The sequence below is a fragment of the Hyaena hyaena genome, unplaced genomic scaffold, assembly GCF_003009895.1.
Source record: "Hyaena hyaena isolate Hyena2069 unplaced genomic scaffold, ASM300989v1 scaffold_672, whole genome shotgun sequence".
NCBI classification, from domain to species: Eukaryota; Metazoa; Chordata; class Mammalia; order Carnivora; family Hyaenidae; genus Hyaena; species Hyaena hyaena.
The window spans coordinates 132,569-204,657 of record NW_024081299.1 but is presented as its reverse complement, the minus strand read 5'-3'; positions in this window follow the sequence as shown (position 1 = coordinate 204,657).

Here is a 72,089-nt window from a genome sequence, read left to right as displayed (position 1 = left end):
GGTATACTTTACTGAACACAAATAGTTTTCCATTAATTTAGCCTAGCACTTTCCAACCTGACCATATTGATATCTGGGGCTGGATAATCCTTTTTTGTGGAAGACTATCCTGTGCATTGTGGGATGTTTAATAACATCTCTTGTCTGTACCCACTAGATACTACTGAAACCACCCTACTTATGACAAATGAAAATATATCCTGACATTTCAAAATGTCTATTGGAAGCACCAAATTACCCCCCAGTTGGGAACAACTGCTTTAACCAATCAGAGAACAAAATAATCTCAAGTTTGAACGATAGTTCATCTCTTAACACATCATTTCCTCATCACCTCCAATTGCTCTTCATCTAGTGCTTCCCTTGAATTGTATCTGTGATTAAGAACTTAGCTCAGCTGCAGCAACTTCTTACTCAACACGTCTCCAAAATCAAGGGAAATAACAGCAAAAATGAATCTCATCAAAATAAAAAGCTTACACTGCAAAGGAAACATTCAACAAAACTAAAAGACAACTGACAGAATAGGAGAAGATATTTGCAAATGACAATATCTCTAAAGAACTTACCAAACTCAATACCGGATAAACAAATAATCCAGTGAAGAAATGGGCAGTAGTCATGAATAGACACTTTGCCATAGAAGACATCCAGATGACCAACAGACACATGAAAAGGTGCTCAACATTGCTCATCATCAGGCAAATATAAGTCAAAACCACTCTGGTCATAATGGCTAAAATTAACAATTCAGGAAACAACACATGTTGGCGAGGATGCAGAGAAAGGGGAACCCTCTTGCACTGTTGGTGGGAATGCAAACTGGTGCAGCCACTCTAGAGAACAGTTTGGAAATTCCTCAAAAAAATAAAAATATAATTAACTTATTACCCATAAATAGCACTACTAGAAATTTATCCAAAGGATACAGGAGTGCTGATTCATAGGGGCACATATACCCCAATGTTTATAGCAGCATTAGCAACAATATCCAAATTATGGAAAGAGCCCAAATGTCCACCAACTGATGAATGGATAAAGAAGATGTGGTTTATATATACTACTTGGCAATGAGAAAGAATGAAATCTTGCCATTTGCAACAACATGGATGAAACTGGAGGGTATTATACTACGTGAAATGAGTCAGTCAGAGAAAGACAAATATCATGTTTTCACTCATATGTGGAATTTGAGAAATATAATAAGACCATGGGGGAAGGAAAGGAGAAAGAAATAAGAGACTCTTTAATACTGAGAACAAACTGAGGGTTGATGGGTAGGAGGAGAGTGGAAAATGGGTGATGAGCTTTTTGCTCAGATTTCACACTTTCTATGCTACAGTAGTCCTTTCTTACATCCACTTCTCTGAGGAGAATTTCCTCTTATATATTTCATTTTTAATCCTGCTAACTCTTCTCATTCCCAGGAGGGGGGCTGTTGAAATTCTTCTTTTTCCTTCCCGAGTACTCTTATGTCATTGTGATCAGCTCCTCTCAACAGTGTGCCAGTAGAAGACACTTATAAACAAATACACCAGATTCAGTGTGGCTAGTGAAAATACACATGGAAGTATGATTGAACTCTTTACTTCTTTGTTCCAAATTCTGGAATCACATGGCCCCTTTTAGAATCCTTATCAAACTGTCAGTCACAGCAAATCTGAAGATGACAAAAAGAAAAACAAACAAACAAACAAACAAACCCAGAAAACAAAAAACCAAGTCATTTGTATTTGCTCTGCTCTGATATTTGTTGCATGTACCCATGCTTTGGGAGCTCTTAAAAGAAAAGAGGTACATTAATTCCAGAGACAACTCATAAGTTAACAGTAACAAGCAATTGTCATTTATACTTCCCTATAGAGGAGATAGTCAAAACATTTAACATTAGGGAGGTCAGAGGCACTGATCAAACAAAACAGATTCTTGACCAATGACACTGTAAGCCTGCTGTAAATGACCAGAGGAGCCACCTGTACAAACCAACTAAATGGCATCAACTCTCACAGATAATTTTTAAAAGTAATTTCAGGACTTTATATCAAGTTTCACCAATTTTCACCTACCATTCTGTTCTGTCCAGACTGTTTTGGATTCTGACCATTACTCAATATAAATAATGTAAAATAAACTCTTTTAATGGTAATGGATAAAACTTTATTTGACTTTGTTCAGAATGAGGAACTCAATAGGATCACAAATAAAGTGCTGAGGTTTTCACTAGTTAATATTACACCATCAACTCCAATCACATGGAAATGTACTATCCCTGCTCTTTTAATTCCAAATAAGACTGTGTTTTTCTTAATGATTTTCCTAAAGCCCACTCTCAGACAGGTCTCATCAGAAACCTTGGTATTCTTTCTACTTTTACAATTCTTACTCTGATGGAAGGCAATCTTTGCCAGTCAGAGTTGTTCATGCTTATCACATTTATTCCTCAACTAATTTTTTTATCCTAAGTCAGTTTATAGTGTCATAAAATTTGAACAAATTGTATGCTAGGCTTTTTCACAAAATTGATCAACATATTTTTTATCGGCAAATTACCACACCGTCTGCTTGGACAGCACAAATAATGAATTAACAATTAAATATAGAAATTTATATGCTAAGTATTTTATTTTGTAATCTATAATCCTCTAAAACATTTTATTACAGTTCATATCCTTCTTTCAAAGAAAAAGGTTGGGAGTTTGTTATGGCTACCATAAGATATACTGAAAAAATTACTAATATATAAACATAAAACTATATTGTGAAGAAAAAAATTAAAAGATGAAACAAATATGATAATTGGGAGTCCCCTAGAGCCACAAAAAATAATTTATCTTTTTTTGTATTCTTAGTGCCCACATACTATCTTGTATCTAAAAGTGATTAATATTTACCATATAAACAACTGAACAAAATAGTTCTTTATATAACAGATTTTCATAGCATATCCAGTTTTTCTTGGAAATTTCATGACCGTAAATTTTTATATTTTAGGATAAAAATCTTTAGAAATGTATTTTGGAAATCTATTTTAGGAGAAATAATTTTTTATAGAAAATAATTCTTATTAATGAAAAAATTATTAATTGATGTTATTAATTTCTTTCAGTGATACATAATATCATCAATTATAATACCTTGATTAAAATAGTAGAATTCTATAATTAAGAGAGTTTTTTAGCTATAGAAAGTCTGGAGGACGATGCTCTGAACACTCTTTTTTTTTTTCCAAAAATTTTTTTTAATGTATTTATTTCTGAGAGAGAGAGACAGACAGCACAAGCAGGGGAGGGTCAGAGAAAGAGGGAGACACAGAATCTAAGGCAGACTCCAGGCTCTGAGCTGGCTGTCAGCACAGAGCCCTACACGGGCTCAAACCCACGAACTGTGAGATCATGACCTGAGCTTAAGTCAGACGCTCATCCGACTGAGCCACCCAGGAGCCCCGCTCTGAACACTCTTTAAACAACTCTAATAATCTTAACAGTGTATTTTGCCAGAGTTTAGGGAAATTAAAAAGAGCTCACTTCGTTACCTTACCACTAGAATGTTTTCTTTCTGTTTTTCCTCTAGAGTTTAACCTTAATCTATCAACATATAATAGACTGTCGAGTTTTGTTCTCTAGAGGAGCACAGAATAAGTTCTTATCTATGTTTGCTAAATCTAGTTTATGTTCAGAAATCCTGGAGCTGAGGGTGGTATACTTTTAAAAGATGTATACTTCCTAAAGATATGTATATGTGTGTGTGTGTGTGTGTGCATGTGTGTGTATAAATTACATTCCCTGGTAATTCTGCCACAGCAGACCTGGCTTTAGAGGTTTGGAATGTGTATTTGTAAAAGTCACCTTGATTATACTGCTCATAAGCCTCCATTAGCAATCACTGGTTCATACTATCAACTTCATATCTTAATTGTGAGAAAAATACATCAATTGGGAAATTCATTTGGTACTGAAATTAGAAAACAGAAAAACAAAACGAAACAAAAAATACCTGAGTTCATCCAAAGTGTATATATACCAGTTTAAAAACAGTAGCCAAAACAGAGACTTCAAATGTGGAGATACTTTCAGAAATATATATTCTTCTTCTTCTTTTTTTTTTTTTTTTGGTAAGCTTGGTGATGAGATCTTGCTTTCTGAGAAATGAGGAGAGACTAAAGTGTAATTTTCAATAAAACCAACTCAACTCAACACCTACTGTCAAGATAAAACACTCTTTTTCAACAGATGGATTTTGATGACCTTATTAGAAACTCTGCAGGAAAGACCTTTTGGTGACTAAATCCACAGCTAGTTTCTGATAAAAACTTATTCGATAAATAAACCATTATAAAGTTGAATTGTAAAACAGTAATGGCTTTGCTGGAATGTCCTTTTGTGGAGCCTTGCCTGGGCTAGTTCACACTAAATTTGCTACAAGCATATTAGCAAAGAATTCAGCTGCACATCACAGGAATATCAAAGAGTATTTCTTACAATGAGAATGGAAAATTAATAAATATGAGTTCTCCTTTTCCTGACACCAACTAACTTTACAAAAGCAGGCAAATAAACTTATTGCACTTATGTGCTTTGCTTTTTTGTCTGAAAAATAAAGGGATTAAAAGAAATACATTGATTTATTGAACATATTTCTAAGTTCTTTTATATTAGTCATTCTGATAGGTATGAAAGGATATACAAATAAGATAAAAATAAATCCCCTTGACCAAGGAGAGTAGCAGGTATCAAAAGTCATGTTCTCAATATTTATAATTCAGCATAAAATGGAATTTTTGAAATAGAGAAATGTTAAAAAAAATGCTATAGAAGTTCTAGGAAGAAATATGTTATATTTGCCTGGAGTTCCAGGGAAGGTTTTTTTCTGTGCTACTAGCTGAAGAATGAATAGAATTATGACATGTAAAGAATTTTACATGTATGACATGTAAAGTTGGGTGATACAGTTTACTTTATGGAGAGAGAGCTTTCTCATCAAAAGAGCTAGAACACAATAACATTAGCAAAGGGATAGGTTTTGCATAGGCTAAGGCCAGAGACAGGTTATAACTATCCTCAGAGACAGAACACATTCAGGGATTCCTTAATGTATGGCAATTTTATTATCTGGCACTGGGAAACACTTCAAATTTTGCAGCAGAAACAAATATGAGTTTAAAAGCATTGAAATGTTGCTTGTTAATGGGAGGGAAATTGGGTTGTTAATAAATGATTAAAAATGGCTTCAAGATGTTTCTAATATTGTCATTGTTTTTCAGGTTTGCTTATTTGTTCTTCTGTTTATTTTACTGACAAATACAGTCTTATCCAGAAAACCTACATATCAAATAAATGAATGTGCAGCTGCTCTGGTTGAAAGATAGGAGAGGGTGGGAGCCAGAGTCCCACACAATGAATGCACACTGGATTTCCCAGGCACCACCAAGAACCCTATGTTTACTCACAACACAGAATGAAACTGTGGGCAGAGTGACTAAGAATAGGATGATTCCATGGACAGAAATCAGATCAGCCAAAGGAGGGGACTAGGAATAGAAGTTAATGAATTAACTGGTCACAGGTGACAACTAAATATTCAGGTAAGTGTTTCTAAGAGGAAGCTAGTGACACTATAGCTAACGGTGGGGGGGAGAGTGGACACAACAGATATGACTATTTATTTATTTATTTATTTAACTTATTTATTTAAATTCATGTTAGTTAATATACATGTAGTAATGATTTCAGGAGTAGAATCCAGTGATTCATCACTTACATATAACACCCAGTGCCCATCCCAACAAGTGCCCTCCTTAATGCCCATCTTTCTTACACTGTACACAAAAATAAATTAAAAATGGATGAAATAGCTAAATGTGAGACAGGAAGCCATCATAATCTTAGAGGAAAAACCAAGCAGCAACTTCTTTGTCCTCTACTTTAGCAACTTCATGTCTCCAGAGGCATGAGAAACAAAGCCAACAATGAACTACTGGTACCTCATCAAGATAAAAACTTCTTCTGCAGTCATCAAACTAAAAGACATCTGATGGAATGGGAGAAGATATCTGCAAATGACATATCAGATAAATGGTCAGTATCCAAAATCTATAAAGAATTTATCAAACTCAACACCCAAAAAAACAAATAATCCAGTTAAAAAATTGTCAAAAGACATCATCAGACACTTTTCCAAGTAAGACATCCAAATGGCTAAAAGACCCTTGAAAAGATGCTCAACATCACTAATCATCAGAGAAATGCAAATAAAACCACAATGAGATACCACCTCACACCTGTCAGAATGGCAAGGGATATAATTTGCAATGATTGGTGACATCACTACAAGGAGAAAATATTGCCAGAGAAGGTGTAGAAAGAGAAGACAAATAGGCCAGGACCTAGTTTTTGGCAGTACAGCAATTCAAGGTGTGAGAGGCAGAAAAGAAGCCTACAGAGGAACAGAGGAAATAAAGAATGAAGCAGGTGAATGTGAGGTCACAGGTGCTCAAACAGTAGCCGATGATGGTTGTAGAAAATAAGGAATGAGCTTTTGTTTAACAGCTGGTTTGGTTATTTGTTTGTAATTTTTAAATTAAAGGCGTTTTGAAAACTTAAAACATATACAATATGAATACATTTCACATCTTTATTTCTTTTGCATTTCACATCTTCAAGTTATGACTATGAATAGGCACCAAATTTATTATATTAAAAAAAGAATTACAAGGGTGCCCGGGTGGCTTAGTCAGTTAAGCATAGGACTCTGGGTTTCGGATCAGATCATGATCTCACAGTTTCATGAGTTTGAGCCCCATACTGTCAGTGCAAAGCCCACTTGGGATTCTTTGTATCCCTCTCTCTCTTCCCCTCCCCCACTTGTGCTATCGCTTTCTCTCTCAAAATAAATAAATAAATAAGTAAATAAATGTATGTAATAAAAAGAAATACATCTGTTTAGAAAACAATCTTACTAGCTTAATTCAAGAGTGAATTAAATCTTGTAAATCTTGTTTAAATTTGATGCAAGGGAGTCAGACTATATACCAGTGGAGGCAAAGAGATCAAAGTGAAAGCAGAAAAAAATTACCATTATTATCTTGGTTTGTGTTAGATTAATTGGTATCAAAAACTTTTTTTCCCTGTGCTTCTATTGGATGGTGAAAAGTGATATGATATTAAAGGAAATAAGATAGATTTCTTAATGGCATTATTATCTGGAAAAATTATATTACGTATATGCCAAAACTATATTTAAAATAATTTCCATAAGAGATCATAATTGCTATAGAGAAGCAAAATAATGAAGACTAAGAGATGACACCAAATTGAAAGGTCTAACAGAGCTAATCACTGTGGCTGAATAATCCACAAAACCTTAAATAGTAATAGGATTGGATGATTCTTATTATTCCTGAAGATATATTTGTATATTTATCAGTGTGTATGTGCACCTACGACTATACACATGACATACACAAAGACAAATGCTTAATCTCTACTCTAACTGCCATGTACATTGATGATTATTCATTATAATATTTTCTGGTAAAGTTTTACGTATTATAAGTGCTTTTCTGATGACACTTTGAACTAGAATAGAGCCAGCACTGAAGACTGTGGTGAGTAGAGGGTAATTGATAGGAATTAATTAAGGGTTGTAAAGCTGCATTGCTATTAACTTTTTGTCTACCTGATAATAAATCAGTTTATCACCAAATTTATGGGAGGAGTTTCACATGGCCTTCCTAAAATTTAAGTTGGTAAGCTTGCAAATGTGCCTAAATATTTCTAATATTTCTAAATATTCTAATATTTCTAAATATTTCTAATGCCAATGGTGGAACTATTTCACTGCCTATCAGTCACTTGGTTAGGTTTTTGTATGACTCTTTCACAAAATGTAGTTTTTGAGTCTCCCCTAATAGATATTGTATTATAGATTAAGTTTCATTTAGTGTTCTGTATTGTCCCATGATGTCCTCAGTGAATTCTTAAACTGCCTTTTCTTACCACAGTCTACTTAATTTAAAAGTATTAGAACTGTATGTTTTGCATTTAATTCTCTTTTCAAATTGATACGGAGAAGAGGTTATTGAGCACCTTTAGAAAAGAGAATAAAATTATCAAAATAAATAGCATATCAAAAGAAACAGGAATAGAAAATTTCTATAGAAATATAGAAAATAGAGATAAATATTCCACATCATAAAAGTCCTGTAAATAACTTACTCAAACTTAAAAGTATAAGAATAAAACATTTTAATGTTATTGACCTAAATTCATCCTGTTATACAGATCACTTAGAATACTTAAAAGATATTTCAGGGGTGTCTGGTTGGCTCAGTAGGTTAAGTGTCCAACTCTTGATTTGGGCTCAGGTTGTGATCTCACAGTTTGCAAAATGTAGCCCCACATTGGGCTCCATGATGAGCATGGATCCTGCTTAAGATTCTCTCCTCTCTCTCTCTCTCTCTCTCTCTCTCTCTCTCTCACTCTCCCTCACTCTCTCTCTTTCTCCCTCTGCCTTTCTCTCCCTCTGCCTCTCTTCCCCATTCACTCTCTCTCCTCTCCAGAAAAAAAAAAAAGGTATTTCCGAATAAAAGTACTTTTAATTGAAACCAATTTCACTTTTCTCCATGGTAATAATAAGCTCCCTTTGAGGCACATGGTCTCCTCCATTTGCCTCATCTCCAACAACCACACAGAGTATGTGCACGCACTTGGCATCCTGCCATTTCATCTAGGGAGTTTGCCTGCTTCACTACTATAGATCGTTATGTTTGTAATCTTGAACTTAATAGATTGAGAGCCCATTTGGAATTCTAGTTAATTGTCAAAATACGAGCAAATACAAAGGATGAATATAATTTACTATATACTGTATGATAAAAATGCATCAGCTACACCCACAAGTAAAGACCTAACACAAGGTATGTACCATTAAAAAAAATAATGTATTAAGTTCTGATGAACTCCTCTAATTATAGGCTAGAAAATTAAATATGTCAGAAATGATACTACATTAAAAGCTACACTATTTTTATATTCTTCATGACACCAAGGAGGTGAAACACAAAAAATAACCAGGAAATGATGGGAAATAGTTTTTTATGATGTTAACCCCATCCCAATATTACATGGCCTTCCACAGACACTGACGTATTTCATGTCCCATGCTTCTGCACATACTCCCTCCTCCCCCACGCCAAGCCTGTAATGTTCTTCATTCTGTGGCCTGCCTCTCCTACTCAAAGCACAGTTCAATGATCACATTATCTGAAAAACTAATCTGGACCTTGCCCTACTCATTTCCACTGAAATAGCATTGACCTATAACCTAGCTCTACTTCTTGAACATAACCTCTTACCACATCTATCACGTTGAACATAATTACCCATCTGTCTCCCATTCTAAACACCGAGTTTCCTAAGAGTAGGACAGGTTGTCTTTATGTGAAAACAGACAGCCAACTTCTTGGACTACAGTAGGGGCTCAACAAATGTTCAGTAAGTGATTATCACCAATTATTCACTAAGGTCTCAGTTTCTCATTTGGACATGATGTGGCAGGACTAGTGATATCTCAGTGCTTCTTAGCTCAAAAATACAGTCCAATTATACAAAACTCTGACCTTAATACCTCCTTTAACACTGTTGTCCACCTGCCTTGAAAATTTTATCATTTTGCTCTGAGCATACTCTTCTTTTTTCTGTCTCTAAAAAGGGATACTTCTCTTGCCCTTTCATACTGAATTCCAGTATTCCAAACTAAAAAGCTTAGTTTGCCTTTGCTTCCTCATCTTTCCTATCTATAATTCCCTCCTTGACATTTACACGTTTATCTGATTTCAAGTACCGATTATTTCAGCGTTTACATCTCTAGTCCTCAATACACATTGTGAGTATGCAGGTAGGTTTTGGTAGAGCAGTTTTTTAAATTCTTGCCTGCTTTTGAATTCTAACTCTGTAAACAGGAATAGTATTTCATGTATACATCATAGTGGTGAGAATTAGAACATATACAAAGTGCTTTAAGGTGGGGCCAGGTGCAAAGTGAGAATGCAAGAAAATAATGTGAATGTCTGCAGAGTATGTATTCAATAAATGCTTCTCTCTTATATGCACCTTGGAACCCATAGTGGTTTTAGATAGAACCCATAGGTATGAATGAACGGTAGTGTTATTTGTAGCTGTGGGAATTGAGTTTGGAAATAATCTTAGAAAATCCCTTAACCTTTCTTAATGTTTCTTAAAAGGGCCACCAGATCAATTAAATCATCCAAATAATCTAGTTAAAGAAAAAAGTCTATCAGCTGCCATGGCTTATTTAGGCTTACCTAAAGCCCATTTTAGAAAGGAAATACTATTTGTGTGACATGTTCTCAAGGGACATAAGTATTTGTAAGCATGCTTTTTTACACTAACAATTCAGGTAGCTTGAATTGCAACTTAATATTCTGGATTCAGTGGAAATAGGCATTATTTTTCTTTTAAAGTCTTGAAAATTAGCAGTTGATAGGAATTCTATAAAATCTAAATTCTAGGGCAGAGTTTCTTTATTTAATTGATTTAACTTAATTCTTTTTTGTTTTGTTTTGTTTATTTTGAGAGAGAAAGAGAGAGAGAGAGAGAGAGAGTGTGTGTGTGTGTGTGTGTGTGTGTGTGTGTGTGTGAGAATGTGGAAGGAAAAGGGGAAAAGGGAGAGGGAGAAAGAGAGAGAGAGAATCTGAAACAGGCTCCACACTCAGTACAGAGTCTGATGCGGGGCTTGATTCTACAACCATGAGATTATGACCTGAACTGAAATCAAGAGTCAAATGTTTAAGAGACTGAGCCAGCCAGACACTCCTGAAGATTCATTTTTTGAGTAGTTAATATCTTTAATGAAAGTTTATTGACGCATCATCCTTGCAAACAAGAAAAGTAGAAAAAAATATGACCCCGAAAAAGGCTTTCAAATATCTTAAAGCTACGTCTTTTTTTATTGTTAAAAATTTGAAACTCTTTCACGAGGAAATTATAGTAAGTATATTTCAACATGCCATTTCATAAGTATTTTTCAATGTACCATTAAGAGAACTTATAACTTAATCCATTAAGCCAGAATAGGCTAAACTTCCCCAAAATTCGAACATAAAAAACTGTTTTGTCAAACACAAAATACAGTACAAACATCTCACAGGGTTGAGCACTAGGGAAAATGTCTACTCAGTTCAGGTTTTCACTTTCATTTCCAAAAACATTCTATATCCCTCCCTACAAGTATAGTACTTTTTTCTCCATGCTGTCAAACACAGAAGTAGACATAGTGTAAGCCTTAATGTTTCAGTATTTTTATATAAAATATTTTATATTAGACATTTTCCCCACAACATCATTAAATTTGCTGCAGAATTGCTATGGGCTTAATATAAATTTAGAAAGCAAAAGGAAAACATATTACTCCATGCACTGTTCCATCAACTGTCAACCATGGGCAAGAAAGCTAATGGCAAATGCCTTTTTCTTTTTGAACTAAACTTGGTTCACTCAGAAAACAAATTCTGACCTTCCCAATACTTTTCTTTTCATATATTTGTTAGAATGCATATTTAAATCGTATTTTGAATTATGAAAATATCAATAGGATGAGAAAAGACTAATATCTGGCATCAAGTGTTCCAAAGAACAATAGTTAAGAGAGATGTTAATAGATACTATTTAAAAAACAAACAAAAGAAAGCTTTCATGTTCAAAAAGCCTCAAAACTCTGTATCAAACAAATAAAAACAGTTTTATTTACTACAAATTATGCAGAACCTTTAATATACTAATCTGGAGTAGGAATCTCCAAGGTATAGAAAGTAGCATTTCTAAAAAAAGATTATGGAACTTTTAAAAATTTATTTCTACCTAATTTCCATTTACTTGTTAGTTAATAAAATAATTACTTATTGAATGTTTAATATACTTCCAGTTTTCTCCAGCTTATATTCTTGTATGGCAGAGAGACAGAAACAGGTGCATAAATTGTGTTAAATGCTGAGTAAAGGGCAGATGATTTAATGGGGAAGGGAGAAGGGAACTTTATACTACAAAGGATCTCTAAAGAGATGTGACATTTGAGTTGAGACTTGAACAACATTGTGAATCTAGCCATGAAAATGTTGAGAAAGAAAACCCTAGCCAGAGGAAGCAGAAGTGAGACAGTTAAGTGTGTCTGTTTGTGTTGTGGGAATAGAAAGGAGGCTGCTATGCTATGGCAGAACCACAGAGGGAGTAGGAGGGATGAGGTTGGAGGACACAGATAGATTAAGACATTATAGGACAATGTGAGATGTTTGAATTTTAGTGTAAACACAACACAAAACAAACTACTAGTGATGGTAGTAGAAGGGAAGAACAAGTGAATGGAAATTCTACGAGGGCAAATAAACACAGCTAGCCACAGAGCCTATTACAGTGCCTGGCCCATAGTAAGCACCCTGTAATGTTTGTTGAATTAAGACCCAGAAAGCGATAGTTCTTAGCTAGCAAATATAGATAAAACATATAAAGCAAAAAGGGAATATCTAATTTGGCAATGGTTCATTTAGACATGAATAATTCATATGAACTATTAAAATTTAAAAAGATATAGGAACTGGTTTTGGTGAGAGCTCATTCTGAATATAGTTGTAGTTTATAAATGACTTTAGTCCTGTTTATAAAATTATTAAGGGCCTACAGAGGTTGCTTTCGTTTTTCAGATTTATTTCACTGCATTTAATTGGTGAATTAAATGTTATGGAGCATTTTTATATATTTAGAGAGTCTCAAAATTCTTAGGATATTTACCTCATAGATGACAACAGTCTACTCCATTTGCAGATGGGTACTTTGTAAACAAATGAGAGATTCTGAGGAACACACTCTTCCTAAAGCAGAATTTCTTAGAAATTGTATGTTTTAAGTGAAAACTTTTTCTGTTACCCTAAGTTATAATAACATCCTTTATTTCAACTAAGTAATTTACTATACAATATTTTATAAATGTACATTTTATATGGTAATTTCCATGCAGATAATTTACTATGTAAATATGTAATATAGAGGTAAAGAAATTATCTAATTGCTCAGTAATACCTTTCAATACATATATGGTGTAAACATCTTTAGCTTAAATTACAGTATTAACACAAGAACATAAGTGATTAGTTAACTAGCAATTATAGCATAATTATTATCATGTTCATGATGAAAGTGATATTTGAAAATATATTTTCAATAGGTTCAGAATCATGAATGTCCTTTTCTTATTAATTATACTAATTCCCAAGTTTGGTTACAAATACAATTTTAAATCTTAACTTCATATACTTAATGTTTATTCAAAATGCACTATGATTTTTTTTTCAAACAATAGGAAATAAAAGTTTAAGAAAAAAATTTAAATGTTTGGAGGGGGAAAATTAATATTTATTTCCTATTCATACTATAGTTGAATTAAAAATAATTTGAGCAGAGAAAGATCACCTCAATTTTGCTAATGTCTAACCACCAGCATCTGCCTTTAATTTTTAGATTAAAGATTGTTCATTTGTATTTTTGACAATATTAGAGTTAAATAGTTTAATGTTAGGATTAGTGCTAACTAATTGGTCCAAATGAGTCAGGAATATAAACTATGATTATCATTTTTTTTTTATTTATTTTTTTTTATGTTTTATTTATTTCTGAGAGAGAGAAACAGTGTGAGCAGGGGAGGGTCAGAGAGAGAGGGAGTCACAGACTGAAACAGGCTCCAGGCTCTGAGCTGGCAGTCAGCACAGAGCCCGATGCGGGGCTCGAACCCACGAACCACGAGATCATGACCTAAGTGAAAGTCAGACGCTTAACCGACTAAGCCACCCAGGTGCCCCTATGATTATCACTTTTAATTCCCTGAATATTCCTTTTGAAGAACTGAGATAAATCATAGGGTTATTATCTTCACTAAATTCAGAACAGTTAGAGAATCAAGATCTTAGATTGCTGTTGAAAGAAGCATGAGTTAAATGACATACAATTTTAAGCCCAAAATATCTGAGTTCCATTTAGATATTCTGTTTAGATATTTAGAATTTGACTTAGTATAAAACAACAGGCAGGTCTTTTATCTACAATACTATTTAGTATTTTTTATAGTTATTCGTGTCATTTGAATGCAGGAGATTCTTAACATTGACCCCAAATGTGGATGATGTGATGTCTTGGAAACGGGAATAATAATCCCTATTCCAAAGATTGCTGTGAAGAATAAATGAAAATAGAATGTATTATGTATAGTAGTGTGTTTTGTATATTTTAAATATTCAACTAATTTTATTACAATTAAATGATACAACTGGTTAATAAGACCTAGGTCCTCCTGCTTTTCAAAGAGTAGCTTGGGTGTTAAAGAGACATGCCTCCTTTAGAGTTCTTCCGTGATACTTCCTACGGAATCATTCCTGAGAAGAGTGAAATTCTTGTGAAATTGTTGGTACCTATTCTGCAGCAAATAACATTACTCTTCATAAATACGTTCGTACATATACAAACACTCATACACCTGTAATATATATATCCTACCTTATATATAGAAGACATACAATAAAATTATACATATAACATAGAATTTGCTAGAGATCTTGAAAACACCAGTCCCTGACTCTGCCCTCTTCCGGGACCGGGCTATAATAGATAACTAGTACCATTCTATTGATTACTAGGCTGACTTTTAAAGATATTCCCATGCCCCAAAGTCTAAGATTCTCAAACTATGATGAAGCAAAGAAACAAATCTATGTACCAAAATAAAAACCCCAGAGCAAAATAATACCCCAAAAAAATTCTTTCTGTAGAGAAACTGCAAATAAAAGTTTGATATGTACATTGGAATAGGATATCTATATCTATCTTGATAGATATCCCTATAGATCTAAATCCTTATTTATATATATAGATCCTGATGTATGCATATATATGTATATAGTTATATATATGTCATCCGTATATATAGTAGTTGCCTTAAAGATCAATTATATTTACTATGTGTTAAAAATCAGAAATTTAAAATCTACTTGTGTATTTTAAAAAATAAACAAAAGTTAGAATGAATGTAATTGGGGAGGAGTAAAATTTGAGAGTGAGTAGGTAAAAGTTTTTATTGTTTACAATGAAATATTTCTTTAGGCACTTATTGTTTAAGTACTTAGTGATAGAAGGAAAGACAAGACAGGGCCGTGAGGTTTCTTCCAACTGCAATCATTCCATCTTCAGAACTCATTCTGAATAAAATAAACATTATGAATAAACTGACTAAAACCACATGGTGAGAAAATCAGGTTCTGAAATAAAACATATACTGGACTTTAAAATATGGAATAATAATGACCTCATATGCTGAACATGATTTCTTTTGAGAAGGTTCATTTCTAGTAAAAGATGAATATATCAGATGCAGGAGCATCCAGTAAATGCATTTAGAAATTATACTCCCTTTTTAAACACAGAAGGAAATAGAAGGAAGAAAATCACTTTAGGAAACCTGTTGCAACATGGTAATATCTAAAAAATAAAGAAGTAAAAATGATTCTCCTACCAGAGCATATAAAACTAAATGCTTTGTCACAAATTACTAAAGTTACATAAAATCCAAACTGAATGAAGTAAAAAAGTTAGAATCACCTTAATCAGTGTTTTCCCCAAGTTCAGAAATGGGAAAATATTTTGACAGTCAATAACCAAATGGATAAGGAATTATTAACAGTTTTTAACAACTTTCTTAGAAAAAATTATTTTGAGGGGCGCCTGGGTGGCTTAGTCGGTTAAGCGTCCGACTTTCGCTTAGGTCATGATCTCGCGGTTCGTGGGTTCGAGCCCTGCGTCGGGCTCTGTGCTGACTGCCAGCTCAGAGCCTGGAGCCTGTTTCAGAGTCTGTGACTCCCTCTCTTTCTGACCCTCCCCTGATCACGCTGTCTCTCTCTCTCTCTCCTAGAAATAAATAAAAATATTTTAAAAAGAAAAAATTATTTTGAAAAGTTACATAACTCTATCTTTCACCTTGGGAAAATTACAGGTACATTAAACTATGAAGGGCTGGTAGATTTTACCTGTCAGACGGACAAAAGCTGCAGGTAGTATGGATGGCAGCCTCCCATTTCTGTTAAGTCCATGCATTTACTCCTGCGCATTAAGGCAATGCAAGATAAGGACTGGGTTTGCTTTTGGACCCAGACTATCTCCATCTGCATCTTAATTTCTTTCTGTGAAAATCCAATCACAATCTTCTATTTGAAGAACATATTCAAAATAATTAACAACAGGTATGACACAATCCCATATGTTCAGAAAAAAAGGCCATCTGTAGTTATCCAATATGGCCAAATAGATACTAGCTGCATATCAGCTTGTCTCCTACTAAAATATAGAAGTAAATCATTACCAAAGCTTATGTCACTTCCAGAAAGGTTCCAGGTTCATCTATTTAACTTTCTCCTGGGTATCACAATTTGATTTTACAAGATGCCAACTCGTACCCAGCACAAAACCCAAAACGTCTGATCCACAAAACCTTATACTCTTATCCCTGTGATCCTTATTTAGAAAATAACACTTCCACCTGAACTGATTAAAAAATTAACCTATTGCACAGGCCAAAAGCCAAAGAATCATTTTTTTTTAACCTTGGGCATTTTAAATCTTTATTAAAGTTACACTGCAAAACGTTAGGGAACATTAGGGACATTTCAAGAGAAAGGGTAAATGGAGGTGCATGAGTCTTCTGCCTACCTGACTCGAATTGAGGACCAGCCCAGAGCCTTGCAGCTTGCACAAAACACTTTGCTTGCCTTGCCATTATAGTCAATGAACTGTTGGGGAAATATTTCTGTATATATGTCTATACAACAAGTGTATAGTTTTCTAATCAGCATGTTTATTACTAAAAACTAAAACCTAATGCTTCCAAGATAGAGCTTGATCTTCCTTGCAGTCACAGAAACTGATGTTAAAAAATACAGTGCATTTTTTTAAAGTTGTTATTGAAATCCAGTTGGCATACAGTGTAATAATTAGTTTCAGGTGTATAATACAGTGATCCAACATTGTACATATCTGTACAGATACATCATCCGGTGCTCATCACAAGTGCCATCCTTACTCCCCATCACCTATTAACTCATACCCCCACCCACCTTCCTTATGGTAACCAGGCATCAGTTTGTTCTCTAAATATAAGAGTCTGTTTCAAAAATATCATTCTTGATATTCCAAGGGAGGCAAGTAGAGAAGAGAAGCTGTAGATGTTTTCAGGAGGCAATTTGCTTAGGCTTCATAAGCCACATTAAGGGTTTTTGAACTGTATTTTAAACATGATGAATAGCTCTAGGGCATTAATACTACACTATAAGATATGCAAAGATCCAGTTTTACACTCTAAATTTTTTCAACATTACTCAGTGTTGCCGGTTTCCAAGTTGCTTCTGTATCCAAACATGTTATTTTCAAACCGATTTTTTCTCTAGATATGATAATTTGCATTTTTAAATGAATTCTATTCCATCCTACTTTGCACATATTTCTAATTTCTTTATGTATTATTTGACTATATGATTTTCATGGACTTTGAAATACATTTAAAGCAATGACTTTAGCAATGACTGAAAGTTTTGTGAACTCTGCATCTGTATGTTTTCCTAGTTTTAAAACTATTAAGTGGCATAGGGTATACTATCTTACTTTTGCATATACTGTTGCATGTATACTCACGATTTTAAGCAAGCTTTTTAATGCATTAGATTCATAGAATATTATATTTGTCAGTGCCGTTTTATTAGATATATAGAAACACTTCAGTAAATTTTTCTTAGATATATATTATGGTATTTTTACGTATATATAAAGTACTTCATGTGTGATTAATATTTCTTTATAGGGTAATAATTTCAATTAATTTTAAAATATTACTTTATTTGAAATGTGAGATGAAGAAATATTTTTATTATTACCATTTATTTAGAAGATGATACAATATACAGAAATACTCTCTCTTTTTCAATTAAGATCTTGGTCAATAAGAATTTCCAGCTCAATTTTTCTGTATATAGAGGTATACTTAAGACAAGTATCAGATAAAGAAAAAGTGTTAACTCAGTAATTCATTCTTCTCTTTATTCATTTAGGAACTATTTTAGTTGCTTATTATGTTACTGTTATAGTGAATAAAATACTGAAGCAGATTACAAGTTGATCTTCCAAGTGCTAGCATTCTTTGTTACCCCTAAAAAGATATTAGACAACCAAACTTATAAGATTTTTGTTTGCTTTATTATGACTTTGAAAAAGTCTGTTTGTCATAGTAAGTAAAGGATTTTTTAATTAAAGGAAACAAGTAAATATTTATAATTTCTATGAGAAGTAAAATATTTAGCATTAATTTATAAATAATAGTCAAAGCAATTTTTAAAGCCTTGGCAATTAAAAATGACTAAATTATATGAACAAGAAATCCATAAAACAATAAATATACATTATTTGAAATAACATTATGCTTGTTTATTATTACTAATGAGGATTTGAAAGTCTATGATGGTTTGAATCCAGAGTAGAATCAAGGTTTTAGACAGCAGAGTTGGAATACATTTCAAAACTCCAACTTCTGTACACAAAACTAATCTTTAGAAAACAACAGAATGTGTGAAAAGATTTATGTACAATTATATTAAATTTATTTTATTTAAAATTATAAAACAGGGGTGCCTGGGTGGCTCAGAGGGTTAAGTGTTGAAACCTTGATTTTGGCTCAGGTCATGATCTCATGGCTTGTGAGACTGAGCCTGCGTAGGACTCTGCATTGATAGTGCAGAGCCTGCTTGGGATTCTCTCTCTCCCTCTCTCTGCCCCTCTCCCTCCCCTATCTCTCAAATAAACTAAAAACAAACAAACAAACAAACAAACAAACCCAAATTGTAAAATAATCTGTTAAGTCTTTAGAGACTGATTGAACAAAATACACACTAAAGATGGACATTCATACAGCTGTTTAAAAACACATGCCATGTACAGATAAAGGAATATAGTCATTTAATTATCTTGAATGATAAAAAACACAAAAAATAGTGTATCCCTTTGATCTCTATTTTGTTGTGTAGATATTTATACATATGGATACGTAAGTATATATTGATAAACAAATACAACAAAAGCAGAAAACTGAACAAAGATAATTCTGGAGGGCATAAATATACATAAGTTTTCAAACTTTATACAGCAAAATTTAGAAAACATATTACCTTTACAAGAAGGAAATTTATCAGTAAATATGGTCCATTTATAAGCATTTAAGAACTATGTGGAATATACAAATAAAGTGTAAAGACTCTGAAAGATAAATAAAATTAGTGCTATAGTAAAAGATTGAGCAGAGTTTAGAGATTTCAAGATGAAACAATTATTTCCACTAAAATAGTTCACGAACAGAGGCTTTGCAAGCTTTTAATTGAACCTAAAAAGATAGGCCTGAGGCTCACCATAGTCAAAAGCAACAAGACATCAATATGTGTATTTTGGGGTAAAGATAATAGTTATTTTTGCAAGGCCAAAGCAGAGCCTGCATGAAGGAAGCCATTTGAAAGAATTTGGAATTTTCCTAGCAGGTAATAGTAATCCTTCACTGTCTCATAATATAAAATAAATAAATAAAAGCTGAGACTATACCAGTCCCATTACCTGGTAGCAAAATAAGCACATTCTCCTTAAGTTTATCAAGTTAACTGTTCATTCAGTGATTAGTTAAAAGAGTCATTGTCCAATTTTGTACCCCAAGAAAGGGAAGTCATGTTTTATGATTATAAATAAAAGTAAATAAATGTGCAAATTGCAAAGATTTCTCTCGATTAGTTTTTTTTTTTTTTTTTTTGGCTTTTGGAAAACTCTAAGGCTGAAAACACTTCATAACCTCTTCTCTAGAGTCCAAAAAAATTTTTTTTAGATCTCTCATGTGCTCTCTTTGAAGGATGTCAGTCAAGACTATTTCCCATAAGACCCCTCAAAGTTTTATCTACTCTTAGATCCATAAGGAAGTCTTTTAAAATGACTCTTTTTTTCCCTCTAAGATTATAAACAGTTTCCCTTTTTTAAAATTCTGTGTTAGAGGTTTAAAGCATGTAATATGGGAGAAAGATTTGTAATAAACATTTTAAATAATTGCAATATTCATATTCTAAACTGTTCTAGCCTTACAATTTGACACAGCTTCAAAGGAAGTATCTTCCAAAATCAAATGAGTTTCTCAGTATATTTTTTTCAGAATAAGACATTGAGATTGTTTTTAAGGGTACTATAAATTTAGTCCCCGTATTTCTCACTTAGACCACTTTATCGACATCCTTGGTTTTAAAATATCACCTCTCAGCTGTTAAATTGATATATTGTAAGTGTGCATTATTTCATAGCTTTGGACATATTTAAATATTCACATAATAACTAGATAATTAAGTCCTTTGTCTACTGTATTTTCTAGATTTAGAAACTTCTAAAAGAGCTAACTCTAGAAGTCTCCATCAACATTTTAGAATGACTCTGGCTCACCTGTGACAGCTGCAAAAACTTATGTGAAGGACTTTATGATACTGACACAGAAATCAGTGATAGAACTGAAATGAAAACAGCAAGAAGCTAGGCACCTGGCTGCTGGAATCACACTGATGACATTTAAAGCCCGTGTCTGCCACTAACTACTTATGTGACTTTAAGCAAATTATTTGAACTCTCTGCTATTTTCCTCATTGGTAAAATGAAGGTAGCAATACAGAATTCAATATTATGATGCTATCTAAGCACCAAGACATGTACCTGACACAGAATAAATGCCCAATAAATATATGCTATTATTTTATTTTAGATAGATATATACAAATACAGAAAATAATATCTCATTCCAATTTTTCAAAGGAGCACATATCTAAATGCTGAGTAATTTCTTATGAGACCTTACGGATGTACTTATTGCTTTTTTTCCCTATTGTTTCCTCTGGAGTTATTCAAAAATGCATTTCCTTTAAGCAAGTTCTAATGGCTGTCACTATGATTTAAAGCTTTCTACAGAATCTTTCACATAGGGTATGGCTGCCTAAATTACTTTGGACCTAATTTTAGATAAACTGCCATAGCAAGTGTTGAATAAATGCATGAGTAAGCAAAGTAAAGCAAAACAGATATTTAGCATTTGTGGCTGGTGTTATCTTCCTGCAGTGTTTGAATAGAAGTAGTTAAAGTGGTTAATTAGGTCCCCCCCAACACACAAATTTTCATGTTCAGAAACATTACCTTACATTCATCATCTCTCTAAAGGGCTTGTCATTGAATTACCTCTGAAAGAGAGAAAGAGAGAGCGAGAGAGATCAGATCAATTCCAGATGCATTTCTCCCAGGACACCATCTCATCTTTTAACACAATAATACCAAAGTATAAGGTAAAACTCCATATTAAAATACATTTAGGCCATGTGGGATTTTTTTTTTTGTAGAAAAGCTCCATAATGTAAATGATATCTTAGTAAAATTAAATTCTACTTTATCGCCATGATATTTTTATTATACATATTAGTTATTGAATTGGATGAACATCTTAAAAATAAAATGAATTTGATGCAATTAATTTAAAAGGTGATAAATGGAAGGAATGGCAAAATTCTACGACTTGCAGTTGAATTTTAATGTATAATGGAAATGAAAGCATGGATTACACACAGGCCAAGGCTGAAGCCCCTCCTCCTTCACATTCCCCCCCTTCCCCCACATACATAGTAAGCACAAAGGTCTCCTTCAACGGTTGGGATAGACATGTATTCTAAAACAATTTCATTTTAGCAGTATTATCTTCAAAATCATTATTTAAACAACCTTTAATTAGTGCATGTGAATTATTTCCTCTTCATGCACTATGATTTGCTTTAGGCGGCCTTAGCAGATAACTCAGACATTGGTCTCTGAATCTCCTCATTATTACTCCGTGCCTCTACTGAACTGAATGCAAACTTTGAATGCAAATTGACCACAGGGTGAAATCAATAGAGTGCACCCAAATGCTAAAAGAGATCAAAGAAAAAAGCCATAAGAAAATGGACAAATCGATAAACTGATGAAAGATGGCTAAATGTAAAGTTATTATTATCAATCATAAGCACAAAACTCACTTTTAAAATGTCAAGAGAAAAGTTGAGCATTTAAAAGAATGAAAAAAAACAGATGCTTTATTAATTAAAAAAGCATAGTTCTCTTGTCTGGAAAATTGAATACTTGCAACTTCATGGTATTCTCATAATTACAAAAAGGCCCTTATTGATAGTTGAATCATTTACAATTCTTCCTAAGTCTCTTTAGTTTATATTCAATCACTTCAGATTTAGTTGACTTCAGACACAGGGAATATTTTCATGAAGTTTTGGGGAAATGCTATTCTGAGCCCTGGGAAATTCAGTGACTGAAAAAGTGTATGCACTGACAAAGAACCTGCTTGGGTATTAAACCCCACCTATGTGATGAATTAAAGTTATTTTAAACTTGGAACTCTGGTTCTCAAGCATGCATGTTTAGACTATCAGAGCCAACTGCTGCTAGGCAGTTGAGGTAATTCAAAAGGATGCCTTTTGCCAACATTGTGCTTTACAGTTTGCTAAGATTTTATTTCTACTCCCCTATGGCCATCTAGTCTTCTCTTCCAGGCTATATGACTGGCTGTAGCTTTAGTAGATGAGCTACAGGCTTCCTACATGAGCATGAATACCAATTTTTTTCTAAGGTGTTCTACAGTTCCAGTTTCTGCCCTGTCACTTTGAACCTCACTCTTCCTGGTTTCTTCTTCACATCTGAATTTTCTATATACCTATGTATTCTGCTATTCAAAAATACCTCTTGCCCCTTTCACTCACCAGGTAGTGTCTATCATAGGCTCACAACATTGCGGGTGGGTAGAGGGTCATAGCAGCGGTTAGAGTGAAACATTTTTATTGTTCAGTTCCTTGCTCCTTGAGAGCTTGTTAGAAATGCCGGCTGTATCCCGTCTAGACCTACTGAATTAGAATCTGCCATTTAACAGGATCCCCCGAGTGATTCAGATACACATTACATTTTCCAAAATGGTGAAGCTAACACAGTTCATTAGCTGGGAAAGTAAAATGACTCCCTCTCTTTATCGAGGGGCTCCCTGGCCCTCAAGTTGGTGTCGTTGGAGGTCGGTGGATGGATAGAGCTTGAGTGAGTCAAGGTGGGCCATTCTCTTTCCACCGTTCAGGTCACAGATGAAAAGGACTACATGAACACACCCAATTGAGACACACTAACCACCAAACAATCCAGCTCCCCAGAGCAGAGGTCTCCAACACACAGTATGCTTTTGTCACCCATGAGCCATAGTATGTTACTATAATACATAAATATTTGAAGTAGATATGATACTAAACTTTTCTATACAATGTGTGGTAAGCAAGCATTTTCAAAAATAAACTTCACTTTAGGAAAATCTACCAAACTGTGTCTCACCATTAACAGTACAGAAATCATGCTCTCTAACCAAGTGAATCCAGAAGACACAGGACAGGAGAGAGAAAACACAAATTTTAGAAACTAAAAAGCTGAAATAAATCTTTCTTTCTTTCTTTCTTTCTTTCTTTCTTTCTTTCTTTCTTTCTTTCTTTTTCTTTCTTTCTTTCTTTCTTTCTTTCTTTTTTCTTTAGGAAGCAAATATCTATTCCTTCCATTATGTATGTGAGTGTGTGTGATGTTTTTAAGACTGTCTCATTTTCAATGCTATGCACTTTCAGCATGCATACAGTTTTTAAGAAGAAACCTATTTCAGAATATAGTTCAGACTTAGAGGCTGAAAATTTAAAGTCTGTCCCCATCTGCACCACTGATTCCATCTACAAAGCGATAGCAACTGCACAATAAGGGTGCAAAAACACTGTATAAAATGTGTGTAGGGCATGTCTACCACAACGAAATAAAAAGGCTATATTTCAAAACATGGCACTCCATTTTAGTAGAGGTGTACACTGTCGTTCTTAAAATAAATGCTCTCTGCTCCAGATGCACCTTTCATAGGCATATAGTACATGTCTACACTGCAGTTTTGATAGAACAATATTATTTTTCAATCTTGGCTCACAATGTACACTGCTAGATAATTTTAATATTTATGTAAACATCCAAAAAATACAAACTATTTTCCAGTAAAATGGAATGCAGGAAATTCAAGTTGTAAGAGTAATAAAAGTTAATCCAATGTTTTCCTTAGTTGGCTTATGCCTGGATTATTATTAAAACATTTAAACTTTATTACAAAAAGTTCTATTCATTACAGTTCCTTTGGAAACTTCTTAGAACAATTATTATTTAAAAACTAAAGTTCTCTTCTGAACTCTCTACTGATATGAAAAAACAGTGTTTCTATGTCCTTGAGATTTTATCTTTTCTCTCTCTCTCTGAATAGTACATTTCTGTCATAATTCCCAGAGGATAATTAAGTAAATATTTGTGATTATGACTGACTCCTCCCCTACAACACACTTACAGACTGAAAATATTTATGGAATGCCTGGGTCCTTTAAAAACTGGGTTTTTTTGAGGGAGGAAAAAACATTGATTCAAGTAATTACTTGATTCAAGTAATATTCTTAAAAATTTCCAGAACTTCTCGGGCGCCTGGGTGGCTTAGTCGGTTAAGCGTCCGACTTTCGCTTAGGTCATGATCTCACGGTTCGTGGGTTTGAGCCCCGCGTCGGGCTCTGTGCTGACTGCCAGCTCAGAGCCTGGAGCCTATTTCCGAGTCTGTATCTCCCTCTCTCTCTGACCCTCCCCTGCTCACGCTGTCTCTCTCTCTCCTAGAAATAAATAAAAATATTTAAAAAAAAAAAAAAAATTTCCAGAACTTCTCTAAAAGTGTGGTTCATAAAAATGGGTTCATAAATTATATATAAATATCTCAGACTTGATGGATAAGCAGATTACATATGGTAGTTAAAATCAGACGTTTCCTAAATAGTTACTTGGCTAAGCAGCTTCTCTTTCTTAATCTGTATTGCAAAATGCTGGTAAAATGCTACAAATTCATGTAATATGAGAGATTATGAATTTATCAGTTTGTTTAGTGATACAAATCTGGATCATCCAGATGAAAAACAGAGATCCTAATCCCAGTATAGCTGATGATTGACTCTTTCCTATAGCATTTTGCTCCCCAGTAATAAAACCTTTCATTATGGACTAATTACCAGGATGAACTGGTCAATTTCTACTACTTTAGAGAAGGGATGTACTGCTGGACATGGCCTATAGTCAATTTTATTCACTTCTAGTAACACTGACATTTGACAAGTGGTGAAGAAAATATTCTATTTTTGATGCCCTAAGACCTAGAGAAGTAGATGCTTAAAGTACCTGAAAAGGAACTGAAGTGTAATCTTCTAACATGAAGCTTCACTTCGTGTGTAGCTAGAGAAAACAGTCTAAGGGTCAGCATCTTATAATGAAAACAATATGACAAGAGCATTCATATGAGGTAAGGATCCCTCAGGCCCTACTTATTGATGTTGTGGTGCAGGTACTAATGTCTTAGGCATGCACATTTTAAGATGGAGGCAACAGGACTTTGTACCTTAAACCCTCTCCAAAAAAAAGGACAAGAATAGGAAAATAAGCCAGTGTAAGGAAATTCCTACTCAATATCTAAAGATCTTAATATCTCAATGCAATAACATGATGCCTTGACTTGTTTCCTGCTTTGAAGATCCTGGTCATTTATGAAGTTTGTAGGGAGACAGCACCTAAACAACCGAAACTGAGATTATGTAAGATTTTGTAGGACTTTGACCATTAATCCATATTATTACAGGCAAAACATATATATTTGACTTTCAAATGCATTTTAGGCATATATTAAGTACAGTCTTGAAAATGTACAAGAATCTAATTTCTAGATTTGGGGAAACAGACCCTAAATTGATTCTCATAAGTTTTTTATACATATGCTTTCATTTCTAAATGATAATAAGTAATTTCCCAAATAATTAAAACTAATGAGCATCTGTAGTCTTTCTGAACACTAATTCGACTACCTCTCTATCATTTACTAATTTTTTTGTATTGTGTTTGTAAAATTCATAAGTATAATCCCTGTACATCTTAGTCCAACTCTGTTCTTCACAATAAGATGTAACACAGCAGTGTTATATAATTATTGCTGCAAAGTTATATTACTAGGAAAGTATTCTGGATGGATAATGTTCGTACATTTTATTTTTTTAAGATTATTTATTTTGAGAGAGAGAAAGAGAGAGAGCATGCACACACACACAAGCAGGGGAGGGACAGAGAGAGAGGGAGAGAGAGAGAGAATCTCAAGCAGGCTCCATGCTGTCAGTACAGAGTAAGACGGAGGGCTCGATCCAACAGTGTGAGATTATGACCTGAGCCAAAAGCAAGAGTAGGTGACTCAACAGACTAAGCCAGTCATGAGCCCCAATGTTCATGTTTTTCAACAGTGATCAAAACTGCCCAAGAAATACCCACATACTAGTCTCAGCACTTGTCGTTTATCATGTTGATGAGTCCAAGGCACAGCTTTTAGAAATAAATGACAAAATGAGTTCTTAAGAAGCATCTGTGTTTTGTATGAAGTAGAGTCAAATACAAAGAGAGATGCAGATAGAATTTGCGCAAGAAAATGGTAAAGGAAAACGAAGATCAGAACTAAGTACTTACAAAGATATAGTGATAGAACACTGAGTAGGGCACATGGATAGGACAATGTTTGACGTAATTGAGACAAAAATCTCCAACACCTTTTTCATTTGGTGTTCCAACTCTTCCATATTTATTCTATTACATTTCTTTCCTCTGCACATCAGTAATTCTTTATATTTTTTGTACTCATGTTCTGTTTCCTTCTCTCCTTTCAGCCCTTAAGTTATTTCCCACCTTTCTCAAGCCTAATCTTTCAGTCAGACAGCAATTTCTATAGGCCTTGCTCATTCTTCAAGAATAATACTTAGGGATAAAGGGATTGCTCTTCAAGATCCCTTGGGAGCCTGGTGGGAGCCTGGGAATCATCCCTTACAAATAAAAGCTTTCCACAAATCACTTTGGAAACTATTTTAATAATGAAGACAATGTGTAGAAATCATTCTAAAAAAGAAAGAAAACTAAATGTTTCCATTAAAATAAGGTAGAGATAAAATACAATATAGAATACATTAAAACCACTAAGAAATAGAAAGTAAAAAATTTAATATTTAAGAAAATATAAATTCAATTCTTATAGGAAATTATGAGTGGATTAAAGAAAAATATACATACTGAGGAAGGGAAACACTAAACATATCTACAGGCTGAAAACCCCCTAGAAACCAATAATATTGCATTGTCGTATGAGAATGAGTGCCTCTTAATAGCCATTAGAAAATTTATCTTAGCAATACAAAGAATTTACTTCAAAAAGTAGATTCTGATTTCTTTGTTCTAAAGCCTATGGGGATATAAAATGTGTCCCAGAAGACAAAGAAATCAGTGTAAAGATAACAGAGCCACTACCCAATCTTGAGCAGCATTAATTGTCACTCAGGAAGATCCCCCAAGTGCCATGATAAAGTTGAGAATGAGAAAGGAAAAGGAGGCTCCAGTGACTGGCAGGAAACAGCAAAAATTTGGTAATTTGTGTGTGTGTGGGGGGGGGGGAGGGATTAGTCTCTTCTATTTCCAGTGAAACAGATATAGGTGTAGCTATTTGTGGTTGTAGCTATTAATCCTCAATTGTTCTACTCTGACAGTGTGATACGTGTAGGGATTTGGAAATAAGGGAATGAAATGTTTCCCTTATAGCTGAAGTCTTGTTTTCATGTGACTGAGTTTTATATGATTTGATTGCTCCAAAGGCTGGTTTAGAATTATCGTAGTCATGTTCAATACCTGACCTTTGGAGGACTTGCCAGTGGCCTGAAAACACAAAATGCACTGTGTTACATTCTCTCCGTGTCTGTGCTGTCATCTGTCATTGTGGCACTTGTTTGGAAAAGAAAGAAATAAAAATACAAGGAACTTTTTTTTTATATATAACAGGCATTACTTTTCAAACAACAGTGTTTACCATATACTACATATTGTCTGATCAATGCTTTAGGTGGTATGTAGATCAATAAACAATTTTTCATTCTTTGTTGTAAAATCCCCTTGACTTATTTGGTATACTAGACTTACGAACCCAACTATGCCGAGTATCTCAGCCTCTCTGAGCCACAGGTTAGCTCTCTATTACATAGGGATATTCCCTGTCTTGCAGGTGTTATAAAGATTCAAAGCTATTCTTTAAGTACAGAAAGTTTGGCACATTGAAAAAGTGCAATAAATCGCAGCATTTGTTATTATTATTGCTTTTGTTCTGGTTGGTATTCTTAATTCTTCTCCCAGAGAGTACACATGCATATGAGCATGCATGTGCATTAATGTATACTTTTAAGGCTTTAAAGGAAAGATCTTAAAATATAATAGGCTAAAAAAGGTTGATTTAGAGGAAAATGTGACAGTTGTACAATGAAATGAAAACTTCCCCAAGATACTTATCTTGTATACAATCTGTGAGTATGAACTTTTTATTGTGTCTGGATTTCACTAATTTGAAATTATTCCTTTCTTCCTTCTTTTGCAAAATGTGAAGAAAAAAAGAAAATTATTTAAATTCCTATGTCTCATAATTAAGTAAAAGTGATAAACACTTCAATTTTTCTCTTGGTTACAAAAATAAGCTCGCTCGTTCTCTCTCTCTCTCTCTCTCTCACACACACACACATACACACACACACACACACACTTCTTGCCTTGATCTAATGCTGCTTTTGTGACCTTGAAAAAGTCTTTTAACATTTAAGTCTTAATGTTTTCACCCATAAAATCAGGTCAAGGAAGTTATTTTTGATGATATTGATTTGAAACTCAAATTAGATAATTTACAGAAAAGCACTGTGTAATTTAAGAAAGTTCAGAGAAAATACTTGCCCTTACGTATAGCTGAAGAGGAAGAAATAGACTGTAAAAATATTACATGATCCCTTAGATCTATATCTCTTCTGTGAGAAAGTCATTTTTATCTATAATTCATGAATTTATTTGTTTAAAAGTGCATTAAAATGACACAGTTTAAATTTAGGTTTCCAGCTGAAGTTTTGCCTGTCACTAAATGTAGTTGTAAGACATACACTGTCAGAAAGATAGTCACGAAAGGAGACGACAGACCATAGAAAGACAAAGTCGTGCTCCAGCATATGGATTCCCCTCCATTGGCCCTCTTTCAGGAGGCTCTTTCCCTCTGCTTCGTTGATCTTCCAGCCTTTGCTTAAGTCTTCTCAGATCATTTTCCAGATACTCAAACTGCACCATCATCTGCTCCTTTTCAGCTGCTTCTATAAACTGCTCCCTTTAGGGGAGACAAAATTATCCTCAATCAATTCTAGGCAAAATCTGACCTTATTTTACTTTATTTAACCATTCTCTCCTTAAGATTAATCAAGATGGCACTGTACTGTATGGAAATATATTTCTACATCAGACAATTTAAACAGAATTTGTTATTCCTACTTACTCTTTGAAATGTTATTTTCTACTGATGGTTGTATACTAAATTGAAACTCATGCAGTTACAAAAACCTATATGTTTGGATCAGTTCAAACTGTCCTATATCCACTCAACTCATTTGAATACTTCAGAGCAGTTCAATTTTTCCCTCTTTTCTGTGTAGAAATAGTCTCAACATTGATTTTTAAAAAAGTTAAAATGGAATAATTTTCCTTGTTCTTACCTGTAGAGAACTGTGACATGACTGAGTTGTATGCAGTTCTAAAATAAACAAGAACTCTTTTATATCCTACATCTCGGAACACATAAAAATATCTTTTCCTGTTCAAATACTTTTAGTAACTCATAATGAATGCAAAGGAAAACTTCTGCAAACTCTATTTGGATAGCTTCAGCAAGTTTAACTTATATCCTCGAGAAATAGATACAAATCCCCAAGGAATAGTAATTCCCATGAACCAAATCATTTCACCTAAAAACTGGCAGCTGTTGACATTGTAACACCTTGCAAGAGTGTTTGTAGCCATGCATCATGATCATCATGATCATAAATGACTACAATATAATAATGAGTTGCCTAGGTATAAAAGGAAATATATAGAATAATTACAAATAAGTAACACGTGAGCCTGAATTTCTAGGTTTAAAACAGAGTGTAATTCTGCTAAACAAAATCACTTTTGAGAGATGTGCTGGATTATAGAACAACTATAATTATTATCAGACCCTATCCTAGTAAGAATGAGTATTTCAAAAACACCCAGCGGCATATACAGTCATCAGCCAAAAATTGATTATTCACAGGTGGATTGCCCACAATGCAGTCTCCAGACACAGCAGATTTCCCTGCTCAGCTGCTTTATAACACCTCAGGCAAACTCTGCTCTCCAGTGTAGTGTTTCTGCTGCTCACTCAGGCTGCCCTACCCTTTGCAAATTATATAAGGTGTTGGACGGCCCAACCCTCATGCCTCATCTTCAAGAAGTCCAGTCAACCTCTCCTGGCCTTCTGCCTTGTCACTCTCAGGTGGCTCTCCCAGGTCTACAGGTAAATGCATGCCTCCAAAACATTTCTACTCTGTTGTCCATTAGGAGTCTCGACCATTTCCCTAGAGTCCTGAGTATAAACATAAATCTGTTTTGAATCCCTTCTCATCTCTACTTCCCCGCACAGTATCTACTGCAGAGAATTGGGAGAGTGTAAACTGACCCAGAGACATTTCTAACTGTTGTAGTAAGCACTTCTTAGAGGCTGCCCTGGAAAGGGCTGGGAGTTCAGAAATAGCAAAATAGAAAATCGGAAAGCCTTCATATCACTACAATCAGGAGCCAAAAAACATTAGAGGGACATGAGCTTTGGAGGAGTCCTAAAATTTACATAATAACCACATATTTGAGAATAATTATAGCCAAACCACTATATTTAAGGGCTTATAAAACTAAGGAATATACATATCTGTGTCATCCCTGTCTTCCCAGTGGCTAAACAAATGCCTAGTAAAGAATAGAGCTCAACAAAAACATTAATTGGAGTAAAAAAAGAGTATTTAGAGTGCCATTTATTGACAGCTTATAAGAAATCCTAATTTGACCCAATGGAGAAAAAGATCAACTGGTTGGTAGTAGTTAATAAAATACTTGAAATGATTAGCACCCCCCAAAATAACTCCTCAAAATCATTTCCTGTAATTTATGCAGTTGATTGGAATGCAATTTGATTCCCCAACTGGGGTGAGATATTTAAAAAAATCTTGCAATGGGGCGCCTGGGTGGCTTAGTCGGTTAAGCGTCTGACTTTTGCTTAGGTCATGATCTCGCGGTTCATGGGTTCGAGCCCCGCGTCGGGCTCTGTGCTGACTGCCAGCTCAGAGCCTGGAGCGTGTTTCAGAGTCTGTCACTCCCTCTCTCTCTGACCCTCCCCTGCTCACACTCTTTCTCTCTCTCTCTCCTAGAAATAAATAAAACATTTAAAAAAAAATCTTGCAAACATTACAGTGAATTTCTTTTTCTTATAAGGTTAGGTTCTCTTTTATGTTGTCACTAATGGAAGATGTATCCATTTGCTTTTAGTTCTTTCCTCCTTTTTTCTTTGCCCCATTTGTTCATTTAGTATTTACTAAGAGTCAGATCCATTCCAGGCACTAAGCAAAAACAAAATATTCCTTATAGCCAAATTCTCAATGTCATAAAAGCATCTTAACATAGGGACCATGATCTATTCTGGGACATCAGGAAAGAATACCCTGAAAAAGTGACATTTAAACTGAGATCTGAGAGATACTGCTTTAGATCAGATTCATCAGAGTGCTGATATTAAGATGAATATTCTTGTGCAAGTGATTTATGAAGGGAGTACTCCCAAATGTAGGAAAAGCAAGATAAGAAAGGGAGCAAAAGTCAAACCAGTGTATGATTTCTGACAAAACAACAAGTACCAGTAGACTGAGAGCAGTCCTTCAGAGAAAATACTGTATGTGGGCTCTGATGCAAAAGCATATAGAAAGAGTTTGGAAAAGCACACAGAGTTCATAAAAAGAGATCCTAGGAGATCTGGACAGACCACTGACAATATATGCTACTGATGCCTGGAAGTAAGCCTATAAAGGTTTTAGAGAATATTCCAGGCACAAGGAATATCATGTATTAAAGTCCTGGATAGAAGCATTCAAGGAACTGAATAAAGTCCAATGAGGAGAACATATTGAAACAAGAAAAAACATAATATGAGGCCGCAGACATTAGACATGCTGGACCTTCTGAGGCTATGTAAGCTATATAAGCTAGAATAATACTAGCTACTCAAATATGCCAATCCCAAAATGTTAGTGGCTTAGCATAATAAAGTTTATTCTTTGTTTACCTGAAGTCCATAATAGCTATTTGTAATTAGTGAATGGCTTCTTGCGTGGGGTGTTTCATGACCCAACTGCTTCTATCTTGTGATTCTTCCATCCCTGCCATCTTGTGTGTTGTCTTTATCTACATGGAAGAGAAGAGAAAGAGTTGAGAAGCCCCAGTGACTACATAAAACTCTGATCTACAAAGGATGACTATTCCTTCCACTCATATTCCATTAGTGTGAGAACCATTTAAAAAAAGAAAAGAAAGAAACTAGAAAATGCAATTCCATGCTTGGTAATTGCCTTGACAAGCCCGCACTATGGAAAGGAAAATTTATGAACAAGTTAACATTTCTGCTATCTCAACCATGTTATGGATTTGTGTGTTTTTCATAAAACAATGGAAACATTCTTAAGGAAAAAATGTAACAAAATGGATGGTGTAAATTACTTTAACTGGTGTATAAGGTATAAATTCATTATAGAAAATAGTGTATTTATAAAATAAACTGGGTTGAAAGTTAATAGCAAAATGGTGATTGAAGTGGAAATAAAAGATTATTAGATTCAAGAGTTTGTCATTTTGAGCATTGGGTGTTATATTTAAGTGATGAATCACTAAATTTTACTTTTGAAACTAGTATTACCCTATATGTTAACCAACCAGAATTTGAATCAAAACTTGAAACATAAAATTTCAAATAATAAAAAAATGATTCAAGAGTTTTTAGAAGACAAGTGGACTTTAGTAGAATAAATGAGACCTGAAGAAGAAAAAATTATCACAAATGAATTCTAGGCCCTGGCCTATATTTCTGTATGAATAGTATTTCCATTCACTGTCATAAGAAATACAAAATGAGGACCATACTTTTTGGCGGCTGTTTATGGATATTATAAATTTGTCTATGTCATTTTTGAGATTGTGTTGCCTTTGGTACACCCATATTGAAAAGCCACTTTTATACCTTTGCTTGCCAGACTCTGTATATTTGAAAATCTTAATTAAAATGTCTCTATTGAGAAGAACAAACACCATATGTTTGCACGTATAGGAGGATTAGGAGGAACTTAACGGAGGACCATGGGCGAGAAGAAGGGGGGAAATGGTGGGGGAAAGGGAGAGAGGCAAACCATGAGAGACTCTTTGTTTGCTGAGAACAAACTGAGGACTGAAGAGTGTGGGGGGGAAGGGGAGATGGGCATGGAGGAGGGCACTTGTGGGGATGAGCACTGGGTGTTATATGGAAACCAACTTGATAATAAACTATTTGTAAAAATATAAAAATAAAATGTCTCTGTTGGGATATTAGAATATCAATAAATGACACTCATCTCAATTCTCAAATTCAGAACCAGCTCACAGATTGGAGAGTAAGACAGATAGAAATAAAAAAATTACCATCATTACTGTTAAACGTATTTGGAAATGTGACTTGAGCCTGAAGACAAGTTTGGTTTCCTGTTTCTGTGTCCCAGAATTGAACTTACCCACTCAGACATGGTCAGAGTGCACAAGCACAGGCTTCTCTGTATGGTCTTATCCTATAACATGTCAAGGCATGAAAGAGCAAGAAATGTCTTCTTTTCGTATGTGGAACTGTACAGCCCAGTTCCTTCTGCCAAACTCAGCTACTTCCATGAGGAGGTATGAAGAAGAAGAGAGGTGTGAGTAAAAAGCCAGAGGGAGGCCAGAGAAGCACTCTTGCAATTCTACTTCTGTGGAAATCTGGAGAGTCAAGTCTAAGTGTTCCACCTTAACAATTATTCATCAGAGCGTATCCTTGAGGTTTTTTCTCCTTCGACAGTAATTTTATTTTCCTTTAGCCCTTATTACCCTGTAAAGTTATTTTACAAAGGTTTTTATCTGTTCATATCCTTCATTAGATTGTAAACCCAAAATGAGCAGAATTTTTTTAAATCTTGGCTAAGTCTAGTCCTCACAGTCTAGAACAGTACCTGAAAAAAGAACTATACACTCAATGAACATTTTCCATGTACAGTAATATATATCTAGAGCTCAGTGGTAAAGAGAATGAAAAGATGAGGTGTCAGGTAGATTGTGATAATAATGGTCCTCAATTAACCAAGGCTTCCAGTGTTCATGATCTTTGGTATTGTGATGTCATCACTCCTCCTAGTAAGAGGTAAAGTAGATTTCCACATCTCTTTGGATCTGGCTGGCCTTATGATTTGTTTTGACTTTACACTGTGTAAAGAAGGATGAGCAAAACTACTGAATGATGAGAGAGCATGTGGAGAGAGAGGTCTCAGAGACCCACTTACCCCTACTGAGGTTCTGGAGATGAGAATGAGGTCTTTTTTACTCTATAGATTCAGGTTTACCAAATGAATAAAGACATATATGAGTGAGCCCAGATGAGATCAGGAGAATTATCCTGCCAACCAACAGAAACATGAGAAATAACAAATTAATATTCTTTTAAGGCATTAAATTTTGGGATGGTTTTCTTTATGCATAATTGAAACAAGGGCTTAGGACAAAGTGTTGAGAGTTTCCAATATTCAATAGCTAGACAGCGTTACTGTGTTAAGTCCCATGAAGTACTCTGAATTAAGAAATCAAATATTAACCAGCATCATTATCTGCTATAATCCTTGAAACTCAAATCTCTTGTGCCAAGTACTATCTGCATTTAGGCTGTTGATCTGCAATCCTGTTGCGGATTCTAACGTTTTTTCTTTTTATAAACAAAATTTGAATAATTTCCTAAAATTTGTAGATTGAATCTTATTACTACTCTCTTGAGTTATTTACCACTGTTCCAAGCATTTCTTTGATTGACTTAAGTTGGGGGTATATGGCCATAGTAAATGAGCAATACATAGTAAAGTCTGAGTAGACACAAGGTTGAATGTTGCAATCAAACAAAACTTACAGCCAATTTAACACGCCATTTGCTGATCTGCATGATCATTATCACACTTTTGGGTAATTAGGCTTAAATGGTAGGGAGTTTACCAAAAGGACTGCAGGTAGTATTGCCTTTACAAAATAAAATACTTCTATTATCAGCTATGGGTCAGGAGATTCTATGGAAAATAAATGAGAATAAATAAGGATATACAAATAAGAATGAATAAGAAGTCTTCTTTAGGTAGTGAATCCTTACTATTGTATTTAGATTTCTAAATTCAGTTTGGCTGATTATAAATGAGTAAAAGAGTAGGTCTGAAGAGCGACATGTAAGGAATGATAAGACATTTTCTCTGGGGATCCCATTGAATACTGCTTGATCCCATTGAATATTGCTAGATGGAAAAGGCAAATGCACGCAGGTAGCAGGTCTCTTCTCCAGAAATTTTACAGACATGATGTTAGCTTTCCTGTTTGTTCAGTCTGACAGACCTAAACACACAGTGATGCTAGAAGGCATACAGAGCAGATGCTGGGATCCTACAAAAGCCAAATTTCCTGGGTTCGATCTATTACCTAGTACTTCAACTGAGTGCTTATAAGTCAACCGCCTTAAACAAGAGGTTAGCTTCAGAGCCAGAGATAAGATACAATTTCTACAGCTAAAAGATTGGCATGGGATAGTGAAGAGAAATCTGACAATAGATTAAGGTATGCCAGAGCAAGTTAAGAACAAATGTATGATTTTCTATCTTGTCAGAAATCTTGCAAGTACATGGTGCATATGTGCTGAGATGGTGAAATGTATAATATCAAAAGCCACATGATAGTAGAAACACAGAAAATGGAATGAGATGAGAGAGTATTATAGTAATAACGAATGACAGGTCTTGGCAATTATTAAATATGAAAGAAAAGAGAGTGAAAAACTACCAGGGTTCCAAAATAATAGTGGTTTAAAATAAAAAAGAGAGAGCACAAGGAGAAGGAAAAGATTTGAGGGAAGATGGTAAGGAAATTCGGTTTGTCCATATAGTATTGGAAGTGACATTGGAGCATGCAGGACAAATTTCCATAAATTCTTGTGAGTAAATATGGGTTGGAGTTAGAGAAAAGGCTCACAAATAGAGACGCAAATTTAAGGATTTTTTTTTTTTTTTTTGCATAGAAGTAACAGTTGCAAGTCATGGAAGTAGATTAAGCAAGAAAAGGGCTAAAGATGAAAATTGAAAAAATAAAAAAAAGTAGTGAGGATGTGATTGGAGAATCAGAAGAATCATGAAAATATATTGTTACAGACCCCAAAGGTAAGGGTATTCAAGTGTTAACTGCTAACAACCCAACTTCAAGATGTAAATGTCTTAGATTTTTCTTTTTAAAAATTTTTTAATATTTGCTTTTTGAGAGAGAGAGAGAGAGAGAGAGAGAGCGAGTATGAGTGGAGGAAGGGCAGACAGAGAGAGGGAATCTAAAGCTGGCTCCAGGTTCTGAGCTGTCAGCACAGAGCCCCATTCTGGGCTGTAACTCATGGACCCCGAGGTCATGACCTGAGCCAAAGTCAGAGGCTTAATCAAATGAGACACCTTCGCACCCCAGATTTTTCTTAATACCAGATTCTCAATCACTGTTGCACTTAATTAGTTAAAACACTTTACTATGCAGACCAAATGGCTTGTTTCCTCTGCAATTATTGTGTTAAATAAGAGTAGGAAACATCTCTGTATTTGACTAGCAAAGTGCTGATTTGCTTTTCCTTAGTCAATATTAATTTTTTTGTTTCTCTTTGTATTTTCTATCACCCAATTACATCTGTAGTAATCTGTAAAATATAGCTCAATGGAGAACAGTAATTGTACTATTATTTGATTCCCTTTCCTTTACGATTCTCTGGTGAGTCTTGTTGGAAAGAACCTAGCAACACTGTGCATATTACTAATATATTGCTTGTCTTGTGTCTTCTCTTGGTGTCTCTGAAATCATAGCTCAAACGTTAATAGAAATTTCTGTATTTTAATAGGATGCTCTTGTCTACAAACTCAATATCAACTCAATTATGTATTCTAAAAAGCTGTTTACAGTTTTAAACTTAATGTAAATCAGGAAATTTAATTTAAAGCCTGTGAGTTACTTAGCAGTGACAAGAATTTCGTAAATAGAAGATGACTTTTTTTCCTAATAGATATGAATTACCCATCATTTTAAATTTATGCTAATTCTAATAACAGTATTATACCATGAAAATGAACTTGGAACTGATGAACAGTATCATTGGAGGCATCAAGAAAATTGGTTGTGAACTTCTTATACAGTTGAAATGCCTTTTATTACTGCCATAGTCTGTTTCATCCCCCCAAAATGTCATTCATATTCTAGCAAGGAACCATTTTAATGATTTTATATAAAAATTCAACTAATGAAAAAAGAAAAATTACTCCTAAATTTAGTTAATCAGTCTCCATCCTATATATATTCCATAGAAAATGAAGCTGAAGTTATCACAGAGGTCTTTCATTTTCATTATAAGATCTCTCTTCTGGGGTGCCTGGGTGGCTCAGTTGTTTATCATCTGACTTCAACTCAGATCATGATCTCACAGTTTGTGGGTTTGAGCCTCATGTGGGACTTTGTGCTGACAGTGTGGAGCCTGCTTGGGTTCCTCTGTCCCCCTCTCTCTTTGACTCTTCCCTGCTTACTCGCTCTCTCAAAAATAAACAAACATGAAAAAAAGAATCTCTTTTCTAATTAGCAAAGACATTATATATATATGTGATATATATATGAGGAGCTGAAAAAAAGAATATTAATAATGTTGAGATTTTTATAGTAAATGTGAGAAAGTAATGCATTATTTTATTATTTTATTGAAAGCCCTGCATATGTTTAAGGTGATTAATTTCTCTTCCAGTTTAGTTCTTCTCTGTCTGATCATTTTCCTTTTGGGTCTATATGAACTAACACATGCACAGATATGATATATTTGCTCACTGACTTCATATTTGACAGGCTGGTCAGAGAAATGGGTGCAGAAGATCATTGTCTTTTAAAAAGATCAAGATCTTTATGTTTCAGATAATGTTGGTTTGATTTGAAATTGAGTATATGTGGGATTTTTATTATTGTGATAGATGCTATACTAAACTATTTGCTAAAAATAAGAGGAGGAAAAATGGGTACAATAACTGAAAATTAGAAAAAAAAAAAAAGGAAAACAAATGTTAGAAACACCTAGCTATTTATAGAAAGAGATTGGAGTGGGATTCCTACGTCTGATATCGAGAGACATGTTTCCCTTCTTGGTCTCCCTCTGTTTCTCCCTCCCTCCCTCCCTCCATCCCTTCCTCCCTCTCTTTGTCTCTCTCTCAGTGTTCAGTAGGGCTGGATGAAAGAATTTCATCCTTGTCCCCCCTTAATTAGAAGTAAGGAAAGCAATCAATTATACTAATATTTTTTAAAATGATAATTTCTTAGCCACATTTTGATATATTAGGTTGCAGAGGGCTTCTTTGCTCATTTAGTAATTCATTACAGTGTACGGTTCTTTAAAAATACTAAAAACATGGAGTTGGTGTCAAGAATAAAAAATACTTTTTACTAAATATGTTATAGAAAATAAATATTTTTGGACACTTATTAAGGAGAATTCTATTTCGATGACAAAGTTGGAGACAATAAGTAGAAGAAATCTGTAATTTTACAAAAATATACTTAAATGAAAGAATATGCAAATAGAATTGTCTTATGTAGTGAGCTTCCAAGGGTAGCATAATTTGCTTACCCTCCAGTGAAACTCCAGTGTAATAATGGGAGACTAGGAGAGTGCCTAGGGACACTAGGGAGGAGGTCTCCAGTCAGGTCTCCAGTGGACTGGGAAATCTGCATTCACACCATTCTGAAGAGGATGCCATGGGAAAATATCACACGCTGATGCCAGAGGGTTTCTCCTACACCATTGGTTGATGCCAGATTGAGTAGGTTTTCTGTTCAGATCCTTGGCAGAAAAACTCTAAGCCAGAAAGAACAAGACTGCCTATTCAGTTCTCTGATCTGCCATGGACACAAGCTTAGGAGGTAACCTATACTCTGCAAAAAGATTTTGAGTGTCTATTTACAAGCTGTTAATCACATTTGCAGTGGTGTGTGTGTGTGTAAGTGACCATTTATAAGTTACTCCAAAAGAAATTTCTAAAACGATGTATAGCATATAGTGCTAAAATGGTTACCAGGGAACTCTATAAACACATTTTTTTTCTATTCTATTCTAGATGGTTAATAAAATCATAAAACCTTAGATTCATAAAAGAGCTTAGAGTTGACCTCTTTCATTTAACAGTATTGAGGACCATGAATTCTTATCCCCTTCAAGGGTCCTTCTAGCTGGACTAAGAATCAAATTGACATGAGATGGATTAACAGGAGAAAATAAAATTTAATAGCGTACATACAGGAAATCCACATAGACGTGGAAATTCTAAAGACAATCAGGCAAAATGAGTGTACATGTCCTTCTGAACTAAAGAGAAGAGGGTAGGGGTCTGAGACTTCAGAGGAAGGGAATGTACTTCAGAGGGCAATAGGAAGAGTAGATATTTGATAATTTGATATTTGCCCTGCCATAGAGATGATTCACTTAGATAAAATTTGTCTCTGCTAATACCCCTTATTCTGGGGAAGACCCCCAATTTAGACTCTTCTATGTAGTTAAGGGAGGGGCAAGCATTTCTCTTTAACCCACAGGTTCAGAATAATCTTCATGCCAAAGTGGCTCATCTTGGGGTCACCTGCCTTTGGCTAAATGAGAGAAAGCAAAAATTAAGTTAAATTAAATTAAATGACAGCCAAATGAAAAGTAAATTAAAGCCAAATGAAAGAAAGGCATTCCCTCACTATAATATACTTAGGAGCTTTAGAGTAACCAAAGTTTCACTGTCCTGTTATACTTTTAGTTCGGTTTAAAATAATGACCTTCCCTGAGTTTGAGACACACGTTGGCTGTAAAGATTACTTAAATAAATAAAAACAAAACAAAAATTAAAAAGTTGTGAAATGCTAGTATTTTAGAGATGATGATAGGGAGAAAATGTATTTTAAAATCACTTTTACTAGAGTCAGAATTTGACGATTAAAAGAAAAAAATTAATCAAAAGTAAAACAATGAACTTGATGGTGGAAGACTAATATGTTAACGAAGCACACACATTAATGAAGAAGCCAATGAAGGCAACCAGTGCCATTTGAAATAAATAGGTTACTAAAAAAAGCTTTTTAACAAATATGCAGGGGCAGATGGGACTTTACTTTTGTTAATAACATATGCCTCTTTTTTTTAGGTTACAGTCACGATAGTTTTGTTATCCACCATAAAATTCCATGTAAATGCCTGAAAATAACAGATGGGTTTTTAAACAAACATATTTCCCACTGTATCATCAGCATAAAGTTAGATACAGATTGCTTATTTTCACTCTGACACAGCTTTAGTGAACTCATCATTAGCACATTTTTGTTAAAATCAGTTTTAATAATAACTCAGCTGAATCTTCAGAGTGTAATATCATAGGTAAAAATGTGGTGGCTAAAAAAAAATCCCCATTAATAAGCCAATTATTTTTCTTCATTTTGTCAAATTTTAAATATAAGTTGTTTTGACTAATGCAGCAATTGAGTTTGTTCAACTTGTAATCTAGACACAAAGGTACATTAGCATAAATGTGCTTCTCTTTGCTTACCCTAACAAAGAAAAGTACTAAGTAAATGTTACAGAGTGAAAAGTACCTCGGAATTCCCTGGAGGCTGCTGCCCTGTTCTGCTGACTGGGAAGTCTCTAGCCCTTCAGTTACTTGGGAGTTCAACAGTGTACTCTCAAGGCGAACCTATAGCCTTAAACTGGAAGTTCCACTTTTTTATATCATGTTTTCCCTGTGATGATTGTCCCTAAAGACCAGATCTTTTATTTTTTCCTTTTTTATTTTTTTTTTTTTTTACCAGAAAGGCATGTTTTCAATTAAAAAATAAACAGAAGACTCAGCACTTCTAATCCACAGAAGTATAAGGAAATATGACATGGACCAAGACTCCTGAGATATGACTCAGCATTAAGTATTTCCAAGGGATTTGTTTTAAACTCAGGACTATTAAATGGGTAGAGTAAGTAGAAACAAAACTGCCACATCACTTGCCTTGAAAGTACATGGTGAATCAGTATTTTGATGGTAAGGTAGACTTGGGAAAAAGTAGTACATGAACTTACTAAACTTTAATGTAAATACTTTTAGACTGCATAATATGAAATATACACATAGGGTGCCTGGGTGGCTCAGTCGATTGAGCGTCCGACTTCGGCTCAGGTCATGATCTCACAGTTCGTGGGTTCGAACCCTGCATAGGGCTGTGTGCTGACAGCTAGCTCAGAGCCTGGAGCCTGTTTCCGGTTCTGTTTCTCCCTCTCTCTCTGACCCTCCCCTGCTCATGCTGTCTCTCTCTCTCAGAAATAAATAACATTAAAAAAAATTAAAAATGAAATATATGCATAAAAATCTTAACATTTTATAAGCATGGCCGCAAACATGTTAACTATTCATAATTTTATTTAATTGACCTTACTGTATTCCAAGTCCTATGCTGTGACAACTCTAATGGCAATGAATGAAAAAGACAAGATTCCTGCTTCTATAGATTTTAGAGTTTTTCATAATGCTTAGCTGTTGCAAGAAATTTATTTACTAAAGTAGTGACAAAATTAACATTGAATTATTTTGATACATTCTATGTTTTGTTGTCTAACAGAATACTATAATTATTCCTTTAGGAAAAAACAAGTATTTTTTTTATGTATGGTGAAATAAAATCTAGTATATTAACCATTTTTCAAGCTTTTTTTTTTTTTTTTTTTTTTTTTTTGAGAGAGAGTGCAAGTAGGAGAGGCAGAGAGAGGAGAGAATCCCAAGCAGGCTCTGTGGGGAGTCTGAGGTGGGGCTGGATCTCAGAAACCATGAGATCATGCCGTGAACCAAAACTAAGAGTCCATCCCTTAACTGACTAAACCACTCAGGTGCCCCATTTTAAGCATAAATTTCAGTGGTATTAAGTACATCCATATCATATTTTGAATCTACCACCACCATCTGTCTCCAGAACTCTTATCCTCCAAGCTGAAACTCTGTACCTATTCCTCATACTCTAGCCCCAGGCAGCCACCATTCTATTTTTCATTATTTTGACTACTTTCTCTATATATCAAATAAGGGGAGTTACATATTATTTTTGTTTGGTGACTGGCTTATTGCACTTAGCATGATGCCCTTAAATTTCATCTATGTTGTAATATGTCAGAATTTCCTTCATTTTTTAGTTTTTTTATACTTTATTTTTGAGACAGAGAGAGGCAGAGCATGAGTGGGAGAAGGGCAGAGAGAGAGGGAGACATAGAATCTGAAACAGGCTTCAGGCTCTGAGCTGCCAGCATAGAACCCGATGCAGGGCTTGAACCCACAAACCATGAGATCATGACCTGAGGTGAAGTCAGATGCTTAACTGAATGAGCCACCCAGGCACCCCTTCCTTTCTTTTTAAAACTGAGTAATATTCCATTGCATGTATATACCACATTGTGCTTATGCATTATGCAATAATGTGCTTATGCAATAATGTGCTTATGCAATAACCCTTGGGTTATTTCCATGTTTTAGCTACTGAAATAATGTTCTTGTGAACATTAAGTATACAAATATCTCTTCAAGACCTTATTTTTAATTCTTTGGGATTTATACCCAGAAGTAGAATTACTGAATCATATGGTAATTCTATTTTGATTTTCTTGAGGAATTGCTGTACTGTTTTCCACATCAGATTTAACATTTTACATCCCTACCAACAATACACAAAGGTTCTAATTTATCCACATCCTTGGCAGCATCTGCTACTTTTTTTTTATATATAGAAGTCATCCTGATGGGTATGAAGTGTCATTTCATAGTGGTTTTGACTTGAGTTTCACTAATTATTAATGATGCTAAGAATTTTTTCATAGGCTTATTTGATATTTGTATATTTTATTTGAAGAACAGTGTATTCAAGTATTTTTGAATAAGGTTGGTTGATTTTTTGTTCAGTTTTTTTAGTTACCTATATATCCTAGATATTATTTTTTCATGTATATGGATTTCAAATAAGTTCCCCCATTCTATAGGTTGCCTTTTCACTCAGTTGATAGTATCCTTTGATGCACAGAAGTCTAACTTTTATGAAGTCCAATTTGTCTATTTTTGTTTTTGTTGCCTGTGCTTTTGATAACAGATCCAAGAAATCATTGCTAAATACAATGTTTTGAAGATTTTGCCCTATGTTTTATTCAAAGAGTTTTAGTTTTTAGCTCTTATATTCAAATATTTGATCTATTTTGATTTGATTTTTATATGGCATTAGACAAGAATCCAACTTCACTCATTTGCATGTGAAATTCTAGTTTTCCAAGCACCATTTATTGAAAGGATTGTCATTCCCCATTGATTGATCTTGGAATCCTTGTCAAAAATCATTCTATCATATATACTAAAGTTTTTTTTCTGGGCTCTCTATTCTATTACATTAGTCTATATATCTGCTTATATTCTAGTACCGCAAAATTTTGATATCTGTAGCTTTGTCGTAAGTTTTGAAATCTGGAAGTGTGTGCTCTCCAGCTTTCTTTTTTTTTTTTTCCCAAGGATGTTAGAGCAATGTGGAGTTCTATTTAATTCCATATGAATTTTAAGATATTTTTTATTTCTGCAAAAATATCATTGGATAAAGATAGGGATTTAAATAAATCTGTAGGTTGTTTTCACAATAGTAAGTCCTTTAGTCCATGAACATGGACTATCTTTTCATTAATTTATGTTTTTACATTTTTAAGCAATATTTTACAGTTTTCATTGTATGAGTATTTTACCTACTTGGTTAAGATAATCTCTAAGTATTTTATTCTTTTTGATACTCTGTAAATGGATAGTTTTTTAAATTACTTTTTCAGATGGGTCTTTATTAATATATAGAAATGCAACTGATTTTTGTGTGTTGACTTTGTATCCTATATTTCTGTATTTATTTATTAGCTCTAATTGTATGTGTGTGTGTGAGAGAGAGAGATCTTTATGGTTTTCTACATATAATGTAATATAATCTGCAAACAGTGTTCCTGATCTTAAAAAATCTTAAAAGATCTTCTGTCTTTTTACCATTGAGTATAACATTTGCTGGGGATTCACATATGGCTTTTATTATCTTGAGGCAGTTTCCCTTTATTTCTAGTTGGCTGTGTTTTTATCATGAAAGGATTTTGAGTTTTGTCCAGTGGTTTCCCTGCATAAATTGAGATGATCATAAGTATTTTCCTCATTCATTTTGTAAATGTGGTGTATCACATTGATTGATTTTCATGTGTTGAACCATCTACATTTCTGAAAAAAATTCCATTTGATAATAGTGCATAATCTTTTTAACATGCTAAATTGTTAGTAATTTTTAGGGATTTTTGCACTGGTGTTCATAAGGGATATTGGTTTGTAATCTTCTTGTAGTTTCTTTATCTAGCTTTGGTATCAGGTAATTCTGGCCTCATAGTCAATTAGAAAATATTCTCAATTCTTCATTTTTATTTTGGAAAAGTTGGTGAAATATTGGTGATAGTAGTTTAAATGTTTGGTAGGCTTTATGGGTGAAGCCATCAGGGCCTGGGCTTTTTTGGTGTTGTTTGGGGATTTTTGACTACCAGCTAAGTCTCCTTATTAGGGTATGTCCATTCAGATTTTCAGTTTCTTTGTAATTTAGTCTTGACAGAGTTAGTGTTTCTGGGAATGTCTCCATTACATATAAGTTATTTGCTGGTGTACAATTGTTCATCTAGTCTCTTATACTCCTTTTTATTTCTCTAGAATCAGTATTAATGTCCTCCACTTTCATACCTGATTTTAGAAATCTTAGTAATTTTTTCTTAGTTAATCTGGCTAACATTTTCTCAATTTTGTTCATCTCTTTGACAAACCTAATTTGATTTTATTGATTTTCTCTATTATTTCTCTATTCTCTCTCTTTTTTTATTTACTCCTGCTCTAATCATTATTTCTCTCCCTCTGCTGACTTTGGGTTTAATTTGTTCTTTTTCTAGTTCTTTAAGTTCTAAAGATAGGTTGTTGATTAGAGATCTTTCTTCTTTATTAACATAAATGCTTATAGCTAAAAAATCTCCCTCTGGATTTTTTGCTATGTCCTATATATTTTGGTATAGTGTGTTTTCATTTTTTATAAGTATTTTTAGATTTCCATTGTGAATTATTTTTTGGATTCATTGGTTGTTTAAGAGTTTATTGTATACTTTCCACAAATTTGTGAATTTTTCAGTTGTCCTGTTTTGTTTTGAATTTCTAACTTTATTTCACTATAGTTGAAGAAGTTGCTTTTATGATATCTCTTTTTAAATCTGGGTTGCCTGGATGACTCAATTGATTAGGCATCTGATTCTTAATTTCATCTCAGGTCATGATCTCCCAGTTTGTGATATTAAGCCCTGTGTTAGCCCCTGTGCTGACAGCACTGACAGCCCTTTCTCTTTGCCCCTCCCCAGCTCATGATCTTTCTCTCTACAAATAAATAAATAAATATTTAAAAATAAGTCTATTGTTATTTAACTTGTGACAGACCAACATATGGTTTGTCCTAGAAAATATCCCATGTGCATTTTTTAAAGAATGTGTATTCTACTGTTATTGAATAGAATGTTCTGTATATGTTTCTTAGGACTAGTTGATTTATGGTATTTTCAAATCATCTATTTCCTTTCTTACCTTCTGTCTGGTTGTTCTGTCCTTCATTGAGAATAGTGTATTGAAGCCTTCAAGTATTTTTATAGTAATGTCTATTTTTCCCTTCAATTCTGCCAATATTTGCTTTATATATTTTGATGGTTTGTTATTAGGTACACTGATATTTATAACTATTATATGCATGTTCTTGCTGTATTGAATCTTTTATTAATATATAATGTCTCTTTTTGTCTCTTGTAAACTTTTATTTTCATGTTTATTTTATCTGAAACCAGTATAGACACACCTTCCCTTTTTGTTTATTTATTTGCAGGGACTATCTTTTCACATTCAACCTGTTTTTACGTCTTTAACCTAAAATGAGTTTCTTATAAATAGCATATAGTTGTATCATGTTTTTCTAATCCATCCTGCCAATCTCTGGCTTTTTATTATACATTTGCATTTAAAGTAACTACTGATAAGGAAGGACTTATTTCCATCATTTTTCTATTTGTTTTATATATTCCTTATAACTTTTTTGTTCTTCATTTCCTACCATCTTCTTTCATTAATATTTTTCAGTGATACGTTTTTTTCCACATTCAATAGCTATTTTTATGGTTGCCGTAGGGACTACATTTAACATGCTAAAGTTATAAAACTCTAATTTGAATTTATATCAACTTAGCTTCAGTAATATATCACTGTGTTATAATTCAGTCCCCACCCCTTTCTCTATTTTAGATGTCACAAAACTACATCTTTCTACATTGGGTGAAAATATAAACTATTTTTTAATGCATTAGTTTCTTAAATTATGTAGAAAACAAAATGTGAAGTTACAAATCAATGTTATAAGAATACTAGCTTTTAAATAAATACTTGTGGGTTCTTTTTTATTTTTTATATATTTTTATTTTATTTCTTTATTTTGAGAGAGAGAGAGAGAGTTAACACACATGTGCATTCAGGGGAACAGCAGAGAGAAAGAAGGAGAGAGAGAATCCCAAGCAGGCTCTGTGCTCTCAGCACAGAACCTGATGCAGGGTTTGATCCCACAAACTGAGATCATGACCTGGGCCAAGATCAAGAGTCTTAATTGACTGAACTACCCAGGTGCCCCTCATATGTTCTTTCATAATATATTAGTCTCTTAATGGAAAAAAAAAAAAGTAGAATAATAGGCCATTGTTACAATTATACTAACTTTTATAATTTCCCATGTATGTACCTTTACTGATATAGCTTTGAGTTACATCTGGTTATCTTTTGCTTTAATCATCATGTAGGGCATGTCTAGTGGTCACAAACTCCCTCATCTTTTGTTTACCCAGGAATGTCTTAATTTCCCCCTCACTTTTGAAGAACATTTTGCCAGATATAGAATTCTTGGTTGAACCTTTTTTTCTCTTTGACCACTTTGAATGTAGCCACCCACTCCCTTCTCACCTTCAAAGTTCTTGATGAGAAATCTACTGGTAGTCTTATTGAGGATCCCTTGTATATGAGGAGTGCCTTCTCTCCTGCTGTTTTCAAGATTCTTCCTCTGTCTTTCAATAGTTTGTGTGTCTTGATTGGATCGCTTTGAGTTCAGCCTACTTGGTTGTAGAGTACTACTTATATATAATTCGTGAATAATACACACACACACACACACACACACACACACACACAGAGACACGTGTCTCAAAAGTATTAGAGTAAATGACTTATCCAAAAAAAGAAGCTAGGAAGTGAAACAGAGACATGAATCTAAAATTTTCAACTTAGCTCCTCCATATTAGAAGTGGAAAATATTGAAATCCATTATCATATCCTGTTCTTCTTTTGTTTTCCATGACTTTATTCATTCAATATATCAGCAAATTCATACTTATTCTTCAAGACCAAGCATCATCACCTCCACTGTAAAATCTTCCAGTCTTTCATAGTGTTTCTTGCATACATTGCTGTTAACATTTTCCCTGTCATTTTGATTTTTTGTGTGTGTGTTTCTTACTCTTCACACTGTTTTAAGGTTGTAAACAGAGTTGATACTCAAAATACTTAGAAGCCAGTTCTATAACATAAATTATAATAAAAATAGTACAATTAAAAATATTTTTAGAAAGCAGCAAGTATTCTCTATTTATTAAGTTTCTGGCTTCAGCACAATCCCTGAAACAGGACAAGTTCTCAATATGATGTGAGAAAGTAAGGGTGGGAGTTAGAGCTGGGATGAGAAACATTTGCTTAGTAGTAAAGTAAGTTACAAAGCTTCAAATTACAAATAAGAGTACAGTGTTTAAGGACAGTGATGCCAGTCTGGATGGAATAAACAATTTAGGAAAACAACATATGGTCTCATGTAATATTTAATTCAACTAGCAGAACTCAGTAATATAGAAAGCTCTAGTGAGTGTCAAAAATTGTAATTTATGATTTCAATCAGTTTAAGTCACTATATTTAAAGTACTGCCAGAAGGAAGAACAGTATGTATCATGTGAAATCCAGACACTAGTCTCTATGGGTAAAATTATGAGTAAATTGATTTCAACAAATTCTAGATCAGTACATTTTACCAGGCACCACACAATGGACTGCCCTGGCATTTAGCTCCTTGCCCACCTTTAAAAGTTTTCAAGAAAATTTCAGACAACTCCTTGTCTGAGCAGTTCTGTGGACAACTGGAAACTCCATCAAATATATCTTTAATGGCTCATCGGGAAATTTCATTTTTTTTCTAAAATAAAATACACATAGATTAGGAAGTCAGGATTCTAGGCCACAGGATTGCTGATTTCCTAGTTATTTTCATATCTTCTAGGGACAATATATGGCAAAAACTCTTCAGTATGGATTTGAGGTATTTACATAAATATGTTTGAAATATTTAATCAGTAAATCTGCCTTTATAGAGAAAGATTCACAAGACCCAAATCCTAAAGGTGTTTGTTAGATGTCTCTCTTTTCTAAAAGTCCATGAAATGTGTTTTAAGTTTTGCTCTTTACTGAATAGAAAGTAAGCCATTTGCACAAATGCTTATGGCATTATGTTCTATTTTTTAACAAAAATTTACTTTGCAAAAAATGGAATATTTCTGGATATTTTACTTTAAAATATTTTTAAAATATGTATGAGAAGATGTCAATAAGCCATAGTCGGTGGTCCAAGTCCAATTTATTGCCTGTTTTTATAAGTAAAGTTTTATTGAAACATAGTTACACCAGTTTGTTTGCATAGTATCTATGACTAACTTTGTACTTCAATAGCAAAGTTGAGTAGTTACAACAGAGACTGTGTGACCAGTAAACCTCAAAATATTTATTATCTGTGTCTTTATAGGAAAGGTTTATTGCCCAGTTTTAGAGCTATTGTTCACAAACACAGGTCAGAGATTTGTGTCTTATGAAACATATCAGACAGACCTGGGAAATATAAAATGTTACAGCTTCTATGAATGGGGAGTTGACATAAAATAATAGCCAAATTACACACATATATACTTTCTTACTTAGCAGTCTCACTACTTAGAGATATACTAGACAAGATATGAAAGGGTGTACTTTTCACTGTAGCACTATTTGGACTAGCAGAAGGCTGGAAACAATCAATTTCCCATTAAAAGGGCATTGGTTGGATTAACCACAAATATGCACATAATGGTGTACTATGCAACTGGATTAAAGCATGAGAACTAACTGAGTACTATGAAGGAGTTATACCAAGATATAATGTTTATTAAAAAATTGTGTAGTAAAATGTATACTACTGTTTATCTAACAATATGAGAGGAGTGTAAATATACTGTAGCATATGCAATATATTATACTAAATAGTAAACCAATGGAAGAATGCACCATAAAAATTACAAAAATATTTATCTGTAGGGGAAAGAGGAAATAGAGTAGACAGAACAGAAAGCATATTACTTTGAATATATCTTGTTTTGTAGGTTTGACTTTGGAATCCTATAAATGTATTATAGTATTATTGTTTATATGGATAGACAATCTCTGAAACTAATACAAATGAAACCATAAGTGTAGTTGGTGGCATAGCCTCAAAAAAGGAGCTGTGATAGAATAATGGCCTTCCACCACAGATGTCCAGGCCCTAGTGCTCAGAACCTATGAATAGTTACCTTACCTGGCAAAAGGGATTTTGCACATGTGACCTTGGGATGCAAACCTTAGGAAGCAGAAATTATTCTGGATTATCTGGGTGAGTCCAATATGAATCACATGCATCGTAGAAGTGAAGAACTTTCCCAGGTTTGTTCAAAAAGAGATGTGAAGACTGAAAACGTGTCAGAAAGATGGCAACATTACTGGCTTTGAAGATGGAAGAAGGGTAGACTACTTCTAGAAGCTAGGAAAAGCAAGGGAATAGATTTACTTCTAGAACCTCCAGGGAGGAAAGGAGCTCTGCCAACACCTTGATTTCAGCCTGGTATTGAATATCTGACCTACGGAATTGTAAGATAATAACTTTATCACATTTTAAGCCACTAAGTTTGTAATTTTGCATAGCAGCAATAAAAAACTAATACAGGGACAATTCCAAGTGCCTTTAAGATAAAATAGTTTGGATATATATTTAATGAGATATACCCTAAGGAGTAACAGACTGCAGACAGCCTTTAACTATTTTCAGTATTCATGTTATGAATTAGTGTATTTATTTTTATGCTAGGTAAAAAGAAATTGAGTAACTGTGTTATGTTGTTAAGAACCAAGATATCTAACATGGGGGACTAGAATAAAGATCTAAGATTGGTGAGGTTAAGAAGAAAAATCCCACAGTCCTAAATGAAAATTGGAGGTGTTCTTATGAGCCCAGGAAATATTTTTTCCTGGAAAAAATAGGTTTATTTTTATTTTTGTTTTATATAGAGAGTGTGAGTAAGGGAGAGGGCAGCAGAAGAGAGAGAATCTTAAGTAGGCTCCACGCCCATTGTAGAGCCCAATATAGGGCTCCATCCCATGAGCCTGGGATCATGACCTAAGCTAAAATCAAGAGTCTGATGCTCAACCTACTAAGCCACCAGATGACCCCCTCAAAAATAGTTTTGTCCACTGAAAAGTCCTGAGAACAATGAGTGAGTTTCCCCTTTCTGCAAGTACCATTTTCTTTTAAAACAAAACAAGACTTCTTTTTTTTTTTTTTAAACGTTTTATTTATTTCTGAGAGAGAGAGACAGTGTGAGCAGGGGAGGGTCAAAGAGTGAAGGAGGTACAGATTCTGAAACAGGCTCCAGGCTCTGAGCTAGCTGTCAGCACAGAGCCCAACGCGGGGCTCGAACCCACGAACTGTGAGATCATGACCTGAGCCGAAGTCAGACGTTTAACCTACTGAACTACCCAGGTGCCCCAAAACAAAACAAGACTTCCTGAAGAAATGACTGATTTGAGATCTGGAGCAGGAAATGTATAAGATGAACTTTTTCACTCTAACAAACAAGGAAGACATCAAAGACTGCCAAAGTATGTAGGAGTCAATTGGAGAAGTTCTAATGATAATAATTGGGAGAATTTGAACATCTTTAAAAATATTAAGTGCTGTGGATTCAAACACAAATATCTACTGATTCATAGAGATACTCAAAAAAACAAACATACAAACAAAAAATGTAATTGGTCACCATAAAAAGCATGGTAGAGAGTGAATTTGCAATTTTCAGAAAAGAAAAATAAAAAGAAAAGAAAAGAAAAATAAAATAATCTAGGATTTATTCTGCCTTTTCTCTAAACACTGTACCTCTGTGTAACCAAGTAGTAGATGAGAGGATGTTTACATTATAGAAATATTCCAGAGAATAAATTTTATTGGGGCATCACAATTTTATGATCCCTAGTGAGTTAACACATCTGAGCATTAATGAGAATCAATGGCAGCTTACATCACAAAAAGAGAAGCAAACAAATCTTTTATAATGGAAGTATACACTCTTTAAAAACAAAACAAAACCCAGCGATCAACTATAAAAATCTTAAACAGTGACCTAGAAACTGATTAAGTCTTTAGGTCATATCCAGTATAGAGAAATATAGGAGACAGGGGCACATTTTATAAGATTGCATGTGCATAAAATGGTAAAATCTCCATGGTATGAAATTCTACAGAGTAAATAATTGTTTCCTCAATAAATACCTCACTTGATAAAAAAATAAGAGTTTTAAAAGATTTTAAAATATTTCCATCAGTTGCAATGCATGCTACCTTTTCAGATCCTAATTCAGTCAAAAAACTGAGAGGGAGGGAGAGAGAGAGAGAGACCAAAAGGAAAGCCAAAAAATCATTTTAAAGTTGAACATTCAGTAGAAATTTGAGATAGTACAGAATTATTTGTTTATTTTCAGTGTGATGATGATATTTTGGATGGGGTAATTTTGCGAGAAATATATTCAAAGATTTATGGAAAAAATGAAGTAAAATCTTTACTTGCTTCCAAATAAACTTGTAGGGATGAGATAGTGTTGGGTAGAGATGGGCTGATATTATATTTATTTCTTTTATTATTAATAATTAAAAGAAAAAGAGGTAGAGAAGTAGAAATATCACAGTGGGAAGATTTTTAAACCACTACTCAGATATTATTTTTAAAACTCTTACAATTCCTTTTCTTACAGTCACCCAGATATGGAAAAAAATGGAAACTGTTATTTTTTGGAAAAAACTTTTTAAAAAGCTTCTGCTTTCTTAGTTTCAATAGACAGAGTCACCAGTTTTATCCTCAATTATAAAATTGCTATGTAATGCATAATAAAATAATTTTAATCTATAATTGTCTCACACTCTGCTTTCCACTGCTTGGGTGCAGCACATTCTCTTTTCACAGTAAAACTCCAACATTCCTTTTTTTAGTTATGAGTTATTCAGAGCAAGTATTAAATATAGATAATTTAAGGGGCCTTTCACTGAAAGTTATCAGCCCATGTTAGCAGGCTTGCTTGGGAAAAACCCCAAGATATACTCTTTTTAGAAATGCCCCAGGGTCTGTAAGTTACAATTGCAAAACAAAGAGACTAAAAATGTTGTTTTCCTTTTTATTCAAGACTGTCACTAATGGTAGGATTTTCTTTCCTTAGAAAATCTATGAGGCTTCTTTTATTCCTCCAGCACTCATAGAAATATGATAATATGTTTTTTTTCAGCCATGAGGGAAATTGGGTCCTCTCTCCTCTTAGATGGTAGTTTTATGAAACAAACCAAATAATCCTGCTATTCCATGAGATGGTGAAATAATAGCATCCCCCAGTCCAGGAGCTACCATCAAAAGCTGAAAATAGTAGATAATGTGGATTGTGAAGTCAGCTTATATTTTAACTAAATCAATTAAACTTTCTCTTTCCTATAAGAAGGAGGAGATTTATGTCTTCAAGAACATTCTGCTAAGCAAATAAAAACAGAATAGAAATGAACATTTTGAGTAAGAAAAAAATAATTATTTTTAAAAAAATTTTATTGAGGTATAGTTGACATACAATATACATTACATAGTGCTCACTAGAGTAAGTGTACTTATTGTCTGTCACCATAAGATGTTATTACAATATTATTGACTATATTACTTTTGCTGTGCATTACAACCCCCTGACTTATTTATATTAGAACTGGAAGTTGGTACCTCTTAATCCCCTTCATCTATTTCACCAATTCAACCAAACCCCTTTCCATCTGGTTTAGGAGTCTGTTTCTGTGTTTTCTACTTTGTTCATTTTTTCTGTTTTTTTAGATTCCACATATGAGTGAAATCATATCATATTTGTCTTTCTCTATCTGATTGTTTTCATATTGCATGATGACCTGTAGATCCATCCATGTTGTTGCAAATGGCAAGATCTCATTCTTTTCTATGGCTGAGTAATGTTCCATTATATATAATATATAATAAAAAATATATAATATATAGTGGAATAGTATGTAATATATCTTATATATTATATAATAATGTATTATATATTTTATATATTATATGATATATGCCATATATTATTATATAATTATATATAATATACTATATACAACATATCGTATATAGTACAATATATAGTATTGTATATAGTATATTAATATTGTATATAGTATAATAATATTCTTATTAATATAAGAGATATATTATATGTATCACATCTCCATCCATCTATTGATAAACACTTGGGTTACTTCCATATCATGGCTATTATAAATAACAAAGCAAACAAAGGGGTGCATATTATATTTTCAGATTAGATATTTGTTGGTTTTTTTGGGTAAATACCCAGCAATGCAATTACTAGTTCGATTAAATGCTATTTCTTTTTTTTTAATGTTTTATTTATTTCTGAGAGAGAGAGAGAGAGAGAGAGAGAGAGAGACAGCGTGAGCAGGGAAGGGTCAGAGAGAGAGGGAGACAGAATCCGAAGCAGGCTCCAGGCTCTGAGCTAGCCATCAGCACAGAGCCCGATGTGGGTCTTGAACCCACAAACCGTGAGATCATGACCTGAGCCAAAGTCAGACACTTAATGGACTGAACCACCCAGGCACCCCAATCATATGGTATTTCTATTTTTAATTTTTTGACAAACATCCATACTGTTTTCCATAGTGGCTGCATCAATTTATATTGTCACAGTGTACAAGGATTTCCTTTTCTCCACAAGTCCGCCAAACTTGTTATTTGTTGTCTTTTTGACACTAGCCATTCTGACTGGTGTAATGTGATACATCGTTTTCATTATGATTTGTATTTCCCTGATGATTAGTGATGCTGAGCATCATTTTGTGTGTCTGTTGGCCATTTGTATGTCTTTGGGAAAATGTCTATTTAGGTCCTCTGCCCATTTTTATATTGAATTATTTGTTTTTCTGTGTGTGTTGACTTGTTTGAGTTCTTCATATATTTCGGATGTTAACCCCTTATTGGATATATCATTTGCAAACATCTTCTCCCATTCAGTAGGTTGCCTTTTTATTTTGTTGGTTTTCTTTACTGTGCAAAAGTTTTTTTTTATTTTGGTGTAGTTCCCATTGCTTACTTTTGCTTTTGATATTCTTGGCTGAAGAGAAATATTCAGAAAAATGTTGCTAAGACTGATTTCCAAATCATTGTTACCTATGTTTTCTTTTAGGAGTTTTATCATTTCAGGTCTCATATTTAGGCACATAATCCACTGTGAATTTATTTTTGTGTGTAGTGTAAGAAAGTGGTCCAATTTCATTCTTTTGCATGTAGCTATTCATTTCTCCCAACACCATTTACTGAAGATTTCTATATTCTTGCCTCCTTTGTTGTAGATTAGTTGGCCATATAAGGGTGGGTTTATTCCTATGCTTTTTATCTTGTTCTATTGATTTGTGTCTATTTTTGTGCCAGTATCATACTGTTTTGGTAACTACAGATTTTACTATTTCTTAAAATCTGTGATTATGACACCTTCATTTTGGTCTTGGTTTGTCAAGATTGCTTTAGTTACTTGGAGTCTTTTGTAGTTCCGTATGTATTTTCGGATTATTTATTCTAGTTATGTGAAAAATCCCATTGGTATTTTGATAGAAATTGCATTGAATCTGTAGATTGCTTTGGGTTATATGGACATTTTAACAATATTAAACCTTCCAAACCATGAGCATTGTGTATTTTTCCATTTGTTTATGTCACCCTCAATTTTGTTCAACAATATTTTATAGTTTTCAGAGCTCAAATCTTTTACTTCCTTGATTAAATTTATCCTTGGGTATTTTATTCCTATTGGTGCTATTGTAATTGTGTTTTTTTATAAAAAGCTCTCTTTTTGCTACTTTTTTGGTTAGTGTATGCAAAAGATTTCTGTATATTAATTTTGTATCCTGTAACTTTACTGAGTTCATTTATTAGTGCTAATAATTTTTTGGTGGAGTCTTCAGGTTTTTCTGGATATAGTGCTGTCATCTGCAAATAGTGACAGTTGTTCTTCCTTACCAATTTGGAAGACTTTTATTTCTTTTTCTTTTGTGATTGCTATAACTAGAACTTTCAGTACTCTGTTGAATAAAAGTGGTAAGAATGGTAAGAATCCTTGTCATGTTCCTGACCTTAGAGGAAAAGTTCTCAGCTTTCACCATTGATTATAGATGTTAGCTGTGGGCTTGTCATATATGGCCTTTATTATGTTGAAATGTGTTCCTTCTAAATCCACTTTTTTGTAAGTTTTTTAAAAAATCATAAATACATGTTGAATTTTTTCACATGCATTTTCTGCATCTACTAGCTGATCATATGATTTTTAACTTTCATTTTGTTAATATGGTGTTCATGTTAATTGATTTGCAGATATGAAACATCAGTATATCCCTGGAATAAATACCACCTGATTGTGGTAAATGACCATATTAATGTATTGTTGGATTTGGTTTGCTAATATTTTGTCAAAGATTTTTGCACCTATGTTCATCAGGGATATTGGCCTATAGTTTATTTTTATTTTTTTGCAGTGTCTTTTTCTGGTTTGAGTATCAGGGTAATGCTGGCTTTTAGAATGAATTTGGAAGACTTTCTTGCCAGAGGCCGGCTCCAGCAGGTCCAGGGGTCCCTGCAGGATGGACGGTGTCGGCAAGGGAGGGAGTGAGAGAGCCCTGAGATCCTCTCTGATCACCAGGCAGGCATCTCTGTCCTGTCGGTTTTGGTGTCTTTATTTATAGGTCAAATGTTAATATGGCATCAGAAAATGGAATTTTTACAATGGGTAGTCCTCTGTGATAAGATGTTTTTGGAAATGTACAGAAACAGGTTTTACAGAAGTCTTCTTGCAGAACTGCCCCAATTATAGTGAGGTTGAGTAACTAAGAAAATAGCAGGGTGTTCACATTTTAATAACACTAAGATTAAGTCATAGGTTTACAGATACTCTTATCCATCCTCATCACAAGCTGCCAGTGTAAGGGAAGGTGTTTGTGGAATGTAGGCCTTAGGGAAGGGACTGCTATACATCACCAGTTAGCAAAGGTATATGTGGTAACTTATGTTCTGCTCTTATCTGTTCTGTCTCTCTAAGTTTGGCTCTTTGTCTCCGGGCAAGACTTGATTTTCCAGTTATATTCTTTATGCACCAGAGAGCCAACCATACCTTTAAACAGTTTAGCTCATTTCCAATACATAGAATAGCCTCTTTGAGTGCATTTACCTTTGTGTCTACTATTATGATTTCTTGAATAGCTAGGGCATGAGAGACATTTTTGGTTAGTTGATTTACATGTTGAGCTGTATGAACATCTTAGACTAACGCAACGGTAGAAACAGGATTGTACGTGTAAAGGTCAGTCTTTTATGAGTAAGAGTCATTAGCCTGTTCATAGCTCAAGAGAAAGTATGGAGGGAAAGAGGACCTGCTGGAGACACGATGTCTGTTCCCATAATCAAAAGAAGAAGTTCCCACAAGAAGTTCCTTCACAAGGTGCAATCATCATACCAGGGCTGGAATAAGGGGACAAGTCACTCCAGATATTGATCAACAAGGTACCATGGGGGATTGGTGCTCAAGCAGAAATAATTGAGTGGGGGTGGATATCAGTCGTCATCTGATTGGCAAGAGACCATGCAAACTTGCTTTAACCTCACCAGGAGTTTTCTCGACTAGTGGGCTCAGAATGGCTCCCAACACTTTCTTTCTCTTCTATTCTTTGGAATAGTTTGAGGAAAGTAGGTATTAACTCTTTAAATATTTCGTAGAATTCATCTCTGAAGCCATCTGATCCTGGACTTCTGTTTGCTGGGATTTTTTTTTTGATTATTGATTCAATTTTGTTGATAGTAATTGCTCTGTTCAAATTTTCTATTTCTTCCTGATTCAGTTTTGGAATGTTGTATGTTTCTATAAATTTATCTATTTCTTCTAAATTGTCTAATTTGTTGGCATGTAATTTTTTGGACTAGTGTCTAATAAGCCTTTGTATTTCTATAGGGTTGGTTGTTACTTCTCTTTTATTTCTGTTATTATTCATTTGAATCCTCTTTTTTTCTTGATGAGCCCGGCTAAAGTTTTATCATTTTTTTTATCGTTTCAAAGATTTAGCCCTGTCTTATTGGTTTTTTTTTTTTCTAATATCTTCTTCAGTCTCTATTTCATTTATTTCTACTCTGGTGTTTTTATTTCCTTATTTTACTAATGCTAGGCTTTATGTTTCCTTTTCTAGTTCCTTAAGGTATAAGGTTAGATTTTTTTAATTTGAGATTTGTCTTGTTTTGTGAGGTAGACCTGCAACAAACTTACCTTTTAGAGCTTCTTTTGCTGAATTCCAAAATTTTTAACCATTGTGTTTCCATTTTTATTTGTTTCCAGGTATTTTATAAATGCATATTTATTTATTTTGAGAGAAAAAGAGAGAGAGAGACACTGTGGGGGTGGGGGATAGAGAGATAAGAGAGAAAGAATCCTAAGCAGGCTCTGCACTGTCAGCATGAAGCCCAGTGCAAGGCTCAATCCCACAAGCAGCAAGATCATGACCTGAGCCAAAATCAAGAGTCAGATGCTCAACTGACTGAGCCACCCAGACACCTGTTTCCAAACATTGTAAAAAATTTACTCTTATGATTTCTTTGTTGACCCATTGGCTGTTTAGTAGTATGTTGGTTAGCTTCCACTTGTTTGTGTGTTTTCTAGATTTCTCTTGTAATCTATATCTAGTTTCATACTGTTGTGGTTAGAAAAGATACTTGATATGATTTCCATCTTCTTAAATGTATTGAAATCTGTTCTGTGGCTTAACATGTAATCTGTCCTGGAGAAAACTCTAATTCTTTTTTATTTAGTTTTTTAAAAATGTTTTTATTTATTTCTGAGAGAGAGGGAGGGAAGGAGAGAGAGAGAGAGACAGCGTGAGCAGGGGAGGGTCAGAGAGAGAGGGAGACACAGAATCTGAAATAGGCTCCAGGCTCTGAGCTAGCTGTCAGCACAGAGCCCAACGTGAGGCTTGAACCCATGAACCATGAGATCATGACCTGAGCCGAAGGCGGATGCTTAACCGACTGAGTCACCCAGGCACCCCAGAAAACTCTAATTCTTAACAAAATACATAAATAAGTTTATGTTTATGAGGAAATTTTTCTTATTGGAATATCTCTACCAATTTGAATCCCATTTGCAAAATCCAAGTTAAAACAGGGGGAATAAAGGATGTCTTATACAGAGAATTTTAAAAATTACTTATTCTTAATTTATTTTCACCTGTATCCAAAGACTTGAAGAAGAATCCTTAATGTAAACCAGAACTGAGAAATAGACTATTGAAAGTAAAGTAAAAAATCTGCTTATGATTCTCAAGGGAAGATTCTCTAAGATGTCTGTGTTGATTAATCTCCTATAATAACATTCTAATGGCAAAGTGAGGGATAAAACACCCAATAGCTAATGCATTAAAATAAGATGTTGAATCCCTTCTTTTTTCTCTCTGTCAGTGAAGGGTTCTTGGTGGAAAGCAACAGCAAGAGACTCTGTATAACTTGAATAGAAAGAAAAATTTACTGAAAGCCTTTCAGATAAATAAATAATAAGAATTAATGGAAAGGCTCATAGAAAACATAATACAAAATTTTGTGGGTTTTTTTCTAGTTGCAAGGAGATAAGATCATGTTGCCTCTTTGATATTAGTTTCAATTAAAAGTCAAGGAATTCTGCAGTTCCATGAGATTATGAAATAAAAGCCTTTCCTGAGTCCAGGAGCTGCCGGAAAAAGGTGAAATAGGCTCAAACCCAGGTAGGATCCAAGAAGCACTGGACAAAAGTAATCCCACTATTTTCTTAGAATGAGAACAGATTATTGAGGGTTGCTATCCTGAGTATGTTATCCTTGGATGGTTGGCACTACTGTCTTAGAGCTAGGATTTTTTACTATCTCTGTATTTTCTATGATTTTACATGGGAAAATCTCATTGGTTTAATCTAAATTATGATGCCTTATGGTTTAATAGTAGAAGGTGGATCTCTGCCTCTTTTCTAGATTCACAGAATGCCCCCGAAAACAAACAAAAAAGCAAACAAAAAACAGAAATGAGTTCACATGCTGATTTTGCTAATTTTGCAACACGTTGAAGCCAGCAGCTAATTATATGCCTGGTCACAAACCTCACTCCCAAAGCCCCACTCCCCTAGCACTTTGCATACCAAATGCTTTACTTAACAATCTGTCTTTCAAAAGGAACTGAGTGACAGAATAACTTATTGAGGGACAGAAAACTTGCTGTTTATGAAGAAAAGCTTTGTAGTCAGACCAGCTATGATTTCCTATTCTAGCTTTTCTATTATAAGATGGGACACTTGGGCAAGTTATTTAGTCTCTCAAAAACTTGGTTTTATTTCCTGTAAAATTTGTAGTGAAACAGACTTTTTCCAATGGATAGAATCATAACGAGCACATAGTTATTCTCAGCACACAATAAATATTTGGAAAAAATGTAGATATTATTATTGCTACCAGTTGTAATAATGTTATGAATTAAAAAAAATAGAAATAAAAATAAAATTTTAAGATTATTGCTGAGCGGAGCACCCGGCTCCCTTGATAGAGCATGCTACCCTTGATCTCAGAGTTGTTAAGTTTGAGCCCAACATTGAGTGGAGAGATTACTTAAAATTAAAATCTTAAAAAAAAAAAAAAAAAGATTACTGCTGAGAACTAGAAAAGTTTGGTTTTCATTTTTTTGGTGGTTCCTCTTTGCTAAGTCTGTTTCCTTAAATTTCCAACAGACTCCTATGCACTGAATAGAACAGTTGTTGGAGCCAGGTGGTACCTTCAAAACAGACAAGTTTGCCTATCTTAAAAGTTTCTCAGATGCTGACTAGATTATTGGGATAAGCTGAAAACCAGGGACACGGTCACAAATTTTCATTGCATCTGATGCCAATCACTGAATAACAGTGTGAGTTGTAAAAATTTAAATGACCAAAGATCACCCTGTATTCTGTCCAACATGAATGCACCCTTGCCCTTTCTCCTATCAGCCAAATCAACTCTTCAATTTAGTGTAAATATTTGTAAACTTTCATTACAAGTTCTTTATCCTTACTCCGAACAGAGCTGATGACTCCTTCTCTATGTGATGTAAAGAAAAATTTTAGATGTTAAAAACTCTCTTTTAAACCTTTGAACTCCCTAATCCTCTCTGTGAAAAATAGCAGATACTCATTAAATCCGTAACAATTAAGCAAGTAATTCTATACAGTAAGCTTCAGGCACAAAGTCAAGATTTTTTTAACTTTAATGTTAAAAGGAAATTACTGTATCTCACATTTGTAAAAATAAAAAGTTCTTTTGAAAACTTTTGAATTTGTTCCCTTTCCTGCTTTAATACTGAAGAGACTACTGAAAACAAAAATCACCATTAATCATCTCATTGACTTTAATTGAAATAATGTAAATGAAACTGCTTTGTAAACTGTTATGGTATATACAAATAAGGTATTATTACTAGCCATCTGTTCTACCATATGATGTTACAGTTTTGATTATGCAAATAAAATTTTACTGTAGAAAAATTTTAAATAGTAGAGTCTTGTAAAAAGAAAGTATAAATGATTTATGTTTGATTGGATAAGTGATTATCTCTTCGTTTTATTCATTTAGTATTTTAAAAGTCAAAAAGCAAAAATGCACAGCACATTAAGAAGTTATAACCCCATAAGAGATAAAATAAGGCATTGAAATTTTTATTTCCTAAATAAGAAATTTCTAGACTCTCATAGGTTAAGTGTTAGCCACAGAAAGTATATTCATATATGTACTGATCAATCCATTACTTCATCAAAAAGATGAAATTAAGTGACTGAAGTCTATGCGTTTACTATTATTTGTATGCATGCTTTTAAAGATCTCAGTAGAAACACTCCTCTTCCTTTTTTTAAAGCTAATCTCAAATAACTCTCTTGTGATTAACCTACATCTTCATCGAAAGCATTACTAATAGAATACAGATGAGATTTACCTTTAATTTCCATAATAATCACATCAATTTGCATAGAATTTACATAATAACAATCGTAATTAAGTAGCATTATAGTAATTGTTATAAAAACAGCCATCATAAATAGCATACACAGATATAAGTTCGAGGGAGAGAGGAGCTTTAAGCTATATCCATATTTATTTTATTGTCTCATTTTACTGGAAATGCATTCATGCCACTAATCTCTTATAATATTTGTGTTTAACTTCAATACAGAGCTGTAGGAGTATATTACTTTTTTTACTTTGAGAATAATATGATGTATTCTAATTATCTGAAAACCTGGAAAGAATTCACTAATTTTCCATTTGTGGTTGTTACCTACCAAAGCCTGGGTGAAGGAATTGAACAAGCACCTTTTATTTGTTAATGTACCATTGTACTGTTATTATTTAGGTTCTCCTCTTCTTCTTCCTTTTTCACTACTTCCATTATTATTTTTACATCAGTTTTGCCTTTTATCTTTTCACCTCAGTATTTCTTCCAGAGCTTTTTCACTCTAACACTTTTATTCCATTTTTTTTCCCTCCTCCAGGATGGTAAAATCTCTCATTGGATATGCCAATATGGACATAATGAACAGATAGCTTGACATGATGTGACAGGAGTCTTTCCTTATACAGAAGATATATTAATTAGGACTAGTGTCAAAGAAAATCTGTACCGGATAAAGTTAAATAGGCAAAGTAGACTATATTCAAGACAACTGCAGTAGGGAAAGGAGATTGAAATTAACTTTACTGAAACAAAAAGCAGTAGAGGTTTTAAACACTGGGTGAGCTAGGTAGAAAAATATAGAAAGATATTAGGAGGAGGTTGGTTAGTGTGATTAAGTCATCTGTGTTTGTTAATTGGTATGTATCAACATAAGGGTCCTACCCTCTCACAGAAATTGGGAGTGTCAGCTTTCTTGATTATACTTCAAAAGGATGGCTCCCAAGTCCTTAAGAAAGACATCTCTTGGTTGTAAAACCAATAAAAAGCTAGGATGGTATTTTAAAGGGGGAATGCTTGAGCTGAGGGGAATTTTAAGGCTGTCTTGGTTCATTATGTTTTGACTACAAATATAGGAAAGTCCAAAATAACTGTGGCTACATAAAAGTATGGAAATTTGCAGTTCAAAAAGAGTCAATTTTGCCCTAAAAGGCCTTCAAAATTCCCATTTCTTCCAGATTACCATTCCCCTGTTCCTAAGGGGTGCTCATTTTCTTCATAGTCCATCAGCATTCCCATTTACATTCTAGGTAGCAAAATGGAGAATTGGAACAGTTATAAAAGCAAATGCCTTATGTCTGCTGCCTCTTGAGGGAAGTTTCTAGAAGCTGCCATGGGATATATGTTTTTACATTCTTTTGGTCAGACAGTCCAACATTTTGAACAATCCAGCATTTTGGACATTTAAATAACTGGCCACACTTTTCTTCGCACATATACAACACACTCATACTGTCCTCAAGGAATTCAATCCAATGGTCCATTCAATAACTGCCTATAGTTCAAACTTTAGGAATTCTGGGTGGCATTTTGTTCTATCATTGTAGATTCTCATGGTACATTAACTTCTATATTAAAAGACAAGTTGCCTGTGCCTATCTTAGGATAAAATGGCAGAGTAAGAACAGGAAAACATCAGTAAAAATTATTTAGGAAAGAAAATAAAAGAAAATAGCAGTCAGATGTCCATTGAAATTATGAAACTCCCCTAAGTAGGAATTATAAAGCCTCTATTCTTTGATAGTGCTGTAGCATCTTTGATTTTTTCAATCTGGTAGCACCTGATTCTGATCTCTAGGAGGAAATATATTTTCTGTTGTCCTCCTTGACCACATAGATGACTGTCATTGGAGTCTTTGTTAGGAGTTCAAACTTTTATAGGCTACCTCTTGCAAGTTCAGTCTTCAGGATCTAGGAGTTGCTTAGTTGAATAATTACAGAATCCATTGATTTCTTTGACAATATGACTCTCTCAGAATCTTAGTAAGCTTATGCTTAATTTCATGTGTAAGTAACCACAGTTACAAATCCAAAGTAGGCATAGCTTTTAATTTAAGCTTTGGTCCTTTCTACTATCCTCTGCATTTTGCTTATGCAGCTGTTTTGATATAATGATGACTAAGTCAAAGCCATCTATGTCAACGGTCCTCAGTGTGAAAATAACACATTTCATCTCATTTATTGTCAGTTGGCTATTGACCTTCATATGGCAAGGCACTTGACTTATCTTGTGCTAAGGCTTTCATTTGGAGGTACTTTGAATTTGGAAAGTCTCCAAGTCACCAAATTTTTTTACCAACCTGGATTGCTCATCACAGGCAGAACATACTATCCTTAGCAGAACTATGTCTCCTTAGATTTCTACTTGCATATGTGTTCATCTCACTTTTTAAGAATTTTGGGAAAGTAGCAAAAGTAGCCAAAACACACCAAATCAACTTTTTTTTCTATTAGGTCTCCTAATACTATAGTTTTATCAACCCACAGCCTCCTAAGAAAATTCAGGAGATAGTATCACAAAATGTATTGCACAAAAAGAATGAAGTGGTTTGTCAAGCTTGCACTATCTGAGTTGTTGCCACATGAATAATTCAGTCAAGCCAGTGAGAAAGTTTCAGATTTCACCAATCTAAGCATCTCATTGCTAGTACCAAATTCTTTATTCCTTAGCATTATTTTTAGTGGCTAGGAACATAAAAACTTGGAGTAAAAACAGCCTTAAATAAGAGAGAAATTTATTTTCCACCTGTATAAATATTAGAAACTTTATAGGTTAGCAGTAGAAAAGTGGTTCAGGGACTCCAGGTATATCTAGCTCACCTTTCTGTCATCTCTAATGTGCATTTTCCAAGACAGCATGTGCATTCTAGAAAACAAGATGGAAAAAGAGATAAAGAAGAGATTGTGAATGGTTTGTTCTAGATGTCTCTTAAGGAAATTCTTTCAAATGACTACAAATCGCATAAGTTCTTGGACAGAACTTAGTCATCTACCTTTAAGATGCTTGAGCGATAAGACCTCTTTTTTTCTAGACACATATATGCCTGGCTTAACATGTCATCATTTTAGAAAAGAGAGAGAAAAATAGTGAGGGAAATGGGCAGTTTCTGACACAAGGTAATACAGCCAGTGCTACATTACAACTTTATTAACAGTTTAGGCCATCTTGAGCACATTCATTCATTCTTTCTTTCTTTCATTTAACAAATACTTACAAAATACAAATTGTAAACAGCCATACCTACCAAGCCTTTGAGCCATCTAGTGAGGTAAGTAAGCAGACTTGATAACAGGTATTTTTAGAGTTGAGAAAACAGAGGTGCTGACAGGTTAAGTGACATCCTGAATGTCACTGCACTATAGTTTATGAAGCCTAGAGTCCCTCACTCCATTCTTGCCGCCTACCAATCAATTTTCCACACAGCAGCCAGAGTCAGTTTATAAAAATCCATTTGATTATGTGATTACCCAACTTAAATTATTTTGATATCCTTCTATTATCCTTGGGAGAAAGTCCAAATTTTTTTATGTGGATTATAAAGTCTTTTCAAATTCTGTGCTCTTCTTATTTATCCAGGCACTACAGCCTACTGTCCCTCACTTGATCCCAAATCTATGCTCATTATACTGAAGCTCTTAATATAATAGAAACTTCTCATTTCCAAAGCATTTTACAAAATGTTCACTCTATTATATATATTTCCCTTCTTCATCTAGCTCTCACAATCTCTTTGTCTAAGTCTATACCTACTATTTTTTCTCATTTTTTTCTAAATTGAGCTATAACAAGTATACAATAATGAGCATAAACTTTACAAATCCTAAGTGTACAGTTTGCTAAATTTTTACATGTGTGTATATCTGCATTACCACCAGCCAGATCAAACTATAAAATATTTCTCATATTCTGTAAGCACTCCTGCTCCTTTCTGGTCAAGGAAATAATTTTATGACTTTCAGTCACCATCAGAGACTCATAATTTTGTGAGATGTCTCTTGGCTAGGCTAATTTACATTCCCCCAAATTCATTTTTTAGGGTATTTCCAGATAAGGGGGACAAGAGATAAACTTAAGTGAGAGAAGACAGAAGGGATACGGCAGTATTTTGTAGCATACACACACCTTCACCTAGTTAGTTAAATGCTAATACAAGTATCACTGTGAAGGCATTTTATAGATATCATTAAAGTCTCTAACCAGTTGACATTATGTTACCCTGTCATTCTGACTTAATCAGTCAGAGGCCCTTTAAAAGGGAGCTTAGGCCTTCCCTCAAGGGAGAGAGAAACTTCTGCTTATAGAAAATAGACAAACTTCAAACCCTATGCATGGGCTTCCAGCTTGAAATTTCCCCATGACTGCAAGGCGGATGAAGTTGCATAGCTAGCCCCTACAATTGCATAAATCAATTATTTATAGACAGGGTTTCCTTTGGTTGAATGATACAAAACTAGTAAAAATGATTTAGCCTGTCCTTGAACTTCATATAAGCAAATCACACAGTATTTACTAAAGAAACAAGTGTTTCCAGCCTCTGTTTCTAAACATAACCTCTTTGAAATTCATCCATGTTGAGGATATCAGTAGGTGAGTTATTTTCCACTGTATGAATTTAACACAATAATACAGTCTACTTATGTGTTTTCCCTTTGCTGGAAATTTGTTTTTTTCCCAACTTTTTATATTATGAATAAAACTGCCTTACATATCATTAAGCATTTTATTAAACAGATGCATGTCATGGAGTATTCATTTTATACTTAGGACAAGAATTGCTAGGTCATGGTATAGAAATGTGTTTGGGGCGCCTGGGTGGCTCAGTCGGTTAAGCATCTGACTTCAACTCGGGTCATGATCTCATGGTTTGTGGGTTTGAGCCCCATGTCGGGCCCTGTGCTGCCAGCTCAGAGCCTGGAGCCTGTTTCAGATTCTGTGTCTCCCTCTCTCTCTGACCCTCCCCTGTTCACGCTGTCTCTCTCTCTCAGAAATAAATAAAACATTTAAAAAAAATTAAAAAAAAGAAATGTGTTTAACTTTGTAGATACTGCTGAACAGATTTCCAAACTATTCACATTGTACTCCTACCAGCAATGTTTATGATTCCCATTTCCATTTCCAGTTGATGTGATCCATATCCTTACCAAACTTTGAAATTAACAGTCTATTTTTTGTTTTTCAGCCAATCTCAATGGGCAGTAATTGGGATATCATTGTGGTCTTAATTTGCATTTCCTTCATAAGTAATATCAAGGCAATTTAAATATCTTCTATCAAAGACCTAAATGTAAATGTATATCTGCTTTCTTTCAATATTTCTTTATCTTTTTTTTTTTTTTTTTTGAGAGAGAGAGAGCGCGCACACACATTCATGCATGTATGGGAAGGGCAGAGGGAAAGGGTAAGAATCATAAGCAGGTTCCATGCTCACAACCCTGGGATCCTGATCTGAGTCAAAATCAAGAGTTAAGCACTCAACTGACTGAGCCACCCAGGTGGCCCTAAGTTTTCTTATTTATTTGAAGCAGCAGTATTTCTATTTCCAACAGGAGTCTTTTGTTGGATATATTTTTTTGAAAATGCTCTCCCCATCTCCAGTTTGCCTTTTCTTTCCCTTAATGGTATCTTTGATACATAGATGTTTTTATTTTAGTAAAGTCTAATTTACTGATTATTTTCTTTTATACTTGATGCCTTTTGTTTCATGTTCAAGAAATCATTCCCCACCACAAAACTGAAAAGATATTCCTCTCAGCTTTCTTCTAGAAGCTTTATTATTTTACCAATCACATTTAGGCTTATGATCTAAAATTATGTTTTATTTTCTGGTTAGGATGAGTAGCAAGAATCAAAGATCATCATTTATTTTCCTGTACAGAAAACAATACCATTTATGGAAAAAAACCATTGTGGTGGCATCCATATTGAAAATCAAATGACAAGATATTTGTATTATATCTAAACTCTCTTTTCCCCTGTTATAGTTGTCTGTTTTTCTATCCTTATGACATTCCACAGTATCTTAAGTAATGTAGCTTTGCAACATGTTTTCAAACCTGATAGAAAGTAGTAACATATACCAATCAATAGTCATTTTTATTGAGTTTTAGAAACTCCAGTTTCAAGATCATTTGAGCATATTACATAGCCATACATCTCAGTTTCTAACACTTTTAAGAGTACAGAAAATATGTTTTATTCAAATAGAAATTATAAAAAACACATAAATCAAAAATTGTCTCCTAAATATATAATCTAGATAATTTTCCTCCATACTGCTATAATTAAATAATCATCTATAATATGTGGACATCAATAGTTCCTACCCCTTATAATTCTGTTGCAAGGATTAATTGAGATAACATATGTAAATAATTTAGAAAAGTGCCACATTTTCAGTATTCAATTAAGATGAACTATAATGATTACTATTTATAAGCTGTGATAGTTTAAACAATATATCAGTGCACTAATAAACCAATCAAGCAATTAAACAAACAGATAAATAAAATAAAACATGTGTGAATGGGAATTAAGTATGTGATATTACTTTAAGTCAGGAGGTTATTCAAATAAATGTCAGATGTTATTCAAATGTCATTTTATTGCAATAAATAATTTATTGAAATAAATGACATTAAGTCTATGAACTGTGAAATTAGGGAAAGTTTTTAAGTTAAACCATATCTTAAATCTTACAACAATAGTAAATCCCAGATGCCATAAATCCCTACATGTTAAAAATTAGAAAAGAAAATATAAGTAAGTAAGTTTATATTTTGGGTTATAAGAGAAATTCTAAAATAAATAGCTAAAATACCACTGAGATAAAAATATCAAATAAGCTATGCTAACACTAAAAATATAAAGAATCTAGTAATGTGTTTTCAATTTGGATCAAGGAAGGCTACATTTTTAAAAAGGAGAAAAAAAAGAGTACATAAAAGAAAATATTGACAATTCTGAAGTCCTAATGAAGAGATGAGAAAATCTAAACTCATGCTCAGGTGGAGCAGTTTGGTATTACTTTAGTAAAGGTAAAAGCGTGTGTGCTCTACAACACATCAATTCTCACATATGTACAGAGAAGCCTATACAAGGATGAGATGTGATGAATGCTATAAAATTAAGGTATCCATCATATAATCAGAAAACTTATCAGTAAAAGAAATCAGGCATCTTTTACTTTCCTTCTCCATTATTCCCTTATTTAACACATAGTTTTCTTCCTAGTGAACTTAAGGTTGCCTTGAGTTGCTGATTGAATTTTAAGAAGCAAAACAGGAAAGAAAAAAAGTGACACTATAAAAGTTCCCTCTATATTTCATTTCTATAATTGGCAACCCTCAGCTGCAAAGAAAGCTGAATCTAGGTTTTCGTTTTGGGGAAAAAAAGAGTAAGAAAAACAACTTGTGGAATATTCCTCTTTTTCAGTTTTTAAATTTGTTTTGGAATAATTTTAGATTTACAGAGAAGTTGCAAAGATAGTCCAAGAAAATCCTTTAGGCCCTTCACCAAACTTGCAAAAATGATAAAATCTTATATAATCATGGTAGAAATTAATAAATTGGTGCAAAAGGAAACTAAAGACTTTATTTGATTTTTTTCCCAGCTTTTCTATTATTGCCTTTTCTTGTTGCAGTAGGATCCAATCCAGAATACCTCATTGGTTCTAGTTATTTGGTCTCCATAGTCACTTCCTCCTATGAACAGTTTTTTAGTGTTTTGCTTTGTGTTTATCTTTTATGACCTTAATAATTTGAGATAGTTCTGGTTACATATTTTGTAGAATATTCCTTAATTTGGGTGTCTGTCATGATGATACTAGGACTGTGGGTTTTGTGGGAAAATATCACAGTGAAGTGTTTTCTGATCAAATCAATTCAGGGGTACATGATATCAGTGTAACATCACTGTTAATATTAATCTTAAGGTATTCCCTGCCAGGTTTCTAATATAAGTTACATTACATTTTCAAACTCTATTCTTTGGAAGCAAGTCACTTGGTCCTACCTATATTCAAGCAAGGCAGGTGAGGGTTAAGCTTTACCTCCTCCTGGAGGACATAGTATCTCTATATAATTTAGACTTTCTCTGAAAGAAAATTTGTCTGTTTCCTTTTGCTTGTCTATTTATTCAGTCATTTATTTTTATGCTATGGACATATTTTTATTTGTTATTACTTTAGGTTATAATCCAATACAATGCTATTATTTTCTTGCTCTAATTGTTCCTGCTTTGGCCATTAGGAGCTCTTTCAGATTGTGTCTTATCTCTCTAACATTTCCCTAGCCTTTTGTTTTTGAGTACTTCTTCATTTTCTGGCATGCACATGCTCCAAATTCAGCTTACATTTTCCCTGCTTCAACCCTAAAATTAGACATTCCTCCAAAGAAACTCTGATTCCTTGTACTGGATGATAGTATTTAGATATCAGTATCTGGGCGCTTGATGTATTTATTGCTATTGAGGTGTCTTGCTTCTAGGCCCTGTTAGCAGACAACTAAGAACTAAATGTATGTACATTAACACATGCATATGCACATATTTATGTTTATGTATATATCCGTTTATAAATTAAAATAAACTGTTTATACTGATATTATAGAATATTATAATAGAATAATATTCTGTAAAAGAAGTGAATAAGGCAAAATAAAAGCATAATGCTGAGCAAAAAAAGCAGTAACACAGTAGAGTATTTACATTTTATTTAATAAAATATGTATTTATAATAAGTTATAACATTTACTATATAACATTTATAATTACAGCATAGAAAATGTATAATTATACATTATACCTATATCTATAATTTTGATATGTGTCCACAAACTCCTTAATTTTTTTAAGTTTATTTATTATTTTGAGAGAAAGAACCAGCAGGGTGGGTCAGAGAGAGGGGGACAGAGTCTGAAGCAGACTTGGTGCTGACAGCAGAGGGACAAACATAGGGCTCAAATTCACCAACCATGAGATCATGACCTAAGCCAAAGTCATATGCTTAACAGACTGAGCCACCCAGATGCCCCTCCACAAACTCTTTAATACTCATCCTATAAAAAGACAGAGTCTAATTATCCTCTCCTCAGCTATGGGCTGAATTTAGAGACTTGTTGCTAATGAATAGAATACGAGAATGTAGTAGAAATGGTACTATGGGGTTTCTGAAGTAGGTTAGAGGAGGCATTGGCCCTTCTAGCAGGCTCTCTCTCTTGGAATGCTCACTTTTGAAATGGAGCCATTATACTGTGAGGAAACCCAGGCCTCAAGGAGAGAATATCTGTATGTGTTCTGGTTGACAGTACTAGCTAAATTCCCAGCCAACAGCTAATATCATCTGCGGGGAACAAAACTTTACATGATTTCGGGCTCTGAGCTGTACCACCTGACGCTAAGGGGAGTAGAGACAAGCTATGCCCCCTTAGATCTGCCCAAATTACAGACTCAGATCCAAAATAAGTGCTGTGGTAGGGATATGACTTTTATTATATTATTCCATACATTTCAGTATTACTGAATTTTATCCTAAGAAGAAAAATAGCTAATTCATCACCTGAAATTAAAAAAAACATAATTTCAGATACAGAACAGGCAGAAACAGGCAGAAGTTTAGAATTAGAAAACTTGGTCTTTGGCTTTGGAACGTCGTGACTGCTAAATGCTTACCACCAATAATCATGTGAAATATAAACATAGGGGACCAAATAAGTATCAAAAAATATCCCATGTTTTATTATAGATAAAACCGGGTCACACAAGTGGATAGAGTCTTATATCTCCATCCCTGACTCTGGGCCTCAGGACTCTAATGTCCCTGACTCTCACTGAAGCATTGGACACAAAAGATGGAACCAATTAAAAAGACCTGCTTGGATGGCGTACTACGTGGAGTTTCATAACCAACACTGTGTTTGATTTTTGATTCTGCCACTTACTAGTTTTGTGACCTCACATGAGTTATTTAAAGTCTAGGCTCGAGTTTCACATTTAGGAAATGAGGCTATTTACATCTGCCTTGCAGGGTTTTATGAGGATTAGAGATAAGGTTCTTATTGTTTAGGACAGTGCCTG